A 72,089-nucleotide genomic window follows, 5' to 3' on the forward strand; every position below is an offset into this window, starting at 1 on the left:
TAACCACAGACGCCAGACAACCGTATATTATTTGTTTCGGTTACAATTACTAGTCATTGATGGTGGCCTCCTGGCATTGAGAAATATACTGGACCAGTCCCTGAAATCTCAATGCATTACTTTCAGTGCGTGCTTGAATCAAGGAAAGTCAACAATAACACATTTGAAAAGCCGCGGCGTAATAACCCAGGTCCAATATGACGTGTTGTTTCCAGCGGGTGGTAAAGTCCCAACTTCGTCAGATTTGGACATCACGCTGATCATTTGTCTTCTCAGAAACCTGAAATGTTTCGGGCTAAATAAAAAATTTGACTGGAGGGCAACACCAGCACCAACCGATGTAACAATGGAGGCAGACATATATCGGTTGAAGGATTTCCGAAATAAAGTAAGTGAATTATGAAAAAGTCAATTCGAAAGGCAATTTTAAATTCCTGCCTTGACAATATAAAAGAATAAAAGTAAATGTTTTATATATTGACATTATAAATATCAACGTATTTTAAAAGTGTTTAATTTCTTCCAAAGCATAACATAAAAATAATTTTATCAATCACCATACTTAAAACATATATAATAGTACAACTTTCAATGTTGTTTTGACTTATTCGGTGTGATCCATATCTTCACGATAGCTGTGCACTCGTTCTATAAAGGTTATAATATGAACAGGTTAAAATGTTTTTTTTAATCTATCAGACATTTTCGATTCAATTTTCGAGCTATCATTACTGTCATGAAAAACTCCAAGAAATTATGTCATGAAGTAATTCATCACGACATGATACGATGTGTTATTATTATTACCAAATATGCTGAGATATTGCTACTATCATAAAAATTATCCAAGACAAAACTGCCGTCATTAAACATTCCGAGCTTATACTGCCGTCATGAAACAATCCGAGCTTTTACTGCCGTCATTATACATTCCGAGCCTATACTGCCGTCATGAAACAATCCGAGCTAGTACTGCCGTCATGAATCAATCTGAGCTTATGCTGCCGTCATGAAAGAATCAAAGCTAATACTGCCGTCATGAAAGAATCAAAGCTAATACTGCAGTCATAAAACAATCCGAAATAATACTACTGTAACGAAACAATCCAAGATATAACTGCAGTCAAGAAACAATCTGGCATTTTACGTCCGGAGACAATACTGCGGTCATGAAACAGTTCGAGATAATACAGCCGTTATTAAACAATCTGAGATATGACTGCGTCAAAAACAATACGAGATACTACTTCCGTCCAGAAACAATCCGAGCATGAAAGAATACGAGCTTTTACTGCTGTCATGAAGCATTCGAGAGTTTATTGCCGTCATGAAACAATCCGAGCTAATACTGCCATCATAAAGAATCCGAAATAATACTGACGTTTTGAAACAATCAGAGATAGTATTGCGTCATAAAACAATCTGAGATATTATTTCGTCAAGAAACAATACGAGATAATATTGTACTCCCGTCAGGAAACAATCCGAGCTTGTACTGACGTCATGAATCATTCGAGCTTTCATTACCGTCATTAAATAATTCGAGCTTTTATTGCCGTCATTAAACATCCGATCTATTACTGCCGTCATGAAATAATCCAAGCTTTTAATACCTTCATGAAATAATCCGAGCTTTTACTGCCGTTATGAAATAATCCAATTTTTTATGCCGTCTTGAAACAATCCAAGCTTTAACTACTGTTATGAGACATCCGAGCTTTTTCCCCGATAAAATTACCCAGCTTTTTGTTTTCCTTTTAAAAAAAAAAACCCGAGCTTTTACTCCGGGCATGAAAAAAGAAAGCTTTTGGGCCCGTCATAAAATTAACCCAAGTTATTTGCTGTGTTTAAAACATTCGAGTTTTTTTTCCGAAAATAAAAACCCAAAAGCTTTAAGTGCGTTTTAAAATATCGAGTAATAGTCCCGTCAAAAAATGATGGCGATGTATCTCCCGAAAAATAATTGAGATGCACTCCCCATCTGAATAATCAGAAAAATATGGAGAATGAAAAACGAGATATTATAGCCGTCAAGAAACAATCCGAGATAATACTGCGACATGAAACATACCGAGATATGAAATAATCCGATATATAAATGCTGTTAGGAAACAATCCTAGATATTTCTTGCGTCATGAAATAACCTGAGATAATACTGCTGTCATGAAACAATCCGAGATATTACTGCCGTCATGAAATAATCCGAGATATTATTGCAGTCATTAAAGAAACCAAAGTATTAATGCCGTCTAGAAACAATCCGAGATAATTCTGCCGCTACGGCACAATTCGAGATAGTACTGTCGTCATGAAAAAATCCGAGATATAGCTGCCGTCATGAAATATTCCGAGATATTACAGCCGTCATGAAACCATCCGAGATATAACTGCTGTCATGGAATAATCTGAGGTATTTCTGCAGACATGAAATAATCAGAGATATAATTACCATTCAAGAAACAATCCGAAATAATACTACCGCTATGAAACCCATCTGAAATGATACTGCATCAATAATACGGTATCTCGGATTTTTCATGAGTTGGTTCCTTGTGTCATTGACTTTTAAGACGCAAAATTTAACCTTTTTAGTTTATTTCTAAATTGCTCGTCGTCATGCTCTAACACAGTAGCCCTTTAGTCAAATTCTTTAAGCATACTATATTTAACTTGAACTTGACTCATAAATGACCTTAATCTTCAAGAACGAACGATGGGATTTAGCTTTTTATGCCCCCACAGAGTGGAAGCATATAGCGTTGCACTTGTCCGTCCGAGTGTCCGTCCGTCCGTCCGTACGTCTGTCCGTCCGTCTGTCCGTACGTCCCGAAATCTTGTGACTGCAACTCCTCTTAAACATGATGGCAGATTTTGCTCAAACTTCCAGGGATGAACAACCTTAATGTGTAGATGGTAGTAAAGGAAGAAATTTTTGATGCGACCAAATTTAATAGAATTATGGCCCTTTGTTGATTTTTTCTCTATATACTATGTAGAAATTTTGTGAACGCAACTCCTCTTAAACCGGATGGCAGATTTTGCTTAAACTTCCAGGGATGAACAACCTTAATGTGTAGATGGTAGTAAAGGAAGGAATTTTTGCTGCGACCAAATTTAACAGAATTATGGCCCTTTGTTGATTTTTTCACTTTATACTATGTAGAAATTTTGTGAACGCAACTCCTCTTAAACCGGATGGCAGATTTTGCTTAAACTTCCAGGGATGAACAACCTTAATTAATGTGTAGATGGTAGTAAAGGAAGGAATTTTTGCTGCGACTAAATTTAACAGAATTATGGCCCTTTGTTGATTTTTAATTTTCAACTTGTGGCACAAAAAATAGTTGACCTAGAGTCATAAGAGTGACAGAACAGTGGCGTGTGGGGGTATCCATGTCCTGTGGACACATTTCTAGTTTTTTTATAATATTGTAGTGATTTTCCTTTTGTACTTTTTCCATACACTGCTTTACCTTTTTACATGAATGGGCTTTAAAAATTCGGCGCTATTCATATCTCATTCATAAGAAGTGCGTTGTATTGTTCTCTACAAATCGTATTCTTTGGATTTTATTCCATACATTTTGTCAAAAACAAAACCTGTATAACTAAATACACGTATAAACAAATTTGGCATTATTTACATTCTACCGTTCTTATTACTGCGGACGTAAAACACCGTATATATACAGTAACGCAGGAATGTGCAAATTACGCAGGAATTGTGCAAAAATAACGCAGCATTGTGCAATTTAGTGGCTTAAATGAGCACCACGATGAGTAAATAGACCAATATTTTTTATTGTACACCAAAATGGATGAAAAATGAGTAAGCGCATATGGTTGTTGAGACATAATACTTTAAACCTCATCAAAAATATTTCCAGAAAAATGATTATTTTTCAAGATTATTCGTGAAAATGACGAGCTGACTAGCGTATTGATGGCAAATTTTAGTTTCGTTGATATCGTTTAATACAATAACATACCTATTACTTTATGAGTTTTTGTAATAGGTGTACCTGAGACATTTCCCAATCTACTCGTGTCATATTACACTTAATTTTGCAAATAAAACGTACTTGTGACCATTTTTACGAGGTAACGCCGATTTCGTGAATGAAGCATTGAAGCAACGGAAGTTATCTCATTAAAAGTAGCTAATCCTATTTTACCAGCTTCCTGCTATTGTTTTGTACGACAATTGTAGTTTGATAAATGTCTTAGGTATACAGGATATGAAAAAATAGTGTTAAATGTGTTAAAAGTACATATTTATTTGACGAAACACAATATTCACTTTCAAAACGAATATCAGGTTAGTTGTCTTTCTCACGAATGATCTAAAAATCATATATCTGTTAAAAATGTAATGCTGGTTAAAGTATAATGTCGTAAGAGCCGTATTCTCTAATATATTTCTTTAAAATTGATTAAGAATAAAATATTTTGGTTCGTTTATTTACTGCGTTATTCGTTTTGGCAATAGCGTTGCTTAGATTCGGCGTTACTTTTACGTTAATTGCACATTCCTGCGTTACTGGATATGCAGGTGTTAAAGGGGTGTTAAATCTGGTGTGTACAACAAATCTGCATTACTTTCATATTAAGAAATTAGCAATGCCTCCCTTTACATTGGCGTATTGCTGTTGGTGTTGATTGTTTTGTTTTGGAAGGGGGGAGTGGGTGGTCTGCAGACGGAAAGGAGGGTGAGGATTGCTTTTGTTACTTACGATGTTGGTAATTTGAGTTCTTACTTCAGGTAAATCATATTGAGTTTTTATTTTAGATAAGTCATATATCAACAACGACTGCAATAAAACAAAATGTTTTTACAACTTGGTGGAATTATATTGAACAGGTGAGCACATTTCGCTTTCATATTATTATTATTATTATTATCATCTTTGTATTTTTTCAATCCTTTTTTAAATGAAGAAAGAGTATTATATACGGTAAGTAATATCCTCTCTGTGAACATTTAATTTGATATTTATTTCATACTTAATAATATAATCCATATATATGTATATACTTAAAAATGTTTAACGCTATATGTACGTCCTGACAAGGAAATAATTTCAAACGAGCGAATTTCCCTAGTGAGACATGTGATTATTGAAATAATTTGCAGAACTGCTCGCTGTATTTAAGGGACCCCATCGAGGGTTTTAGACATGACTGGACTGGAATATTTTTTCGGATTATTGTTCCATATGATGTAGGTCTCCATTGTGTTCAGAACAAATATAATAACTGTGAATGTAGACTAAATACTGAAGAAAAAAAAACGGTTTTCTCTAAAATCAGGCAAAGAATAGCACAAAAACAGAGCTTACCTCTGAGGTTCTTTCTTAATATTTTTTTTTCTGTTTAAGTGCCCAATTTGATCTATGTAAGAAATTCAAGTTTTATATCCCTCAGTGGAGTTTTCTTAATTGTAAAATAAATTTTGGAAATTTTGAAAATCTCAACCACTGGATTTATCTCTGCGAAAGCGTGGTGTATTTAGACTAAAAAACATTTACGCTTTTCAAGTATCAGTAATTTCATTGCATCACGATTTTCAGGTGTCAAATACTTTCAGTGTTTCACGATTTTCCGATTTCCAGTAATTCAAGTCCTGCACAATTTTAAGTACCAGTTATTTCAGTGCGTTACACTTTCAGGTGTCCAGTTATATACGTGCATCACAATTTTCAGGATTCAAGTAATTTCAAAATTTACTTTTTAAGGGGGTTTCCAGTATATCCAGTGCATCACAGTTTTCAGGTTTTACAAACTTTGAGTTCTTCAATATTTTCAGATTTAAGTAATTTCAATGATGCCAAATGTCGATGTTTCTAGTAATTACTGTGCCTCCAAATTTTCAGGGTTTCCAGTATATTCAGTGCTAAAATGACCGCCTCCGTGGTCGAGGGGTTAGAGTCGATGACTTCTAATCCAGTTACCTCTCTGGCTTGGGTTCGATCCCCGGGAGATGCGTTGGTAGCTTAGCGCGGAGGAAGGTAGTTTAGTACTGGTGTAACTCTCCAGGAACGATGGTTAGGAAACTACCCGCCTATATGACTGAAATACTGTTGGAAAAAGGCGTAAAATGAAACAAACAAACAAAAACAGTGCTTAAATATTTCAGGTTCCGGTACTTCCAGTGCTTTTCAATCATGATTTTTCATTTTCTAGAAGTAAAAGTGTTTTACAATTTACAGGTTTCCAGTACATTCTATGTTTCTCAATTTACTTTGAGTGCGATATTTAGATAGCTTAGATATTTTACAGGAAATATATTTTAGAAGACGTCTACCAAGTTTTAGCCCTGGTGTCAAACTTGCCACGCCTTTGGGTCACGATTTTCCTTACTTGGGCTTGAATTTATTAGCAACCAGTGATTAACAATCGTCATTTTAAAGTCATCAGTGGCTTTGCTAGCAAACATTGTTTTCAATAGCAACTGGTGACTTCCATAGCAAACCAGTTATTTCTGTAGCAGCAATTGGATTTTCAAATAAATTATTGACTTCCTAATACATCATTTACTTTCCATAGCAACCAGTGGCTTTCATAGAAACCGTTGTATTTCCAGAGAAACCAGTGATTTCTAAGAAAAATGATTTTTTTATCAACCAGTCACTTCAATAGACAACTAATAATTTTTCTTAGCAATAACAATATGTAAACATTTTTAAATTTGCACGATTTTAGATGCAGATATGACCTTTGTGATATCAGTATAATATTTAGACTTTGTATCGGCTTTTCATTTACAATTTTCAGTGTTAATTGTTTCTTGTCATCAAGAGCCTTTACTATAAGGAGAGTGTTGTACAAGCCATCATGACTCTCTTGTTTAGCAAATGTGTTTTTCATGTCTCATTATTTTTTATAAAAAGATAATTTGTCGGATCAACATATTCGATAAACACTTATAAAGATCATCAAACACCGAAATTTAAATGATAAAGTTACCGTATTATTAAATTTCTGTTTCAGATACTTGTTCGTCGAAGTTCTCAAGCTGTGAATATTCAGCAAACAATTGCCGAATTCAAAACTTGCCCCCTTGATCTGGAGGAAGAGAGAAGGATACAGGAAGAAATAAAGAAGTGGAAGGACTGTGAAGCCGATGTTGATCGACTGAAGCAGGAAATGACAGACGTGAAAGAAAATGTAACCGAAGTGAACAAATACCTTGAAAGCATAAAGGAAAATGTAACTGATGTGAAGAAAGACCTTAAAGACGTAAAAGAAAATGATACTGCAGTGAAGAGAGATCTTGAAGACATAAAGAAAAATGTAATTGAAGTGAAGAAAGGCCTTATAAAGATCAAAAGACGGAAAGGGACAGGTTTGTTATTTTTGAAGCTTAAATGTTTTATTGTTTAATGAATTGGAGGTCATTGGGATATCTTTTGAAAGCTGATAGAGTACAAGCAAATGCTGTGAAACGTTTATGCATTTCATGTCAATAGCTATAATGTTTTAAAGGCATTCTATTAATAAATACATTTTAAGCGTTTTAATCCTGACATTTCCAATCCGTGATAACTATTAATTCGTTTTGTGAGATCTTTTTTATAAACTTGACAAATCACCGTTTGTCTGTTTGACATGCTGGATAATTTTCCTCACACAATCGCGGGAAATATCACCAATGATACTGTGTTTAAGAAAAACAAAAATTATCTATTTGGAAGACTTGGTAAATATTTGGAATGCCATAATTTTTATAATCAATTCCTCTCATCTTGTAATATAGCAAATCTAATATCTTGCCGTTAATATATAGAGGATATTTGTTTGTTTTGAACGTAAGATTGAAATATAATTCACTGAGTTAACACCAGATGCAATATTTTCACTCGTGGCTACGCCACTCGTGATAATATAATAGCTGGTGTTCACGTATGAAATATATTTCAATCTTACACGCAAACACAAACAAAATTTCTTTTTTTTCATGCTTAATAAGTGATTTTCAGCATTTTTACTGATTTACAAGAAAAATTTATGTTCATGATTTCTTCTTGTGCATATTGTTATGAGTATGAAGTAATAATCAATAACATTGACCTAAGTTAAAGTTCTAAAATTTGTTGAAATTGGATATAATTAGCTTTAATTTGTTATTAATGTTTGTATTGTATTCTTTCTTTGGCATAACAACCCGTTAAACAATACCACCAGGTGCATATAACTTGATGTGATCTCTTACTTTGGCATAACAACCCGTTAAACAATACCACCAGGTACATATAACTTGATGTGATCTCAACCTTAAGACCTTGCCCTTAATGATAAAAGTATTGTATTGAATTTTGCTCAAATTGGTCCAAATTTTGATATTAACGGGTGGATTGACTGATACGTATCTAAAACAGTTCTGATGAGCCTTAAGCTTAAAATATCTTGACGTGTTAGGTCAAAATATTTAATTTTGCTCAAAATGGCTAAAAGTTGTTGTCAACGTCTTGGGTATATCACTTTTAAGCAAATATCTCCACGCAGGTTAAATGGCACTTTATCTTGGCGTTCACATAGCCTTGACTGGTATGATTTGTTTTACTATGTCCGAAATTGAGCATAACCTTTTTATCTATGGAGTTCTTAATACTTGGACAAACCATAAAATTGTCGTGTGAAGCAATTCAGGGCTGACAATGATCTTAAAATGACCTTGAGAGGTTAGACCAAATCATTCAATTTTGCTAAAATTTGCATACTTTGTAATTAATAGACTGATTTGATTTATATTGGAATAAATATCGTCTACGATAAAATCGTCAAGTGTTTTAATCTTAGTATGAGATTGACCTTAAAAGTCAAATTATTGAAATTTCATACATTTGGCCGAATATATATTAAGAAAAAATAATTTTGAAAATAGAGTAATGATATTGACTTATTTCAACATGTTATTGTATTTGTTTTGTATTTCATAACAGAGAAAAGTAATGAAATACAAAAAGTGGAGAGAAACTATCAAAATCTCAAGAGGGGTAAGTTTTTTATTGTTCAACCATCATATTAAGCCAAACAAGCCTCCTGGTAAACAGTCTGGTCGTCAATACAGATCACCTTCCTCAGAGTGTTGGAGATGTTTACGTCCTTCTTGCAACAATATTGTCAAGTTATAATATTGGTGTCGAATTACGTGGCAAGGGCGACTGCTGTCCAAATAATTTGCAAGATAACTATCACTAGTTTCCAATACGACTGTGACTCATTCTATTTAAATGACCTACATGGTTTTTCAACTCTAGCAACTTTGTTAATGGTGTAACCTGCACCAAATATGGTCATGGTGATTCAAAGCTTAACTACCGTATAAGTGGTTTTTTCTGTGGGCTCCAAATTCTGCGGTTTTTCCAAATTTTGGCATGTTTTTATTTCTACGGACTTTATTTCTGCGGCACATTCTTTGGACAAAACGTGATTTAAATTCTGCGGCTCATCTTATCAAAGTCTAAGTCACATTACTCTACCTAATTTATTTGCATGTACACATTTGCATTAAAATTTTGTTCATCATCGTTACCGCAAAATTATATAGCAATTGCAAACAATTATATTGTTTGCTTGCAAAAACAAATACAATGCGCAACAATAGACAGTATCTTTTGATCAGCGTGAAATGACGTGTGAAAAATATACCCCGGTAGTATCTTTAACTTAATAAAAATTGATAGAAGTTAATCGTAAATCAGACAACAATTAATGTAAACGACGATTATTTAGCAGTATAAGGGTTAAAATGGTTTTAAATATTTAGTGGTAAACAAACCTTTTAGCGTACAGGCAAACACTATGAAGTTTAAATATCTTTATTCATAATTAACGGCATAATTAACAAAATTACATCCTTACAAGCACATATAACATGCTTAGCCGAAAGCAATTTTAAATAACTCGATGACCCGCTTACCATTATAATCCGTTAGTCGTTATTACTTTAGAGGAAACAGGTCATCATGTTGGACATATATCGTTGAAAAAAACAAACAAACATGGAGAAATATTCTGCGGTTTTTATTTCTGCGGTGCTGAAATTGACCGCAGAAAACGCAGAAATAAAGTCACCGCAGAAAATACCACTTATACGGTATCTAAATTTGTTTGTACTTTTATTGGCCGATGATTCTGTTAAACTTGCTGAATCAGCACCTGATTTACAAATATCTTTGCACTTACGAGCACGTGTATGAGCAATATTTTGATATTTGGAAACTTTAACATTTCAAAAACAAATATTGTTATTTTATCTAAAGGTAGACCAAGACAATTTACATTTACTTTTAAAGGAGAAGACATTAAAGTTACAAACGATTAAAATATTTTGGTGATTTATTTAGTAGAAGTGGTTCTTTTTTAAATGCAAAGCGTGCTATAGCACAATAAGCTACATGAGCAATGTATTCCCTCATAAAGAAAGGAAACGATTAATTTTGTTAATGCCAATAGATATGCAAATAGGGCTCATAAAACTGTTAAGCCAATTTTGTTATATGTCATATTGATGCGAAATATGGGGATACGGAAATTTAGACATGATTGAAAGAGAACAATTAAATATTTTAAAACTTGTTTTAAATGTTAAAACAAGCACATCTGGTAGCATTTTATATCTAAAATTGGAGTTCAACCATTGATTATTGATATTAAAACAGGAATGATTTCTTTTTGGTCAAATTGATTAACTCAAAATCTAAACAATTGTGAACTTCATTGTATTATTATTACTAGTCAATTAATTATTGAAACACTGCACAAAAGATAAAATATTTATGGTTAACAAATATCAAAAACGTTATAATTTTATGTGGTTTAAGTGGTATTTGGATACACCATGAATTTCCAAACATCAAATGGATAACAACTACTGTACAACAGAAACTGACTGATCTTTTCTTGAATGATTGGTACTCAAAAATTGATAAGTTGTGAAGACAAAGAGCCTTACACAATAGGAAGGCTAGTTCTACAAATGTATTATGGCTGCTTATGCCGCAAAATTTGTTGAGAGTCTTTGTGGTCGGCCAAAGCCCCAATTTATTAAGAAATTGAAAAATGTGATTCAAAAATATTTTTAATGATATTGAAGGTATGTTTATTAACAATAATGTATATACCCGATTTCACTGCGATAAAAATATATAAAATATATGAAAAAGAATATCAACAAAACAGCAACAAAAAAAATCAATTGTGGTGTTCCCTCAGACGCAATAATTGCCATCAAATAACATGAACATTGTAGACTTGATTTGATTGAGTCTATTCATGAGGTAAAAATAGAAAAAAGGGCAACATCTCACGCGCCTCTTTACACTGGCTTAAACGGTATTCATTTTTCAACACTTAATGTTCTAGGATAAATGATCCCAAAGGACCGGAAATATGAATGAAAACTTCAAACATACGCTCGTACGATAAAATCTAATAATTGTAAGAGTTTGATTTTATTTAACAAGTTTGAAATAATTTGTATATAATTGCCTGAAATAAAGTTAATTGAAAGGTCCTTATAAAATAATACCGAAAATAAATAATTTGCTTTAAAAGCCGTTATTGCAGCTCGATGATGTAAATTATAAAAATTGTCAGTTCATCAAAAAAGCTAGCAAGAAAACATTAACAGTTTAGGTGAAAGGGCCATTTTCCACGTCAGATTTAAAACATTTCTATGGCAGGGTAGACCCCTAATGAACTAACCCCTGAACAGTACATTTGTATTTATATATTGTGTCATCAAGCGGGATGCTACGGTATTTATAGCTTCTGTAACCGAATGGGATATAACGGTATTTTACTGCCTATGTCAGTAATTGGGATATAAGCATACGTCTATAGTCTGTGTGCAAGCAGAGACTAGAATTCGTTAGCATGTTAATTATGCTATCGTTTTTTTCCCTACAATATATTATATGCTTTATCTTATTCTTAAAGAAATCTGTTTAACTTCCAAATGTAAAATATTTTATCTGTGTTCAACTATTGTACTGCATACTAAAGGCATGTTCTTATTACTACTAAATTGCTGCGTTTTGTTTATTTATTCAAGGGCTATAAGTACGTAGTGGGGTGATCTTATGGATTTGTAACCTGAAACTAGAATTTATGACATATACAAAGTACACCTTTTTGACTTTATACAACCTACTATCATGAAACTATATCGTGTGTTAAATAATAAGATTTTACTACGTTGTAATTCTAGATTCACTGTATATAAATTGATAACAACAACAGTAATATTTATTATGAAACATGTATAAATATGTAATAGTATGATATAACTATGATTAAGATGGGCGCGAGTGATTTCGTTGACTTCGAGTATGAGCTGTACTGCAGCCTGATGGACATGATATGTCATTGTAATTTATAATCGCTACATCGATGATGTGTCTTGCATTGCCCAAAATGCTAAATATCTATATTACATTTGCGTTTATTTCATTTGTTCTAAGTTGCACTTAAGTTTTCTTGAAATTAGGAATTAAATGTTACTCTTCTCCTTCATTTATTTGTAAGATACGATTAAAAACAAGATGGCCAATTAGGAATTTGTTGGAATATTTTGCTGTGTTGTTAGTTTGAGCTTTGATTTATATTTAATTGCATGACGATCACGTGCACATTTAAACGTCTTTTTATAACTGGAAATCATGGAATAAGTCCGTTTTCTCCCCGCAATTGGTGACAAAAAGACCTAAAAAATCTCAATTTTGGAGCTCTTAAATTGTTACTTAATTAAAATAGTGAGAAATAAGAATCCCTAAAGAAAGCCCAACACGGCAGAATTGAAAATGTTGCAGGCTCGGTTTGATTGAGCGTATTCATGGACGGTACTGTGAAGTGCAAACTACCGTACAAACTCCCCTTAGCACCGGCTTAAGCTGAATTCAACATTTAACATGAACTGGTAAAATTTAGAATTTTGGAACATCCGCTGATGTACACCTTAATGGTAACTGTTATTCTAAGACACACTAAAGTGGTAACATATATTTAACAAACTTGAATGGTTACGGTTTTCATACAACACACTTTAGTGGTTGTTTTCACATAACACTTTTTAGTGATAATTGTTTTCATACAGCACACTTAAGTGCTTACTTTTTTCATACAGCACACTTTAGAGGTTACTGTTTTCATACAGCACACTTTAGTGGTTATTGTTTTCAGACTGCACACTTTAGTGGTTACTGTTTTCATACAACATATTTTAATGGTAACTGATTTCACACAGCAAACTTCAGTGGATATTGTCTTCATACAGCACGCTTTAGTGGTTATTATTTCATACAGCTCACTTACGTGGTACTTTACTCTTTAGTGGTTAATGTTTTTATACAGCACACTTTGGTTGTTGCTTTTTCATACATTGCACTTTTGTAATAAGTGTTTTCATTCGACACACTTAAGTGGTTACTGTTTTCATACAGCACTCTCGGTGTGGTTACTGTTTTCATACTACACACTTGAGTGTGGTAACTGTTGCTATACAACACACTTCAGTGTTCTCTGTTTTCATACTGCATACTTTTGTGGTAACTGTTTTCAAACTACACAATTGAGTGGTTATTTTTTAATACAGCACTCTTGAGTTGTTATTGTTTAATACAGCACACTTGATATATTACTTTTTTTCATAAAACACACTTAAGTGGTTACTGTTTCATACTCACATTTTGATGGTTATTGTTTTTACATACAACACACTTGAGTGGTTAGTGTTTTCATACATCACATTTCAGTGGATACTGTTCTGTTTTCAAACAATACACTTAAATGGTTACTGTTTCAATACAACACACTTTAAGGGATACTGTTTTCATATTACATTCTTGAGTGTTTTCTGTTTTTACATACAACATACTTTAGTTGTAACTGTTTTCATACAGCACACTTTAGTGAATATTGTTTTCATTCAGCACAATTTAGTGGGTACTGTTTTCATACAGCATACTTTAGTATTTACTGGTTTCGTACTACATTTTACTGTTTATAAATACAACACACTGGAAGGTTACTTTTTTCATACAGCACACCTTATTGGTAATTGTTTCCATACAGCACACTTTAGCGGTTACTGTTTTCATTCAACACACTTTAATGGTTATTGGTTTCATAAGGCACACTTTAGTGGTTACTGTGTTACAGCACAATTTATAGGTTTATGTTTTTATATAGCACCCTTTTAGTGGTCACTGTTTTCATACTGCCCACATGAGTGTGGTTACTGTTTTCATACAACACTTTTTGTGGTAACTGTTTTCATGAAACATATTTTAGTATTAATTGTTTTCATACTACCCACTAAAGTGGTTAATTTTGTCATACAGCATACTTAAGTGGTCACTGTTTTCATAAAACCCCTTGAGTGGTAACTGTTTCAGACTTGAGAAAATACTGCTTTCATATAACACACTTTATTGGTTTCTGTTTTTATACAATACATTTGAGTGGTTATTATTATCATACAGCACTATTTAGTGGTATCTGTTTTCATACTGCACTCTTTAGTTAAAGATATTTTCCTACAGCATACATTAGTGGTTACTGTTTCCATACAGTATATTTTAGTGGTTACTGTTTCCATACCACACACTTGACTGGTTATTGTTTTATACTTCAAACTTGAGTGAAAACTGTTTATATATGCATGTGACACCATTTAGCGGTTACTCTTTAGCACAGCACACATGCGTTGTAACTGTTTTCCTACCGTTTTCATTTGCGTGGTTACTAACCACTGTTTTCATACAACAAACGTTAGTTTTCACTGTTTTCATACACCACATTTTAGGGGTTATTATTTTCATACAACACACTAAGCTTGCTTTTCATACAGCAGATTTTAGTGGTAATTGTTTTCAACCAACACATTGAAGAAGGTTTTCATTTATACAGCACACTTTAGTGGATATTGTTTTCATACAGTGTACTTTGGAGGTTATTGTTATCATGCAATACACTTAAGCGGTTACTCTTTTCATACAACACCCTTTAGTGGTTAATGATTTAACACTTTACATTTGACTGGTTATTTTTTTTTAAATATAACACACTTTAGTGATTACTATTTTCATACAGCACACTTGAGTGGTCGCTGTCTTCATACTTCATACATGAGTATGGCTACTGGTTTCATACAGCACACTTGAGTTTTTATTGTTATCATAAAAACACTTTAGTGCTAACTGTTTTCATTCCGCGCACTTGAATGGTTAATGATTTCACACAGCACATTTGAGTGGTTAGTGTTAACGAAACCACACACTGGAGTGGTAACGGTTTTCAGAGTAATTACTCTTTTCATTCAACATAGTTGAGTGGTTAATGTTTACATACAACACACTAAAGTGGTAACTGTTTTCATAAAGAACACTTTAGTGGTTATTGTTTCCATACAGCACACTTAAGTGGGAACGTTTTTCATACAGCACACTTTAGTGGTTATTGTTTCCATACTGTACACTTTAGTGGTTACTGTTTTCACACAGGACAGATAAGTGGTAATTGTTTCCATACAACACACTTTAGTGGTTACTATTTTCATACAGCACAGTTAAGTGGTTACTGTTTTCATACAACATAATTAAGTTGTTACTGATTACATAGAAAATATAAGTTAGTACTGTTTTCATATAAGACACTTTAGAGGTTACTGTTTTATACTACGTGTTTGAATGGTTAATGTCTTCATACAACACACTTGAGAAGTTACTGTTTTTATACATAATACTTCAGTAGTAAATGTTTTCTTACTCAACACTTTAGTTGTTAATGTTTTCATACAGCACACTTGCGTTGTTACTGTTTTCATACAATACACTTAAGTGGTTAATATTTTCATAGAGCACACTTGAGTGGTAACCATTTTTCATACAGCACACTTTAGTGGTTATTTTTTCATACAACACACTTAAGTAATTACTGTTTTTACAACACAATATAGTGGATAAACTTTTCATTCTTCACACCTTACTGGTTTCTGTTTACACACTACCTACTTGAGTGGTTACTCATTTCATACAACAAACTTTAGTGATTACTCTTTTTTGATACTTTGATATAACACACTTGTCATTCAACTTGGTCAAGATGCTTGTCCAGGTAATTGCTCAGATAACTTTGAACATGGGTCATCTCGAATGAAAAACTAGGTCACAGGAGCTAAACAAAGAAAAATCTTGTAAACACTCTAGTGTCTAATGTTTTGATCCAAATATCATTGACATTGGTCTGAACGTTTGGTTTTATGATATTTAACTCAAGTTCGAATATGGGTCACATGGGAACAAAAAAAATAGGTCACACGGCCGAAATATGGAAAAACCTTGATAACACTTTAGTAGTCACTTATTTGACTCAATTGTAATCACAATTGGTCAGGATGCTTGTCTAGGTAATTGGTCCGATAACTCTGAACATGGGTCATCTCTAATGAAAAACTAGGTCACAGGAGCTAAGAATGGAAAATCTTGTTAATACTCTAGTGGCTACTGTTTTGATCCAAATATCCTGGAAATTGGTCTGTTTGTTTGCTTTGTTATCTAGGTCAGGTTCAAATATGTGTCACCTGGGGTCAAAAACTATTTCACACTGCTCAAATATGTATAATCCATGTTAACACTCTTGTGGTTACATTTTTGACTCACCTATGAAACTTGGTCAAAATGCTTGCCTAGGTAATTGTTCGGATGAGTTCGATGGGTCAGGTGAGCGATCTAGGGCCATCTTAGCCCTCTTGTTTTTCATGACATACATAGTTGGATGGTAAGGGCTTTTTTAAGGCCATTGTCCCTTTCAAATGAATGATTACATTTGGCGAAAAAAACTTCATGTGGTGGCTATGTCTAGTTTTTATATCAGTACTAGTAATTAAATTCTGACACTTTCGTTTATCTCAGTACAAATATGAAAAAAGAACACATATGATAACCAAATTAATGGATATTTATCTATTAAGCACACACTTAATCCGGGTAACATTGTTATAAAATTATTGAAGTGCTGTAAATTGTTACTCTTTTCACATTGGTAATTATTACATAAATTATTTTGAAAATACATTAAAAGTTTATCTACGATATGTTTATTGTTATTTTATATTCCTGAGTTATTAACAGTTTACATTTTACTATTCAGAGCTCAAAGCTGGTTTGATTGAATTCTACAAAACGAGACACAGTAAAATTTTCCTGTCGCCCCTTTTCGAAGAAAATGACACGCCTTTGGTTTCTTTCTACATAAGACCTGAATTGAACTTCATAATCCCAACACACACGAGAAATGATGAAACAACACCAGTTAAATCGTTATCCGCCATGTTTAAATCCGGAAATCAATCTTACCGAGAAATACATGTTATTGCTGATGCTGGTCTCGGAAAAACTGCATTTTCAAACTATCTGGCGATCACGTGGTGTCAAGCTAATTTTCCAGATAAAGACATGACTCGAAATGAAGATATAGACTGTATGAGGGGATTTGATTTCGTATTTCTGGTCTTACTGCGAGATTCGAACGATTTATGTTCTATAGATGATCTCATATTTAAAAAGATTGTTTTAAATTTGGGTCTGCAAAAAAAACCCTCTGAGGAATTTCTTCTTACAATTTTGAAAAATGAGAAATGCCTCATTATACTTGATGGACTGGATGAATGGACCCACCCCGAAAAAGAATGTCACAGATCGCCGCGATCAATCCCCCATAGGAATGACCGAGAAAGTTGTACAATAGTGACCACTATGCGACCATGGAAATTAGGAGTTTTGAATCTCAATTCGTGCCAGATAGGAAAAAAGGTGGAACTTTCAAAACTAAGTTACAAATCAGCAGTTACACTAACAATAAGGATATTACAAAGATTGAAATCTCAGTCGAATAAGGATGCATTACGACGTGATGTAACAGCGTTCATATTAGGAATGAAAGGCAGACAAAGCGATGAACTTACTTCTGTGCCTCTACTTTTGATATATGCAATTTGTTTATGGTGTGACGGTGTTCAAATAGGAAATTCAAAATGTGAACTCTATGTAAATATAGTTGAACTGCTTTTGTCAAGAACGATTCAGAAGCATGGAGATCTTCAAGAATTGTGTGACCTTTCTGATACTGACATCCCAGAATGCTTTGCTGAATATGAAAACTGCACTAAATACTACCCGTTCCTGGTGCATATAGGAAACTTAGCTTATTATACATTATTTAATGAAACAAGAGAAAACACGCTAGTATTTGATGGATCAGTTGCTAAAAGATATCTCACACCAGAAGAGATGAAATTCGCCTTTCACTCAGGAATATTGTCAGAAAGTACATCTAAAACATTAACAAAAAAGTTTAGTAAAGTATCGTTTTCCCACAAAACAGTGCAGGAATACTTTGCCGCAATATTTATAAGTTCTGAAAATGAGGCTCAGAAAATTGTTCTAGGAAGATGTAGAACTGTTCAAGACATTCTGGACATGTCAAAAATTTGTGAATTTATAAGTAAAATGAATGCTGACCTGATGTGTGTAATATCAAATGATTTGATGTCTGTGATAAATGAAGACGAGGAAACACGCGCCTATAGAACTAGGACAGGTTCCGGGGACAGGTACATGAACAATAGTCCATTGTCTAACATACAGAACATGTTCATTTCGTGTTTACAAGAAATGCCTGATAGCAAAAATATTCAATTATTTTTACAAGATTTCTTCATTGACCCGAACACCGAGCACAGTGAGCAGTTGCAACATTTGTTAAAACAAAATAAAACCAACATAAAATCACTTTATATAAACGCCGGCGGTACTTCTAGCAGTTTACGTGGAATTCAAGATTTATTCCTTCTCACAGATCTCAGTCATGTACAGAAACTTTGCTACATTGGTGACAGGTGGAAGGAGACTGAGTTAAATCGGATATTGTTCCCCAATTTACAGGCCGTAACTTTGGTGTCTTGTCAATGGACAAATGATGAAGAAAATCTGAGTAAAAACTTGGCGCGATATCATAACTTACAACATTTTTATATTGCCAAATTCACGTTATCTCACAAAATACTGGAAACAATTTTCAATTTTATCTCCGGTCAAAAATCAATAAAAGAGGTAACCTTGCAGTACTTACACTGTAAAGATCATCATGGCGGCCATGATTGTAAGAGATTGAATTTGGACTTGTCTAAACATTCATCTCTATCAAAATTAGACTTGCGGGTGTTACCTTGGAGGCTACAATTAAATACAACAACACCGTCATTAGTTAAATTTGCGGGAATCAATCTTGATGAAAGTTCATTGTTACTGTCACGTGACATGTTGAATATTGAACTTGTGGAGTTGGTGGGGATAGAAATGGCTTCAGGAAGTTTACAGAACTTTATTACCGTACTTGAAAATCTGCCAAAGTCAGTTACAGTAAAGATGAAAGATATTAAACCCGAAACAGAATATGAATGTGTTAGAGAAAATATTCGGAGAACACAAACTTTTCATGTGATACCCCGCGACTGGTGGAAGCCATTTGAGTTCAAAACAATAAAAGCAATCAAAGAATAGACAAGAAAAAAAACATAGTTAAATAACTGAAGAAGTAACTTTTATTATAATTTTTTATTGAGAATTTTAAATTATCAAAACAGTTTAAATATAGACACTTAAAACAAACTCATCAAACTACACTATCAAATTAGTCTTCTGATATCCAGATATCAGTTCGTGCCTTAATAATAATTCAATTAAGCTTGATAATGGAAGATCGGTGGTTCTTCACGAATTTCCGTACGTACATGAACCTAAATAATTTAATTCAGTTTGCAGAATGTATGTTTATATGCTCCGGAAATTCGCTCATGCCAAAATCTTTAAATAACGCAAGATTTCCAGCTTTTTTATATCTCAATTAGGCAAAACATAACATAGAATGCTACTGTTGCTTGGAAATTATGTAAAATAGTGTTAAAATAAAATGTTTGTTGTATTTTTTGAAACAAAATGTTATCTTTTGACCCACTTATTTCTCATTTCTTCTTTTCTTTCCAGAAAATGAGCTACAGTGAAACTACAGTGACAATGATGACATTATGCAAATCTACTAGAACTCAATATAAGACGACATTACGCTTCTACGAGAATTCAAATATAAAGACGTAACACCTGGTTCCTAGCATTACAAGATCATACACGGAAGAAAAACATTCTAAAATGTTGCGTGAAATCTTCTAATTCCTGGCTTAACCAGAATCAGACTAACAAATGTTTGAATAGGTAATACCATATACATGTACCTTTTTTCTACAATAGGGATTTACGTGTAAAAAGAAATAAACACCAAGAACCAAGACAGCTGTCAAAAGTTCCTTCAAAATATTTTTTTGTGAATTACAGTCATACCGTAAAAACATAGATCAAACTTCAGTGTTAAAACAGCTATTTATTTGAAAATATGGTTTAAATATAATTTATTTTTATCACATCTAGGATATAAAGTATAGCGGGACAAGTAACTACCGACTGGATTAACAGTCTTACCAGATTTTTTTACCTGACAACCGGTCTATTGATAGAGTTTAAATTATATTTTTATACTGTAAATTTTAAAACAATACAATGAAAAAATCATAAAAAGATCATTTAGTTACTAAAGGACGACACAATTCCTTCTGGTTTAAATATTTCTCTTATGTACACTAATTACTACGGACCAAATAGAAGGTTAACCGGCTATAAAAAAGACAATACGGCGGCTTTTGGTCAAAAAGAAAACTTAGCACTATTCTACTGTTGCTTGTCCCATTATATTTTGTCCTAGATCCAATGAAAACAGACGTTACATCTGTACTGTAATATAAAAGTTATTTTCAGATATTTAATTAGATATGCATGTATAGATTTTATCTGCAGTTTAAGAGTAAAATGATAGAACAAGCATAAGAATTGTTATACAAAAACTAATTGATCATTAAGATGAATATTAATTGTAACGAAACAAATACTTATAGTCTTATACTGGTATTTTATTAAGACCATAGATGTTTACCTTTGCAGAACGCCTATAATTTTTGAATGTCTGTATAATTATAGTTTGAATTTAATTTTAGTTGCTTTTTTAATTTTAGAAGGGTTACTTCATAATCAAAACATAACAAACATTTCCATGTTGTATTTTGATATTCGCGATAACTGTACAAATTTTCATTTAATGAGGTATTACATTCAAGAAAATACAAATCATTTATTATGCTTAGATTCGTTTGTCAATAAAAAGTTGGTGTGTATACATTAAAGGCCCATTAAGCACAATATGCTACACGTTTTATTTCTAAAACATTTTTCCTGTCACTTTTGGCCATATAGATTAAGTTTATTTTTTCTCCATTTGCTACTTGTTTAATCAAATTAGATTTAGAATATGTATTGAAATAAAAAAAAATATAGTGTATGCATATTGCTACCTTTCCAACACACCATTGCACATGCAGCTATACTTTCTTCAATTACTTTAAATCTTACCTAGACGAATTAAACATTATTGGGTACAGGTTTGTCTTTTATAAAGAATAAAAACATGAGGCATTGTGCGCCTTTATAATTCAAATTTGTACAGAAATAATCTCATTGTTTTGTAAATCCATGTTCTAGTCAGTCTTTTGTTTTGTTTCAGTTGACCAATTGATGTATATAGCTTTATATATATAATACTGGTTTTATTTTTGAGTAACTGTATATATTGTCTTATTTGTCAAATTACTATGTTTATATGCATACATTCATCCAGGTATATGAACCTGCATTATTTAAAGATACAAACACACAGTTATGTAACACAATAATAATATATTTAGAATGATGAAATTTTGACACGTTAATTTGACGTCGTATGTGACGTCATTTTATCATAAATGCTGTTCAATTCATAGACATTTTTGAATGAGTGTAGTTTTAATACTTACTTCATTGGTCAAATTGAATAAAAATTGTACTATGCAGCCTCTTGCGAGCATCATATTGTTTAATCCAACGAGTAACATAGATTTAGTACTGAATCCAAACAAAGTGATATTCTATTTCTCACATTATAACGGTTTACATATAGCATTTTATTCATTAGTTACGCGCGTATAGTAAAATGCTTACATTAGTGTGCTTTAAATTTGCTTTTTTTTGTATATAACGCAAATGACTACACATAAAAGTATTGTTACCACTATGGTACTATAGCGCTACATCGGCTTATTACATTGCTTTTTTGTACACATTTGTACCTTTGTTTATGTGATTAATCTTTTTATTATCCATGTACATGTTTGAGTTAATGCTCAATCTTGTATGATGTTGTTTTGAATGGTATTGAGTTGCAAATTGACTATTTTCTTAGCACAAATGGGCGAAATTTGTTGATTTTTTTTGCAACGGACGCGCCCTCAGGCGCAATTTCGACGTCTACTTACGTGGCCTTGTGTACTGTCAAGAAAGGTTCTGATGTCAAGTCACAAATCTAAAAGTTTTTGTGATGATAGCCTTTGTTATTTGTTATGCATCAGCCATTGGTGAAAGTAGCAGTGTTATTGCTAATATTTTTTTTCTTTCACATTTTACTTTTTTTGCCGGGACACATCTGATATTTAATTGAAGGTTTTTACATGAAACTTTTGTAGATTTATCTTATGCCATTTTCAAACAGGCATTTTATCATTGCCATTTGTTAATAGTTTATTTATTTTTTGTCTAAAAATAAGTATATGTCTATTTGATGTAAATGAAACTTCATAATATCCTGTTGAAATAACGATATAAAAACAACACTATAGCTAGACAAGAGGTGTCTTGTTTGTAAGGGTAAACTAATTGAAAACTTAATATGTTCATTATATAATGGTTTTGTTATACATTTGTTTGATGGGTAAATTTAAGTTTTTTTTGTTTGCAACAGTTACCAATGATAGTAAATGACAATTCTTATATTTATACCTTACTTACAAAATCAAAAAAAAATGTTAGAATTCAGATGTAACTGTAGTATTTAGGTATTATTTAAAGAAGGGAGTAAACTATCCAAATTTTGGTATTGTTGTTATAATGTATATAATGTCAGTACGGAGTTTATCAATTTATAAAATGTTAACAACATATTATATTCATGAATTAATGTAAATATTTATATCATTGTCCAAATTTATGAAAATAAAATTGTAAAATATCATCGAATTCTAGTTATCATTTGTATCTGTGTTAATATAAGGTAACCTTGATGAAGTCTACAGCTGTACACAGCCATTCCGTCCAGGAAGTAGATAAGCCATAAAATATAACTCTTATTTGAGCTATCAAGATGTAAGGGTGATCGCAATGAGCAGACGCCAAATGTCGAACCAATATTGTTAAGGTGGATTTATTATGAAGGTACAATATATGAACCAGAATTACAAAGACAAACCTCGTGATTAATGTTGTTTAGGAAATAGAAACAACCGTAATATAACAGTACCTTAAAATAAATCCCATAGCAAAACAGGCAATTTGATAAAGTACCTAGATATATGAACCAAACAATCAGCTGACAGCACAATAAATTACTTTGATGAAACATCAATTCAAACTTGCTGAATTACAAAAGTACTGGGTTTCGTAACGAAAACTGGCCGCATATTAATAGTCCTTAGTTAAATTTTCGGCTTAATGTAGGAAAAATACCACTATTCCCGACGGACACACCTAAACCAGCGAACACACGTCAGCCACTTAACATCCCACCATATTTGGTTCTACGGAATTGAGCCTTGCAACCCCCACCCCTTCCACAGAGACAGCAAAAAATGGCATGATATTATTAAAAATGGCAATCTATAGTTCGATTTACAGCTTAATGTCAGCGACACCAGATAATTTCCGGCAGACTCAAACAAACTCTTATCACCTAGCCATTTTTCCTTCGGAATTAAGCTTTGCCTCCCCATCGTGACCTTCCGGTAATGGCGTTATTTTATTTAATACCAGAGAGTATCGCAGTATAATTGGTTCTGCGGAAGGGAGTCTGGGTTTCATAGGAGCCTGTCGGAAATGGCGAGATATCAGCTGAAATGGTAATGTAACGATTCGTCACATTAACGATAACGATTCGCCACACCACTTAAATAACGATTCGCCACATGTTGAAAGTACAAACTTGTTCACACCTATATTAAACTGTCTATGAAACCTTCTTTCCATTTTATATTTCATTCGTAAATTACACAAATTAATGCTGAAAATTATTCTGAAAACGGCTGTTTATAAATAAAAAACATTAAAACAAACATATTTTATTACCAAAATTATATAACACATACTTAATTTCTAAAATTACAAAAACACATCGTAAATTAGTTAACATTTGTTTATAATATATAACTTGGAAAATAATACTAAATACAGCTTCAATAAATAAAAACACATGACAATGAGCATATTTTATTACCAAAATTACAAAACACATTGCAAATTAGTTAACATTTGTTTATAATTATATATAACCTGGAAAATTATACAAAACACAGCTTTTATTGAACAAAATAAACACATGAAAACGAACATATTTTACTACCAAAATTACAAAACTCATTGTTAACAAAAACTAAGTGACAAAGAACTAGTAGACTCGTCTTGTTTAAGCTCTGTATGCTGATGTATTTAAATCTTCTAAACTGAAATGACCATTCATAGTAGATTTTCGGCTTAACGTTGGCAAAATATCAATGTATGCCCGGCGGGTACCAACGGATACACGGTAGGATCTTCTAGCCATCCACCATGAAGGGTTTTATAAAATAACAGCTTTGTCTCAAAGAAGGCAAGCGGAAATTGTGAAATATGAGCTGAAACGACTATTTACATTTCGGTTTGGGCTTATAGTCTCGGAATTACAGGAGAATTGCTGACAAATACACCTATACCAGCGAGGACACCGTCAGATCTCCTAAATATCCAACAGTTGCAGTGTTGAAAAGGGTAATTAATACGGTTTATAGAACAAATTAATGCGCGTATACAATAAAACTTATGTTGATGCTGGGTGCAGGCCACTTGTTTCGTATAAGAAGGTTTAGGTAATTGGCCAATGACTTACTGTTTGGATACTAAGAAAGAACGCCGAAATTTAAAAGTTTTAGAGAGATAGAATGAAAAGCATTAGGTTAGCAGCAGCATTTAATGTCAAACATTAATTTTTGTTGAATAACAATATTTTCATGTTCTGTATATACTGCTCAAACATACACAAATATAGAAGGTTTTCCTTCAAAAAGCATTTTTAAATATAAGGGAAGTAACTGAAATATTACACGTTAACAAATTTTTACACAGTTGTACTCCTTTGCTTTGTTGCGTAACATAGCAATTTAAACATATTTATTCTTCGTTAACGGATGCTTTGAGCAAATTGTTGATTGAACAGTTTCGCAAATTTAGAGTGACACAAATGTATATAAATGTTTAATTATTTACAGAATATAACTTTATTTTTTGAAAGCATGGTTTTTATCATTAACACGCGCAGATGTGTATTAGGCGATTTTTATAATGTCGTGGTCAATGTCATTGATCTGAAATCGCAAATCTTCCCCACTCTGTCGTGTGTTCAAATTCTGCTTAGTGTCCAGCTTTATTTTCATTCCCTGCAAAACGCTGTATTTCCTATAAATAGGAAATAAAATAGTAAGGAATCTATTTATTTAACGTCAACATATACATGTATATCTATGTAACTGTATGTATCATATGGAATCGCATAAAAATAAACAAAATGAAAAACTGAAACTAAAAAAATGATTTCATTTCTGTTCAAGATCTAATTCTATATTGCGAAATGTAAATCTATATATATACAAAGGGGTGTCCGTGGCGAGTGTCTGACCCCTTGCTCTCACTTTCGTGGGCTTGAGCCGCGTCAGCGTCTTTGAATTATTTAATGTGAGCAAACTATCCAGCTAGCTAACGGGACATTAGTAGTTCTTTCTACAAAGGTGCCGCCCGTTTGTGTCTCAAAAAATGTACGGGGGTTGAGGGTGGACGCTGAGGTCTTCTTTTCACCAGTAAAGCTGGAATGACGTTACAAGACCTTTACTGTGTTGGTGCGACGTAAAACCTTTCCAAAAATATATGTGTACAATAATGTTGGGTAATTTTTTTAGATGTGTGAAGTTGGCGGTCTGGCGACCAAGTGGTGGCGTGAAGTAAGCGGTCTAAATTTTTAATTTGTAGTAATGTTATAAAAAGAATAAAAACGGCAATTAATGGTGTTCTAAAGACAATCCTTGTCCTTTTAAGTTATTTAAAGAATATATAAAAAGTAAAAATCACTTTGAGAAAACTGTTTTAATTAATCTTTTTTTGTGAAGTTGGCGGTCTGGCGACACGGCGGCCTAGCAGCCTAAAAGTTTTAATATCAAAGAAATTAAAACGACTCTTAATTAAGTTTTAAAGACATATGTTATCAAAAGTTACATAAGAGAAGAAAATCACATTAATAAATCTTTATTTATTCCAGGGGACTGGGAGTCGGAAATTTTACTGTCGTAGAAATTTATAAAGACAATACAAAGGCACTTATTTTAACTTTTAAGACTATTCTTGATGTTTAAAAGGTAAATAAAAAGAAAAAAATCAGTTTGAGAGATTTTTATTCTATCATTTTTGTTAAGTTGGCGGCCTGGCGGCGAAGCGGCCTAAAATTTTAATGTTGTAGTAATGTTATATAAACAATAAAACGGGATTAAAAGTTCTAAAGACAATTCTTGCTTTTTAAAGGATATATAAAATTAAAAAATCACTTTGAAATAATAATTTTTGTGAAGTTGGCGACTTTACCGGAAAAGTTGTCCGATCAGATTTACATTTAATGAATGTTATATTTCATTAACACACTGCTACTTGAGAACATGAAGTTTTACACTGATTTGTATTCAGCATAATTCAAATCAGCTTAAGGTGATAAATGACTGATCCTTAGCGATGAAAGTAATACATTACGTGTAGATGCAAACCTTCTACAAATGTGCAAATATAGTTGCAAGTTAAGAAAGCAAAGAATAAACATTTAACCAACTCTTAATACATTAACCAATATTGTTATAAAAGAGGAAATTAATACACAATCTTTACAATGATTTGGAAATAATCTCATATAAACAATGCACTCAAAATCTGGTTCTGTTCTTATATAAGTTGAATGCTATAACCACTGCGCTTATTTAGGTTTACATTTATTCTATTTTATTTCAATAAAATACAGCTCAAATGACGATGTTATTCACCGCATTTTGTTGGAACAGATCACGGGTATTTCTAACTAACTTTTTTTTAATTTTACAAATTAACTGCTTAAGTCATGAGTAGTTTTCAATCGGCAAAGTCATCTATGGTACTACTCTAAACTAAGAAGAATCGCAGACTTTAAAATCCAATTTACGTCCTCCATAATGACATTTCCGCCTTAAAAGATAGTCATGTTACTTTCAATTCTATGCTAAGGGCCCTTAAATGTTGCTTTTTCAATTAATGCTCTAAACAAATAAGCGTTGCAAAATGCAATTTACTGTAAATTATTTCATTTTCTGAATTGTAAAAGGCGATTGAAGCATGAAAAATGGCTATGTTTAATGTCAGCTATGGAAGTGATGTCAAAAATCCTTAATATTTTATGACCATGATACTTATGTATATACGCCAAAAATTAGGCGAAGGGATGAGATGAACAGCCTGATAGTTTTATTACCTTTAAGTATTTAATCGTGAGTCAAAATTAAGAACAAACAGTCGAATGTCATACACCTAGCCGTGGTCATTTGTAGGCAATGTTATTATACTTAATGTATAGATTATATTCATTTATATTCTCCTTCAGACCCAGGTTAGTGTTCGGTTATAGTAGTTATCCCGAGAGTTTGAAAAAATAGTAGGGAACAGATTTTGTCAAATTGTTGCACGGACGCACGGCCACATGCACGGACAAGTGAAACTACAATATTTCTAATCTGAGGATACTTTTTTTGACAGTGTATCTTTGAAAGAGTCCAGTAAGGGCCTTTATAGTTTAGGTGGGGGTCTTGATTCTACAGGGGGTCACTAATCTATGTAAGGGTAATCTTTCTTTGTCTAGGGGAGTCATACTATTATGACCTGGGCATCATTATTTCATATAAAATATTGACCGGGTGACATTATTTATGGGGGTCAGTTTAAAACGTTAAATTATTATACGATTTATTGTTTGCGACCATTTTCAATAAATTATAAAACGATTTAACCTAAGACATTCACACGGAACCAAATGAAATATACTGTTTGATGGTAAAATAGTTTAAAGAAAATGTAAACTAGTCATACATTCATTCACAGCGAGTAAAGTTTTGACGATGAAAAAAAAAGCAAACAAAAAACAAACTCTTCACTGTTTTGTTGAATTCATACTCACATTGATAAATTAAAATGGAAAAAGGAGAAAGTCATTTAAACGTTCGTTGTGATCATGATAATGCTTACAGGCACATCATGCCTCAGAAACAAATAATTTTATATTAATTGAGAACAGACAAACATGATTTTAGGAGCTTGTTTAATTTAGATTTTTTTACTTAAAAAAAGTAGCGCTCGTTGTGAAATTATTTGTCGTAAAATGTATAAATTTTATCAAAGTAGTATTTTGACTTCAAAAATAATATTTTATCATTATAACTGTAATAAACGTCTGTATTGTATATAGTACTGTATTTAAACCTTATACAATTCAACTTGAAATATTAGACAATACATAACATTGTATTATTGAAATCCTTTGGCTAAAAAGACCATGTGGACAAGCATAGCATAATATCACGACAGACAGTGATATGTGAAAGAATATATTGTAAGGATCTGACATTCTAGCATTATTCTGAAATGTACTTACAACAGAACTTTTAATGAAATCCATGTGACATTGTGAAATCCTTTAGCTTCATCTATTGTTGACTTCTACAAGATAAAGATTCACTTACCTGATTGATCTGAAGGAACACTGTATTAACACTTATTGACTTTGCAATTTAAGCTGATAGAAATGTTAAACTTACCTTTTATGTATAGCAGAAAACTGATTTTCTCTTTACATTTTAGTGTAGCAGACGTCGAATGACAGATATGTTTGAAATCCGTCACTTCATATTTTGTATTTAAGATTTCTTATTATTAATGTAAATTTCAGTCGAATTCAATTCAAGAACGTAATTTATGTAAAGTTTATGATTGATTAAGGTCAGAAATCCTTAAATATTCACTACATGTTTCTGTATATTAATGATTTTCGTATGTAGATTTTATATGAGATTTCAATATGGCCGCCATTGAAATCCAAGATTTCAGATTCAGAAATCCGGCCGTCTGTCCATTGGAGGATTTTCGGATTTCTGTTGTTTCATTGGTGGATTTTCAAACATCGAACCTTATAAAAGTCGGAATCCAACCAATGTTGTCACTTCGGTCTTGACCTCCAAGTAATGTAAATAAGTTGTAAAACCGCCAAAGTTCAAATTCAGTAAACATCTTACAAACGACATTGTTATCCAAACTTGTAAGTTTGTATGTATTTAAATCAATATTAGTAACTCACTAGACACTGTTGTTGCCGAAATACTTGTTATAAACTTAGAAAACTGTATAAGAATTGTATTTATTTTCCCCATCCTGACATACGTTTACAATGGTGTCAGAAGTAATGGGATGGTCTAAATTATTTACCATCCTATAAAACGGACCAGACAAGTACATCTCATCCATCCATCCATCCATCCATAAAAAAAAATAACATTTCAACTTGTGAAGAAAATTTTATTACTGAGAAGCATACAAATGATCTGACAGCAACATTATTATATTCCTTGAATAAACTGTACTCTTATATCTATGACTAACAGCAAATAGAGATTTAAACAGTATTTACATTGGATTAACACACATTATGGCAGACTCTTCAGATTCTGAAATAGAATTTTGTCAGAATAATAACAACAGAGCTTTGAATGATGAAAGGCAGGGCTATGAAGAGCCACATCCTCATATTGAAACTGAAAGAGCTGATTCTCCATTGGATTAGTATGACACAAATGATGAAGAACCGCACGCAGGTCAAGACCGAAGTCCCCCTCCAAGGGGTAGACCATCAAGGTGGACGAAACACCATGACAGACGTAATGGACTTTCCAGGAAGATGTTGCCAAGAGGGCCAAACATTAAACTTAAATCATTTAGTGGAGATGAAAATTTTGAAGAATTCATAGATCATTTTGAAATATATGCTGAATTAGGATGCTGGGACTTACATAGCATGAATTTAGCCTTAAAGCCCTGTCTGACGGGAAGAGCACAAGTTTTTATTTCAAGACTTCCTACTGACATTAAATCAAGCTATCGCAGCCTGGTTGAAGCCTTGCGAAATAGATTTACTAACAAGTATGACCAACAAGTGTGGGTATCTTCTCTGAAAGCAAGAAAACGAGGTCCAACAGAATCTATTGCGTCTTTTGCAGATGCTCTCTCCGAACATGCACGCAAAGCATATTCTGATCTGAGTTACAATGCACAGGAGCGAATGGCTTTAGATAAATTGTACAATAACCTGTGTCCTGAGCTTCAGTATAAGTGCATCGAAAACAAACTGTAGTACTATAGATCATGCTGTCAGCATTATACAAACATATGAAAGTGTTTTGGGTTACAAGTAGCAAAACTCACATTCCCAAGGCATCATTGACCAACACTTTTAATGAAAAAATGTGAAAACAACTGATATAGAAAATCAGAGACTTAATATTTTAGATGGTAAAATCCAACAATGGACAGGTACACATTCAGATAATTGTTCTGCTTTTTAAGTTATTGTATCTGAAAAAGTACAAACATCAATTCGGGTTATTTTAGAGGTACCAAACAAAGACTTTATGTTGCCAGTTTTATTATTTTTAATCTAATTACAAAGACAATTCTCTTCAAATAGTAATTGGTGTTGCTTTAAATGACTCGTCATGCACTCAAGTGAATGGAACAAACTATAGTAATCAAACAAAATAGTGATGTTGGAACTTGCACTTCAATAGGTGACCTATATATATTTTTAGAATTGGAAAAGTAAGCATGGTAGCCTGTGAACCTAATACATGCATATCTCAGATGGGCAGAACAAAAGAAAGAATACCTACTGTGCTAAAAGTGTATTAAGAATGACCATAGATAACAACACCTTTCACGGATGATAAAATTAATTTTGGAGGAATGGAAAGCGGGACACGGTAATGCTGGCCTGATCACCCAGGGATTACGTTGAGATGACAATTGTGACTTCATTAGGATGATGTCACGTGAGTTAATGGCCATGAGAGTCTGGTCTTAACGTGTGTGATTCTATAATGTGAAGCTGCTGTGTTCTATGGGAAACTTAATGACTGGTAGACATTGGGTTAGAAAAACAGTACCCAGAATAAGGAGACTATCAGAAAATTGTTCAATGCTTTAAAAAGGACTAGGAGATATGTAGTATTCAATCTAAAGTAATTGTGTATGAATGTATGCTGTATGTTATAAATATACATATTAATTGCTTCCAAACAAACCGCTACCACGCAAGTATCATCCATCTAGGTTACTATTTGAAACATCTTTGAAGCTTAAAGAAAAAGTCAAAACATGGTAAGACACATACATGTATCAGCTTGAAGCAGCATCGCACTCTAAAGAATTGAAAGATATATTGAAACAAATTGCTGGTGTTAAAATTCGCATCTGAATAAAATCTTGACATTTCCTCATTTGAAGAATCAACACATAGGAATTGAATAAAATAATTAAGCATGACATAAAAACTACAATAAGACGGAGGACATTTACATTATCTGATTAAATAAACTTTTCATATAATATATATACATAAAGTAATAATAATTACAGAACAGCAGAAGTTTTAACTAACTGTGAAATAAATCATAAATATTTTGTGGTTTAGTACCTATTTCGGACAGTATAAAAAGTTCAGGGAATATCAGTCTTAAAGACTTAGGGAGGGGGTGTGTAAGGATCTGACATTCTAGCATTATTCTGAAATGTACTTACAACAGAACTTTTAATGAAATCCATGTGACATTGTGAAATCCTTTAGCTTCATCTATTGTTGACTTCTACAAGATAAAGATTCACTTACCTGATTGATCTGAAGGAACACTGTATTAACACTTATTGACTTTGCAATTTAAGCTGATAGAAATGTTAAACTTACCTTTTATGTATAGCAGAAAACTGATTTTCTCTTTACATTTTAGTGTAGCAGACGTCGAATGACAGATATGTTTGAAATCCGTCACTTCATATTTTGTATTTAAGATTTCTTATTATTAATGTAAATTTCAGTCGAATTCAATTCAAGAACGTAATTTATGTAAAGTTTATGATTGATTAAGGTCAGAAATCCTTAAATATTCACTACATGTTTCTGTATATTAATGATTTTCGTATGTAGATTTTATATGAGATTTCAATATGGCCGCCATTGAAATCCAAGATTTCAGATTCAGAAATCCGGCCGTCTGTCCATTGGAGGATTTTCGGATTTCTGTTGTTTCATTGGTGGATTTCAAACATCGAACCTTATAAAAGTCGGAATCCAACCAATGTTGTCACTTCGGTCTTGACCTCCAAGTAATGTAAATAAGTTGTAAAACCGCCAAAGTTCAAATTCAGTAAACATCTTACAAACGACATTGTTATCCAAACTTGTAAGTTTGTATGTATTTAAATCCAATATTAGTAACTCACTAGACACTGTTGTTGCCGAAATACTTGTTATAAACTTAGAAAACTGTATAAGAATTGTATTTATTTTCCCCATCCTGACATACGTTTACAATATTTAACAAGGCATTTATTCATATTATAATGAGTGGAGAAGGTTGCATGAAATAATTATTTAATACGTATCCATAGACATATTCATAGTATTCTTTTACATTAAATAGCATTATCTATTTCATCAGTAGAAATTTACCAAGGCATCTTAACTCATTTTACATAAAACACTCTACAACAAAATTATATTCGTCCTTTAAGACGTTACAAAAATAACACAGTGTTTCGCTTATTGGTGTAGCAAAAGGTATAGGTCAACGACAAGTTTCTACACGTAACGGGATGATCCTAAATTTATCAAATGCGTGACAAAAATTTCCATTTGTAAAATAATCTAAATAAGGTTAAAATATTAAAGTTGAAATATTTATATATATATATATATATATATATATATATATATATATATATATATATATATATATATATATATATATATATATATATATATATATATATATATATTTATCATACCATACATGGCATGTTAAACTGTATGATAAAATCATGATAATTAGGATGATATGTTTTTTTATCACCCTTTTAATAATGTGTCAGCAATATAACATACTTTTAAACGACCCGCTTTCACCTAAACATATTACCTATTATAGTATCATATAAAACTATGATGAAACAAGGAGAAAGCAATAGAAAAAAGATTTTGACACTTTCACATAAGAAAAAGTTCTATTTTAAGATAAAGAGAACAAATGATGTAGAAATTGTCACATTTCTCTTCAATATTCATCGGAAATGAATTGGTAGCACTTACTTGGACCATTCCATGTCTTATTTAAATATCATGATCATTTTTATCTTTTTCTTAGATATTTAACTTTTTGTTTTCATTCTGACGCTTAGAAATTTGTGTAGTTAGCAGCCCAGCAACCAATAGAAAACTAAGGATATTACAAACATGAAAACCGTCGGAACTGAATCGGTAGCACTTACTTAGACCATTTCCCCTCTTTTTTTAATTTCATGTTCTTATTTTTTAAAGATATTAAAATTTTGTCTTTCAATCTGACACTTCGAATTTATTAAGTTGGCAGCCTAGCAGCCCTCAAAAAACTAAGGATAGAGCAAATAAACACGAAACGGTTGTCATGTCTGTACTATCCTAAGTTTTGTTTCTGCTGCAAGGCTGCTTACTTCACGAACGTCATTATTATTATCTGAATCATTTAAATTGCTTGTTTTCTTCATTTGTGTTTTGTTTATTTAGAATAAGGTTGTTATTACAAAAACAGCATCACCTGATAATTGTAGGATAAGTCCAATCGTACAATTATGCCTTGACAACAAGTTACTTTAATAAAGGAGTAAAAATATAAAAAACTTGCCCGATAGAAAATGATAAACAACCTTTTTAAGCAGTTTAGAACGAAAACCATATACATGAGTAACATTTTTAATAATATCTATTTTAGTTGAATTTATTTTAAACAACGATTTTATAGACGAGTAATTTATAGCATTTAATCATATTCCTGTTAATCTATCAAATCATCTATTTAAGCAAATATTTTGTACTCTTATATGAGATTAAGATCAAATTTAAAAATGACAAGACCCAACTGAGGTGATTTGACATGTAACGACTGGATTTTTTTTATCGAGATTAAAGTTTAATTTTTATGTAGTTCTAGACTAAATAACTTGTGTGCAAACATTTCACACCAATCGCTCACGCCGTTTTATCAGAATATTTATTTTATTTAGAAAATATCCAAAACTTTTAAAGCATTGTATAACATTGATTTAGAATAGCACTATATACGATTTTCATTTTATTTCTTAGCATATTTCTTTATTATTTCTTGCATATCTTTTTGTTTTAAGTAGCCTACGTATTTTACTTCAGAAATTGAAATTTCATCGACCTCAGAAGAGTTCTCTTTAATTTGTTAGTAACCTACGACAATATACGTATAGGTAAAGTAATGAGCTTGATAACCTCACTGTAGATAACTCTTGATTATTATATCATTGGATTTAAAAAAAAACAACAGAAACTTAATACAAATCATAATAAAATAAAAAATAATAAAATTAAATGTAATGCATGTGTGTCAACAGGTACATGAACATCTTATAATTTCAATGTCACAAGTATGTGATATTCATTTTGTTATTGTTTATTTTGATATTTATGATGTATTGTATTACTTTTAGCTGACAATGAGATGCTCCATATAACAAATTATTATGTGATGAATCACTTGATTATGTATTAACAAGCGTTCATTATAATTATCTTTTATATAATTCAGAAATTTACATGAATATCGATTATATTGATATTATATTCCCAGAATAAAGTCATTGTGTTAGGTTTAAATATACGCTACCATATATGAACGATATGAGATTTAAAACATTCAAATGTGGTACAGGACGATATACCTTTTAAAAGAAACCGATGAAATCTTAAAAAAAACATAAAGAAAAAATACAAAACGAACCATAATCATAATCTAGAAAGAGTTTGATAAAATTGGCCACTTTACATGAAAATATTTCGTAATTTAAATGCTTTTGGTTAAGTATGGAATTATTTTTTATCGCTCAATATTTAAACCTTGAACAATGTTAGAATATAGGACTACATTATGTCGGCACACGTCAGATGCAAGGTATAAGTGTTCAAATGTATGATAACAGACAACGTATCAATATCAGCCGGGTTGTTTAGATAAAGCAGTGGATAAAGCTTTTGACGTGATGACAAGGTGAACAAATATGTTGCTGATATAAAAGATTAAGCCATAGTGAGTGTTGATTTCTAACACTAACACTGATAAACATGATTGTATACATTTTAAAACAAATAAACAGGTAAACATGTTCGATTAAATAGTATTGTATAACAGTATTTCTGCCCTCAAAAATGGGACAAATGCATCGCTTGTTTATACCATTATAGGGAAAAATGTACAATACTCTCCTATTTTATATTATGGTAATAACTCTGGCGAACAAAACTTGAGTTCTACAGACATATGCACATGAAAATTCTCTCCATCGTTACAAGAATGTCCTATTCTTTGAATATTACTTACTCCTGCCGCTTTTGCGACCCTATAAAAATGGTATTGCAAGGCCACGTATTTTGTGTTATGCAAACATAGTGTATAGACGCGATAAATGTTAACGTTACACTATAGGCACGTCAATAAAAGTGATTCTTTCACACATTATATAGTCTTGAATTATAGTATATGATAAATAAAATATTATATTTGTGTAGGTTCTTCATTGAATTATTTAACTTTTTTTGAATAAAAATATCTTTCCAGATATACTGGTGAAGGAAAACACCCGGTTGCCCTCAGTATATCATTTCAGGTACGAGCTGGCATCTGAGAAGAACCAACGACGACCCCGGTAATTGCTTATAAAAAGCGACCCGATTTTTTCCCTTTTAAATTAACATAGAAGGACCAAAAGTATGTGCAATATGACGATCTATATTTACACAAAAGACGTAACCATTTAAGAATGCGATGCGCTGAAACAAACCAGGGTAAGTTTAGCTTGATATCAAGTACGGCAGCATTTATTTAAGGCTGACAAGTTTGAATCAAAAAATTATATCCCAAGCAATTTAATACAATCACTGTTCGTGATTATAAAGTGTACATGATAAAATATTGAAAACGGTTTAGGTAACAAAGAGTATATATGACGAACGTTAATTTGGTAGGTAGTTGGTACATGTAGTCGGTAATTCGTAATTCCCAACTATTTAACAGCTGATAGTCTGTTATTCGCTCGAATACCCAACTACCTACAAAAAAGGTAATTTAAACTAAGGATGTTTTACCCTAAAACCAGAAAGTAATTATAACAGATATCTAGCAAGATGGATGTGTTCTTCAACATCACAACACCTGGCATCCCTTGTCAATTTTTTATAAATTACTTCAGTGGAATATAAGCAATATTATTACCCCTCACTTTTTTCGTAATGTTAATTTCCTATAGGCCTATGGGAGTTATTCTTACTGTTAATGTAAGTGTAACACGTGACTTAGAATTTTGTACTGATACTTTTTAACACTATAAAATCTGGTCACGTGGTCTATTTTCTAAATAAATTGAAATAAAATGGCTGCCATTTTTCTCTCGATTCATTCTTGTTTTCGACGATAGGGCATCACCAAAGTAACTATGACTCTCATAAAATTTAATTCTTTGCACCCTGGAGTTTTTTTCGCATATATAATATCTTTTTGTTGAATAGTCAAAAAGTAAACATCCGTTTTCAACGGAAGTAATTGTAATGTGAATAATTTTGTGTCAAACTGGAACATGCAGACGATAAAAGCAGGCAACAAAGGATTATTTAACAATTTTAACCAGTGAAACGTTACAGATAGAGTTACAGACATATGCAGGATATCATCGATACCTTATAAATGGGTTAGTGTTTTGTTTTGAAATAAAACACAGCTGGTTGTATGTTTATGACTGGTAGATATCATCACTTGCTTAAAGAATTAAAGAAAAACAGCTTATCAAGTAGGCCTACAGTACACTTAAAACTTGCAAAGTAAGGACAGATTAGTTATTGATATTCTTGGTTTATTTTTGTAACAGTTAGATTTAGTTGACAAATTCAAATCATCACAGTATTTGTTCGGGGTAATAAAATAAATAACACATGGGTTTGTTGGTAATAGTAAAAATATCATCCCTCGTAAAAATACTGTTACCCGAGGCGTAGTTCCGAGAACTATTTACATGCATAATGCGTCAAGGACGTTCGTTTCTAAAGCTTCACCCGCTATACTGATTAAGAAAGCGGACCTGTATCATATGAACAATTTATCAAAAATAACATATTTGACCTTAAAAAACTGATAGCCGCTGTAAAGCTATATGATGTCTCTGTTCAAGTAATTTAAATGTGTATCAATTAGTTTATTTATTTATTAGTTACGATCATAGCTACAATATGTTTAATATTTCTGAATGGTCATTAGCTTGATTGTATAATAAGTTTATGAATGTAATAATTTTTCACATTACAACCGCATATTGATTTACTTAATGTTTGTATTTAGTCACATTTACAAGGAACAAGCAAAGTTCTTAGATCCCCTCCTTGCGTACCTCTCATGTTTTCATTTCAAGTTTCCCTGAAGAAATATTTTATCTGAAATGGTCTCACATTTTATGTAATGATAATTACATACTTTGTGTGTGTGTGTATGTGTGTAAATAAATCGCTTCGACGTATATTTTCATTTTGAACTGAAATTATAGATAACATGCTTATCCAGCTTATAACCTTTTTTGGTTAGGGGCTTTTTTAAAAAATGATTTTAGAGTTTTAACTAGAACACGTGTTTTGTTTATTGATTTGTTTGTTTTGGGACGCACCAACATTATAGGTCATATGGCACCGGAACTGGAAAGACTATTTTAGCTAACCTCTAGTTAGCTTCAGACTTCAGAGGTCAAAACCACTTCTCCTGCTTGAGCTAAGAGATGCATACAGGGTGTTAAATTTTAACTTAGTTAATAATAATTTTTCTAATGAATCTAAGTATAAACGTTGGTTTAAACCTGTTCGTACAGAAATGAATAAAGTATGTTTTAAGCGGCAATGTCATGATATTTGCGGAGAACGTCGGCGCGTAATTTCAGCCTGTTGTCCTTGGACTCATATCATTGCACATCCTGGGTTATGACAAAATTGACATAGGGTCTTTGTCAAAATGAACTTGAACTGTTTATGTTATAAAAACTGTTAAGTAAAACAATGATTCTGCAAGGCTTTTCTCCTATTCGTAAGTTTTTGTATCAAAAAGGTTGTTTCTTTACAACATTTAGGTTAGTCCATTACTGCAACTCATTTGTCACTGACCTTTCTACTTTATCTTAGATTAGACATTAGATTATCAACAATGTCATTCACATACATTAGAGATAATATGTGCCAAGGACAGGGCCTTGGGGGACCCCAGCAGCGATATACATGTATTAACATTTAAAATAGGAGGAACCAACAAAGATATTTTGGTTTCGATTACTATGACAATTTTTAATCAATTTCAGAATCTGACCATTAGTTCTGTATTTTGATTTATATAGAACAACCATGCACATAGGAATTGATCAACAGAATAAAAAAAATTGAGGTAGATGTCCAGTAATTTGTACACAGTCGAATGCCCTTGCAAAAATCCAGACTGTTTTTCGTAATTTTTTTTTTGGTTTGCGTGTAAATAGTTATAAATGTGTTTAAACATATTTCTTTCCATAACTTTTCCAGTTCAACAAATTAATTAAATCGGTCTATAGTTCGAAGGGATATTTTTATTACCCATTTTAAACAGCGGCATGACAACAGCTGATTTCCAAGAGGCTGGATATATACCTTCGGATAGTGAACGGTTAAAAAGAATACAAAGAGGCTTAAAAATAAAGGTTTTACATTCTTTTATCATATGATGACTTTCTGGGCCTGCTGACTTATTGATTACAAGGGATGATAATATATCAACAATTTCTATTTCATGGATTTGAAATGATTGTAAAATTTCATTCGTTTTAGTTACAAAATTTGGAAGACATGCATTAGCAGCGTCAATTGTTGATATAGAAACAAAATAAGCATTCAAACAATAAGCTTTTTCAGCGTCATTTCAATTTATTTCAACATTTAAGAAAGCTGTTTAAATACCACCAGCTAACATGAATGAGATGTTTGCGACATTTAACGGCAAGGTGAAACCGTCCGACACTTTATATTAACACTGTGACATTTAGTAGCAAGTGCGGCAATGCTGCAATGATGCGACATTCAGTGGCAATGAAGCGACATTTAGCGGCAATGGTGCGACATTTAGCGGCGTTGTGACATAGAACTGCGCCACACTGTAACTGTTACGTTTACAGATGACTGAGAAACACTATATTTGTAAGAGGATGCGTTGTCGGATATTTGATAAAGCAAAACTTATCGATCAAATGCTAAGATAGTTCAAATGAAAAACTATTTGACTTTGAATATACTGCTGTAATATTGTTTTTATATTTTCTTTCGGTGTCTGAACAACCTGCGCGACCAATAAACTAGTAGAACTGATTTTTTGTTTGTTTTTGTTTCGTAGAGAACGGGAGTATCAGTATATACATATTTATTCAAAGTACAAATATTTAAACTAGGTGTATGATGTTTACAGATAAACTTGGTTTTTCTCAAATTCGAATTTGTTGCATATATATAGGTAGAGTTTAACCTATACAATACGAATCACAATCATCAAACAATCGTATCTACTGATTTCTTTATCAAATCGGTTAAATATTATGTTCCTTGTATCAAATAGTCCTATTATAATGATTAAGCTATTTAAAGTTTTAATAAATTAAACTAAAACACTGTAATTGAACATCGTAGTGTATACTATCTCAGCTCTATTTTCTATCTAAACAAGGGCAACTATTTTAAGATTTAGAAATGAATTGGTTTGATGTCCGTAGACATATATTGGTAACTTTTTATGACTTTAATTATTGACCATTGATTGGCGTTGTTTGGCATTTCCTTGACATATGTTCTGTAAAGAACATAAGTAAAAGGTTATGATTGAAATAAGGGAGTAACCGAAGTTACTCCTATCAAAGAAATACAGACAAAGCAAGGGTCACACGCCTAAGACGGTCCTTATATTTTTTTCTTACCCACTTAAGGTTTTTTATGCCATACACTACAATAGACTAAGATTATCCGTAATGTGTTAATATGGTCAATTAACATAGCATGACATCTTTTGTCGGATGGGTATATGTTTGCGAGTAGTCTTGCGGCAAAAATTTGGTAAATTGAACGTTTAATAATTTGCCATTGTATATGACTTGATTTTTTGAGTAGTTATTCATCATTATGTTTTCTATTTATCTGAGCGAAATTATTACAATGTGTGTTTTATTTACAAATGCTTATTGTGAGTGATGGTGTTTTTGTTCAATATCTGAATTGATCTTTTAATAGAGCCATCCCTCTTTTGCAATCTTCTTTCATAATAAAAAAACAAATAGTACAACAGTCTGTATCTCTGTGGTGTTTGACATGAGCACTATATCATATAACTGTAAATTATAATATTGTAACGGTAAATGCCAATTATATCGGTGACGGGTTTTTGTACCAAGGAACATAGCAAAAGACTAATGTGCCAGGTTTTCAAGTAATGCTCAAAACAATAACAACAAAAATAACAGCATTATAATGTGCGTTAAAGACATGGTTCGTTGAAATCATAATAATACTAGTTACGAAAAAATAGCATTAGTACATGTTTTCACTTTGATCAATATCAAAAGTATTTCCATACAGGTTTTCTAAAAACCTAAGTATAATAAAAGCTTTATCTATTATTAGGTGAACATATAAATGTTTGTTTTCATATACACTGTCAATTGCATTCACCATCTTTATCGTTTGTTTCATCATGAAATACAATTGGTCCGTGCAATTTCATGAATTTTTCACTACTTCTCCAAATTATGTGTTTTTATAGTAAATGAAGATAGTGGTAAATATAAATGAAACCCTACGTTATTTGTATTCTGTGTTTCAACAAATCATGTGTATAGTACCATGTTCATTTGAAAAATATCAAAACAGATAATTGGAATATTGTATGTTTACAAAGAAAGTTTTCATTCTTAATATGATACCATAAGTATTATGTTACAAGGGTCATTATTGAACAAATTACAAGCTATATTCCAACACTTCTCGTAATTCTGTCCCTTTACACAAAAGAGAAAATAAAACGGTGTTATACAGCAAATAAACACCAGTTTGCTAGGACTACATGTACGTGATATGGGTGGGTTTAAAAATGATTAATCGGGTGCTGATCTTTACAAAAGACAATCCAATCTGACACGCAAGTTAAAAGTGTTGAAAACTTGATAAAATAACTTTTGAATAAATAAGATGAAAACATCTTTTATAATTATTTCTATTCGTGCACGATTCCCATGCATCCATACTCAAAACCGTTAAATAGACGATAAACACGGCTGAAACAGATATTACTTCTTAAATGAACCATATTTAATAATTGTACGATTGGTGAGAGTAAAAGCCATCATTGGTAGAAGAATTGTTGTTTACTAATAAAAATCAATTCTCTTATTTAGTTAATGTCAAGCGGAACAAGAACATTAATGTCATTAGATTTATTAGATATTATGTATCAAATAATGTCAGGTTTTGGTGTCCACAATGAAGAACAGGCAAAGTCCTGTGACGTGTCTTGTATGTATAGTGCATCCAATTGATAACAAATAGTTTGTCACATGATAGAAACCATAGATAACAATAAGTTATATATAAACGCCCCTTCAAATTAAAATCAATCATTTTGGTTTTGTTTGTGGATAGAACGAGCAACTTGCAATGGAGTAATATTAAAAAGCGATAAGTGTAAGTTTTTATATTTTAATATAAGACGTATCGAAACAGGAACTTTCGATTTCGAGATATAATGTGATTAACTATGTGCTGCCGCATCGCAGATGCAGTTGCACAGAAATGGTCAACAGGACAAAGAATAGAAATCAGCTTAAGATAACATCTCTTTCTGAGTTGGTGGCTTTTAAAGACGACTAAAAAAGGGCAACATATCATTACGTTGATCAGACAGTATTTACGAGGTATGATCAAAAAGTTCTCGGTCCGATATACTTCTAGTCACTACACTGACATTTACACACGATACGTCGATACCGATATGTTATTGAACATTACTGATCGAGTTTTACCGGATTGTAACTCAGGAAGCAATGAAGGTGTCATGGAGGCGGTCAATGAGTTCTTTGAGGACCAAAAAGAGAGTTTTTCTTAAAGGGTTAAATAAGTTGGAGCACAGGTGGGCAAAGTGCATTAATGTAGAGGGAGATTATATTGAAAAGTAAGACCATTTGTTGGGTTCTCTGACTACCGAAAGTACATCGGGCCATGAACTTTTTCATCAATCCTCGTAAGTAGAAAAACTAAAATCATCTATATTTAAAAGATCGAGTAGTAATCACTTTCAGGATCGGAAATACGAGGGCCATTCAATATAAATTGCAACTCATCTTATAACTTCCGAAGTAAACAAGCGACCACTTTAAACTGTCATGTAGATATTAAAATTTAACTGCCACTTGCACGTAACGTCATGTTACCCAATGTCGAATGATGTTATTATAACAACATGTAACATGACACCACAATTAGCCGTTATGGCCGCGGACCAGTGGAGCTACGACAAAATTGAATGCCAACGTAATAATAAATAATGCCTTACGTGAAGCTTACAACCTGTTATAAAATATTCTCAAGATAACAGATGGGTGAATGAGTTATAGAATGGCAGTGAATGCGTTAAAGATGTCCACCGAGCAGTTAGAAGTGTAGCAGCTTTCGACTTCGTTTGATACATCGTTTGTCGCCGAATCAAGCGGAACGTCGTTAAGATGTGGTTCCAAATCTAATTTTTAACGGTTTGATTCTGAAAGGCAAGACATATATTATCAAAAAATCGTTGAAACATGGGCAAGGTCGTATGGACCGGAGCTCAAAAGATATTTAGCGGACTGAATCAAACTGAAGGAGAATATATTAAGAGGTATGCACTACTATTTAGAGGAACTTGAATTTGCCGTGACAAATTGCATAATATAATGAATGACCCTCGTATAACAACTTAATTTGAAAAAAGCAACCAATTGAAAATTGAATTGTCACTCGGTTTGATTGAACCTGTTCACAGACGGATAATAAGTGTAAACAAACGCCTATTCAGGGTATAATGATCACAGGGGGTGGAGGGGCAGAATGCAGTCATCGAAAGCACTAACCCTTGCAAGACCGCTATTCACGCATCAAGCAAAGCACCGAAAAACATAAGAAACGTATATTTTGTATATTCTCATAATTCTCAGTAATAACAAAGTTTGATAACATATAACTGGTCATGAGTTGAGGTAGCGGAACAAAATATATTGTTAGAATGACTGTTGATACAACTGCATGATTTCAAAGCAAGTAGGGAGTTACATTATTTATAGGTATAGATGTACGTCAAATAATTCCAAATTTTAGAATTATCATGTTGATGAATACATTAATTGACCCTATTGAACATGAAATGTGATCATTTCCGCATTGTGATAACAGTTTTATTTGATGATGATATCAAAATGTTTAGAAATTATTTAAGTCCTTAAATTATTTAGTATGAAGTGTTTTAATTTATTTTACAAACACAGAGTTGTAAATGTCACATTGACTTACTGATATGTATGAGATGTACATGGATCTTATGGATAACGGATTTTGCAAGCCAGTCAGTCGGTCAGAAAATGGACAACAGAAACCAGTATTATCATTTTAACTTAAGGTGTCAAAGTTGCTATGATACTGAAATTAACTGTTTCATATTAAAATGTAGAATATACTGAAATATCATAACCACATAGTAATATTTCACATGCGTTTTCGACAAGTTAGCAGTGTGCAGTGGACTTATTAAAAAGCATTGAAACTTTGTAAGGATATCAATAATCTGCTATAATGCTCATCTGGCTAAGCAATCTTGCTATAGAAAACTATAGAAAACAAATGTTCTGCTTAAATGCATAGCAAGCAGTGCAATCTAGCGGAACATTCCTATATATTGTGTAAAGCAATGCTCTGCTAAAATACTCAATTGTCTTGGCAATCTAGCATGGCATTCCTGAAAATAGCGTTAGAATGCTCTGCTGGAATACTCAGTTGGCTAAGCAATCAAGTGGCGAATTCTTAAATACATTTGTATGGTGATGATGTTCATTCCTTAATATAGATTACAAAATGCTCTGTTTGAGTGCTTATCTAGAAAAGCAATCCAGCTGGGCATTCCACAATTGTTGTACAAAATGCTCTGCTAGAATGCCAAGCTTGCTTCGTACACTAGCAGTGTATTCCTAAATATTGTGTAAAATGCTCTGCTGAAATGCCTAGCTGGCAGAGCTTTTTAGTGGGGCAGTTCTTAAAAAAAAAGAGGAGGAAAATTCTCAGCTGGAATGCCCAGCCGCCAAAATAGAGAAAAAAAAGAATCCCTAAAGAAAGCCCAACACGGCATATTTTACTTATAAACTGCTAAATCTAACCCACGAGTGTTCAGATTAATCATTTTTTACGGTTAACCAACCTCTCATTTTGAATTTAGAATGTGTATTGGTTGTCAGTGCTCATCGTTTGATTTAATGATTTCCCGATTTGTGTTTTGTCACAACAATCATGTCGGTATGTTATTACTGTTAACACTTTAAAGCACACAATCACTTCTATTGGCATACATATTGAATTCAGATTGATTCTTACAGATATCATTAATGTCAGAGAAACGTTGTGTATTATATGTTACTTTGGTTCTCTAATGAGGTAAGAATGTACAAGAAAAAACATCTTCTTTTATATAATAATGAGATTTTTTTTAAATTTCAATAGCGTCTTTAAGAGCAGTTTGTTAAAATTCAATACTCCTGTGACGAACGAAGCATTTGCAGAACAAACTGTAGTCGCAGAAGATAATGAATTTTAAATTGTATCAGCTTCAATAAATGATACAGTGATATGCCAGCAATCATATTTACTCATACATATTAAATTAAATAAACTTGCAACAAATGGTTGAATTTATAGTACAACGACTGCTAGGACATTGAAAGCCATATTTATAACCAAACAGAAAAATAGAAGAAGCAAATGGGTTACGCAATATGTACTTAAAATGCGTGTATCCGTGTTAATTACTTACCTAGTACCCACTCTATACCAAAGACCTCAGTTACAACCGGAATAGAAAATCATAAAAGTCCACATTTAAATTAAAGATAAATGCATGTATTTGTTAAAGTTATACATTATATCATATGCATATTGTATGCTAGTAGTACTTTAGCAAACCATTGAAAACCGTTCGCGATACGTCGTTCCTGTATCTATACACGCCGTACAATTATATCCGAGTAACTTTCTTTCTGCCCATCATGTTACATGATATTTAATATCGCTTTTTAGCAATTTGAATACAAGCAATTAATTGAAAATAAGCACAATTTCGTTCTGTAATAAAAATGATAAAATATGTTACAAAAGTTGATTGACAATAAAAAAGACAGGTATAAAAAAAAATCAGCACTATTATCAGTGGCCACGAGATACTATGTCGTGGCCACGAGTTACTAAGTCGTGGGAACGAGATAGCTAAGACGTGGCCACGATATAATTAACCAAACAGAATACACTATATATTTTATGAATTTTTTAAACTTGACAACTTACTTTTACATGCAACATTTATTTTTGAAAATATTGAAGTATCTCGTGGCCACGACTTAGTAACTCGTGGCCACGACATAGTATCTCGTGGCCACGCCTTAGCTTTCTCGTGGCCACGACTTAGTATCTCGTGGCCACGAGATAAATAAAACCACACACACGTCTCATTTGTGCCACCGTAGTTATCATATACATTTTTCTCTTCATTTTTGTTTTAAATTCCAATTTGATAGACTTACCTTTGAATTTTGTGAAATGACTGAATTGAGAAGAAAGTCTTTTGAAAAGACATCATCATTAAAAATGTGGAAAATACATTCCACTTCAGTGAAAAAAAGTGAAAATACGGAAAATAAAAACACGCATTTTTTTCATCAATGTTTCTCAATATTTCATTATTTCATCGATGACTATATGGTAAGCAATATATTAAATAGCGTAAAACTAATCATCTTGAAGGCGATATATCTGCAGTTCATTTATCATGTAGTATTATATATATGTAGATCATTTAATAAATGCTGAATTATTTATCTATATTTTAGAAGGATAGGAGATGGCAGAGTCTTCTGATATTGAGATGATGGAGATTGGGCGTAAAGTCATAGTTAAAAATTACGTTGCACTCAAGAAGTATCTGCATCCTGATCCTATAATTGATTGTGAAACAGGCTTTGAATTACTTACCGGTACAGATAGAAGGAATATAAAGGTACGATAAAAATAACTTTTAAGGACAGTAACATATGTAGTTTAAGATATTCATTTGCCAGTATTTTATTACATGTGTGTTAATGGTGATTTTTTTATTGCTGATTGAAGTATAATTACCTAGACATTTGTGGAGTAATCTTATATCATGCTTTCAACTTACATTTATTATATTCTTAAAAAAGATCTTATCATTTCTGCATTTGCTATTCGAAACACCCTCTACAATTATTCATAATAACTTCGGAAACAATACGGAGTGAAAGTATTTCTACCACGTGGTTTCAGATAAAAACAGAAACAGGGAATATTATCGTTGATAATGTAAAACAAATGTACATATTTGAGATCAAAAGAAAAATAACGTCTGTTTCGGTACAAATGTGATTAAAATATGTTTGGCAACCGTTGTTTATTTAAATATACCCACTGATGTACAATTGTAAACAAATCCGACAAAATGTTAGCAGGTTGGCTTTTTGTACTTTCGGTTTCCACAAGTATAATAGTAAGTGTATAAAAGATGTACTGTTTACTTAAATATCTATGAATTAACTTATTTTAGGCGGACTTTTATTAAGTCTTGATATATAAGAAAAAGGAGCTTGTCAATAACTCCACGCATTTATTTATTACTTTTTTGTTTACATGTTTAATCTCTTAGCGTAGGTTACACCGAAATACCGCATCTGTTCTGTACATTCCTTCTATTATATTCGAGGTTCTTATCCAAAGACTGACGAAAATGGCCGAAAAAAAGCGATTGAGCTTATTTAATTCAAACTAACGAAACAAAAAAGGAACTAATTAGCATCAATTTGACATAAAAATGAATCAGCATTGTGACTCTTATTGTAAAATACTATGTTTCAGGGTAGGAACCTGACTGATAAGAATGAAACGATATTGAGAAAAGTAATTTCCAAAGGTACTAACGGTTATACCGATTTAAAAGAGCGTCTAAGAACGACTTGGCAGACTGAACTATTAGAGCTAATCAATTGTGCAGAGAATGGACGAGAAACAAAAGAGATAGAGGGTCGGCTTGAGAACATTGCAGATCTAAGTCCACAGTATATCAAACGCAGAGGTGGTAAGTCAATAATGTTAAATTCATTTGAGCACAGTGTGTTCTGAGTTGAGTTTTGTCGGTATTTAGTTGTTCATCGTTCGTCGTTAATTTATGTCTTTAAACAACATTTCCACCTGACCAAAATGATCGATTTATTACAACTATTACAACCCTTCTATATAGAAAGTATTTTGATCCTTGTTTTTTTTTCTCTCTACAAATGTTATGTTGATCATAACTAAGGTCAACGTTTGTCTCATTCTTAGATCATTTACTTTATTTATGGACTTAAATATAGATCTAGACAGTCATGTGAAATTTTTGTCCGTAGCAATGCATGGTGAACTTCAACAAATCATTTACCATGTATCATTGGTAAAAAGGTGAGCCCTTTCATAGTCTAATATAACAAAACATATCTTAACGATTTTCCCCCGAAAATACAATAAGAAGAACAGTAATGTCTGAATTTATCCTCATCAAGGTTATATTAACTAAAATAAATGTTTGACATGTATCATTGCCTATTGGCCCTTATAGAAGTCGTTGAGTATTATGTTTTATGCTGTATCAAGGTGAGCGTTTACCTAGTGGTTCAGGTGTCTAATTCTTATCCTGCTTTGAGTCCTTCTCGGAAAATTTCTCATCTTGAGAAAAGTGCTAGTTGATTGAAGGAAACGGACTCGGAAGTGTTTAATTTGCTAAAAATCAATTAAAAAAAATTTCAAACTGCATCAACTTTTCTTACAAATGTTATTTCAATTTTATCCTAATGCTCTATATCAGTTTATCAGTTTATTTTTTAATTTTAAGTCGACCACTAAATATGCAAAGTACCTGTCAATCGCGCATCCTCGCTACTTCGGCGTAAAATATAAAGCATGTAAGAATCACAATTCAAAAAAAAAATTTAATATATATGCCATTTATGTCCATATTTTGCACCATTTTTCTACTGCATTACTAACACGCAGTGAGGGCTATTTTGGCATATTTTGACCTATTTTTAGTTTTTTTGTTGATTTCAAGAGCCGATGGCAAAATGTTATTCCTTTTCTTTGTTAATTTGACAATATTTTACTTAAAAAAATCTTTATTCATGATAATATTCATACATCTGGAAGCATGCTTCTTTAAAAAGATACCAAGATTGTTCGTTAAGCCTTAAGGGACATGTTTTTGTTACGTATTATCTCTTATTTCTATCTAAAAACTAATTACATCTCGGGTACTACCTACTTGTTTTATACTTAGAAAGACTGTTTTTTGTCTGCCGTCTGCTCGTTTATTTTATAATTTATCGATTATTCTTTTTATCGCTGTGTTGATTTTGCCTCCATATGCTGAAAACAGTGCTCCCAATTGTAATTGATTAAATAGTGTTAGTGTTTTTTGTTGTCGCCCCATCATGGAATTTGTATTTGTATTTTAAAGTGATTCCTGCGTAGGTTACCTTTTCATACAAAAATGGTTAATTCTTGCTGAATGTCAATAGACATAATTATGACGTGGTCTGTTGCTACGATAAATTTACCGGGTGTAGTATTTTTGGTACATGTGCAATCTGCTTAGGACAAAGGATAATTGCCTTATTACATGCAGAGAAAGTTCACAGATTATTTAATAACTTGACGACAGGCAAAAAGATAAGTAAACAACTAAAAAGCTTTTAACAATAACGCAAGATCATTGTCCAAATCCATGAATTATGTGTCGGGCTACGCACAATAACAACGGGACACAAAAGCAAATTATACTTAAAACATATAACGCTATTCTTTGATATAATAAAACATATAATTGAATTAAACTGTTTGAATCTGAGTGAGAGAAATATAGAAATGTGGTCATGATGTAGAGAAGGACAAACTTTTCACACGGCAGGCTATAATGATGAAGAATTGTATAGATTATAAATGAATGTATGTGGTAATTGGAGCGTGTGCGTGTTGATGACAAGTGGTTTGTTGAAATAATCAGTACGTTTTTGAAGTATGTCAATCTAAATGAAAGTTCTAAGTTCACTTTAGATATATTTAAGACGCAATTTTGATATGAGTGAGTGCCCGATATGGTTATAACAGAGATATTTATAAGTGTCTGTTTTGAGCTATGTTATAATCAGGAAGATTTCACAAAAATAGTGATATAACGCAAATACCTTTATACTCTAATAGATGCAAATTTATCTCCAAGAAATAATACAGTTAAGTATATGATACCTTATGTACTACAATTCTCTAATATTGCTGGAAACGTTTCGAATTTGTATGTAGATTTTGAGTGATCTGTGTTACAGTATAGCACAGTAATGAGTTCAGAGTCGCTGTTATATAACCATGGGGACCGTAGGCCTGAGTGATTAATTACAAACATCTGGACGACATAACATTTTACTCACCCTTAATTATATTTTTAAATAAGTATAGTAAAACATCTCACGCATTGACCTTATATTGATTTTGCATTTATATATGATCTCACCTTAATACGTTTTATTGCGATATCGCGCGATAGCGTCATCAGACATGGACGTAACAATGAAGGGAAATAAAGTATTTAGAAAACATATAAGAAAGACATACTTTTACTGAGCATTGTAAAAAAATAAACGAAGGGATCGAACGAAAATGGATAAAAACAGATCGTGTTACTTACAAAAAGACTAAATTCCGGATGCTCTTTTGCGTCATAGCAACGTTGTGTGTTTATTTATAAAAATAATGCTTTTGAAATAAAGCTGATATATCAACATACCACGATTCATCAAGATCTAAGAGGTTTTCAAAATTTTTTTTTTTTTATTTCTCTTTATTGTACAATGCAAACAATAGAGGTCATGAAATAATACAATAATACAATATATACCATGAAATTTGATGTAATAACAATGTTCTGAAAAGATACACATAAATTCATACATTTGCAAAGTACTATATGTATTTTCTTATTATATTTTGTTTTTTTAAAAAGGCAAAGTTTACTCTGCACAAACGTTCAATTATTAAAGAGTTAAGTTACAACAACAATAAGTGTCACAATTTTTTTTTTTTACAACTAATAATGTTAGGTACTTTCATTTTCATTAATTAAGTTTATGTATTCTTTCCATACATCCTGCATTGTTTCAAACCTAAGCATTTTTTTGGCATTAATTATTTCTGTTTTAACCAAAAATAGTAATTGATTTTTAAAAGCCTCTAAGCATGGCAATACGGACTTCATTTTACATTTGTAAATATAATGTTTTAATAATAATAATATATTATTCTCTGGAACTGTGAATCGGGAACAGCCGAAAATGACAGATTGTTCTGAAAAATGAAAAGAAGAATTTGGAATTTTGTTTGTTAACCAACCCTGCACGTCCCTTATAAACCTGTTGACTATATCACATTCCCAAAATAAATGTTTTATGGTTTCTGGATAGACATTACAAAATGTACAGTTGTCGTTGTCCCTAACATTAATCTTTTTCAGTAATACATTAGTACCTAAAATACGATGCGTTATTCTATATTGAAGCCATAAAAGTTTTGGATCCTTAGTCACTTTAAAGGGTAGAGAGTAGATACTTTTCCAGTTAAGATAAATATTAGAAAAATCATTTTGCCATTTTATTTCTGATTTTGTCTGACGATTATTATTGACCAGCACGTCGTATATTGCGCGACATCCTTTGCGACTTTTGTTAAGTATTTGGATGGCAATTGGCAATATCGGGTTTTTTACTTTGATATCATTTTGATTTACATGAAAATCCGTCAAAGTTTTTCTGAAGGAACGTATTATACCTTCATATTCAAGAAAGTTTGATCTAACATCAAATAATCTTTGAAATTCTTGAAAACTATAAAACAACCCATTTTCATTAACAAAATCATTGACAAACAAAACACCTTTTCTTAAGTAGTGTTTAAATTCAAACGATTTTCCTGCAATTTTGAAATTAGGATTTAACCATACCGGATTGGACAAGAAATCTGCCCAATTACCTGAACGAATCTTACATTGAAATAGATAAAATGAATTCAAAACATCCTTCCAAAACAAATTGTTTACTCTACTTTTATGTTGTAACAAATAGTCACTACCATATTTGGTCGACTGGTAAAGAGCTGGACACAATTCTTGTACAAGAAAAGCATATTTAGTGTTTGAAGATATAAGTCTTCTTATCCAAGTGATTTTCAAAGCACTGATGAAATGTATTAAGTCAACCGCTCTAAGCCCACCATTACATGTATCTTGAGCGAGTTTTATTCTACTTATCTTATCCGGTCCATCATTCCAAATAAATTTGAAAAATACATTTTGTAGGTCTTTAATTACATCAGATTTAGGGTTTGGTAAAGTTAAAAACAGGTTAGTTAATTTAGACAAAGCAAGCGTCTTAATCACTGTGATCTTTCCAATAGGAGAAAGTAATCTTCTGGACCATACTTTTAAAAGAGTCTTAACTTCATTTATCTTGGAAGGATAGTTAAGATCACTTATAGATGTAATATTTGTTGATAAAGTTACTCCCAATAATTTAAATGGACCTTTGTCCCATTTAACACCGCTTTCCGGACATAACTCTAAATCGCTATTTCTCATTGCACCTATCCATAACGCCCTAGTTTTGTCAACATTTATTTTTAAACCAGAGATATCTGCATAAAATTTTAAAACTTTCATAGTATGAACGAGGGATTTTTCAGAACCGTCTAATATCAAAGAGGTGAGGTTTTCAAAATTTGGTCGATAAGTAGCGTGCTATCTAAAAAAGAGGATCTTGACTGAGTGTAGGTACAAAATACTGAATATATTGAAAGATTTGAATAAAAATACAATTAATTTGATAAAACAGAAAGAATAGCATCTCTCTGCAAAATTGATATCACGTTATGTATAGTTTTGTGTCGGCAAGTTGGATATAACGTTAATGTGTATATTAAACTATACGGTAAATGGGATAAAAATGTTGTATATCTTCTGTCTGCAAGTTTGATGTAACGGTATATATAGCCTCTGTCGGAAATTTGAATATACTAGTATATAACTATATTTAGCTTCTTTATGCAAGTGGGGAATAACATTATATATAGCTTCTGTCGGCAAGTTTAATATAACAGTATATATAACTTTTGTCGGCAAGTGGGATGTTACGGTATATATAGCTTTTGAAATATGAATATATAAGTATGTATAGATTCTGTCTGCAAGTTGGAAATTATATAATATAAAACATCTGTCGGGAAGTTTGACACAACGGTATAAATAACTTCTATCGGCTGTTTGAATATATAGGTATGTAAAGATTATGTCTGCAAGTTGGAAATAACATCATATATAGCTTCTGTCGGCAAGTTTAATATAACAGTATATATAACTTCTGTCGTCAAATGGGATAATAGGTATATATATTGCTTTTGTCGGCAAGTTGAATATATAAATATGTAAAGATTCTGTCTGCATGTTGGCAATTACATAGCTTCTGTCGGGAAGTTTGATATAACGGTATAAATAACTTCTATCGGCTGTTTGAATATATAAGTATGTATTGATCATGTCTGCAGGCGGATACTAACATCATATATGTAACTTTTGTCGGCATGTTGCATATAATGGTATGTATAACTTCTGTCGGCTGGTTGAATATGTAAGTATGTATAGCTTTTGTCTGCAAATAGGAAATGACATTATATATATATCTTTTTTCGACAAGTTGGATATAACGGTATATATAACTTATGTCAGCAAGTTAGGGTGTAACAGAATATATAGCTTTTGTCGGCAAATTGAATATAACTGTATAAATAACTTCTGTCGGCAAGCTGGATGTTACGGTATATATAACGTTTGCCTGTAACTTCAATATAGTGATATGTATAACTTCGGTCGGCAAGTTAAATATAAAGGTATATTTAGCTTATATTGGCTAAATTGAATATAACGATATGTATAGATTATGTCGGCAAGTTGAATATATAAGTATGTATAGCTTCTGTCAGCAAGTGGGAAATAACATTAAATATAGCTTCTGTCTGCAAGTGGGAAATAACATTATATATACCTTCTGTCGGCAAGTGGGAAATAACATTATATACAGCTTCTGTCTGCAAGTGGGAAATATTATTAAATATAGCTTCTGTCTGCAAGTGGAATATAACATTATATATAATAGCTTCTGTCGGCAAGTGGGAAATAACATTTTATATAGGTTCTGTCTGCAAGTAGGATAAACGACATGCATAGCTTCTGTCACTGGGATAATAATAGTATGCAAAGATTATGTCGGTAAGTTGGATATAACAAATGGTACGTTGGGTTGGCATGTTAGATATAACTGAATGTATAGTTTCTGTCTGCAAGTTGGATATTATAGTAGTTTTTATTAAGTTTGTTTAATATATCAGTACAGTAAAAATTTCTGTCAGCAATTTGGATGTAACGGTATGTTAAGCTTCTGTCGAAAATGGAATATATTGGCAAATATGGCATTTTCCAGCGAGAATTATATAACATTACGCATAACCTCTGTCGGCAAGTGGGATAAATCGTTGTTCATAGACTCTGTCGGAAAGAAGGGTATTATAACAGTATCAATAAACTATATGCAATCAAAGTGAGATATAACGGTATTAATAGCGTGTGTGTTCATATTATATATAAGACTATTAAAAGGCTCTGCCGGCAATTTTGATATAACAATTGGTATAGTCTCTGTCTGCAAGTTGCATATTACAACACGTACAGCCTCTGTCGGAAAGTTAGATATAACGATATCTTTTGACTCTGTCGGAAAGTTGTTTACGATAAGTTTGGTCTCACTGTATTTATAGCCTGTGGTGGCAGATTTGATTTAACGGTAGTACATGCCACTGTCTGCAAATAAGATCTTAAAGTATATATAGCTTGTGGTGGCAGGTTTGATATTACGGTGGTTATAGCCTTTGCCTGCAATAGTTTGTGGTAGCAGGTTTGATATCAGGTTAGTTATAGCCTCTGTCTGTAAGTTGTATCTAACGGTATCTATCGCTTGTGGTGAAAGTTTGATACAACAATTGTTATAGCCTCTGTCTGTAAGTTGTATCTAACGGTATCTATATCATGTGGTGGCAAGTTTGATACAACAGTGGTTTAAGCCTCTGTTTGCAATTTGGGTTTAACAGTATCTATTGCTTGTGGTGGCAGGTTTGATATAACGGTGGTTTTAGCCTCTGTCTGCAATTTAGATCTAACGGTTTCTATAGCGTGTGGTGGCAGGTGGGATATAACGTGGTTTTAGCCTCTGTCTGCAATTTGGATCTAAAGGTATCTATAGCTTGTAGTGGCAGGTTTGTTACAAGGTTAGAAAAGCCTCTGTCTGTAATGTGGACCTAACGGTATCTAAAGCTTGCGGTGGCATGTTTGATATAACGGTGGTTATAACCTCTGTCTGTAATAGTTTGCGGTGGCAGGTTTGATATCAGATAAGTTATAACCTCTGTCTGTAAGTTGTATCTATCTATATCTTGTGGTGGCAAGTTTGATACAACGGTGGTTTTAACCTCTGTCTGCAATTTGGATCTTACAGTATCTATAGTTTGTTGTGGCAGGTTTGATATAACTGTTGTTATAGCCTCTGTGTACACTTTGGATCTAAAGGTTTTTAAAGCTTGCGTTGGCAGGTTTGATATAACGGTGGTTTTATCCCCTGTCTGCAATTGGGATCTAACGGTATCTATAGCTTCTGATGGCAGTTTTTATTTGTTTGGGTCGTCAGACCAAAGAAATAATGGTAGCGAAATTTCAGACTCTAATGCTGTTAATTGCAAGTGCCGAAAGTAGTCCGCTTTTTTGAAGCGGTTACTTCGCTTTATATGTAACACTTAGGCTGAAAAATTTAGGGGAGATCACTGCGTAAATATGGTCACATGACAGGCGAATTAATTTTCAAGCAAAATAATTCCCGAATGGTCGAATATTTCTAATATTGTTTTATTCTTTATAAATATGCATGCTTATTGTAAGCGCCATGATTATTTACACAAGTGTTAAACAACAGTTAGCGTCGTTACAAACCCTAAATAGAATAATATGGTTTTCTTCAGGCCGTTAACATATAAATTCACCGTGGCCGAGGGGTTTGCGCACTCGCTTAGGAAGCGAGAGGTCTGGAGTTCAAATCCCAATTACAGCAAGTCATTTTTTTTCAAATTGTTTAAGTCAAATAAACATTGGATCGAATATCAGTGTTGCAATTAGTCTTATAGCCAATCTACTACAATTAAAACGCTGGAAAGCATTGGTTGCACTATACAAAAACAAATTGTTTTATAATGTCACAACCTTCACCTTTCTGACATTCGGAGACCCAAACAAATTCAGCGCCTTCTGTGCTTTGATTTTTATAACGGTAGCTTCTGTCTACAAATCGAATCTAACGATATGTCTAGATTGTGGCAGGTTTGATTAAACGGTGGTTAGAGTCTATGTCTGCAATTTCAATCTAACGGTAGCTAGAGTTTGTAGTGGTAGGTTTGATCTAACAGAAGTTATAGCCCCTGTTTGCAAGTTGGATCTAACGATATTTATAGCTTGTGGTGGCAGCTTTAATATAACGGTGGTTATAGCCTCTGTCTGCAATTTGAACCTAACGGTATCTGTAGCTTATGGCGGCACGTTTAATTTAACAGTTGTTATAGGCCCCGTCTGCAAGTTGGATCTAAAGGTATCTATAGCTTGTGGTGGCAGGTTTGTAATAACGGCAGTTATAGTGTCTGTTTGCATGTTGGATCTAACGGTATTTATAGCTTGTGGTGGCAGGTTAAATATAACGAAAGTTTTAGGATCTGTCTGCAAGCTGGTTCTAACGGTATCTATAGCTTGTGGTGACAGGATTGATATTACGGTAAATATAGCCACTATCTGCAATTTGTGATGGGAGCTAGTTTGATATAACGGTATGTATGTTATATGTTGGTTGTGGTGGCAGGTTTGATATAACGGCAGATATTTTTTGCATAATGTAAAGAGGATATTTGTTTGTTTGTGTGTAAGATGAAATTGTATTTCATCGAGAGAGCTTTAAATTAAAGTTCACGAGATGAAATAAAATTACATCTTAAAAGACACACAAACGCATTTCCTTTTTTATGCTTAAAAACAAGTCAAAAACGAAATTTAACGTATATTAAATTCTGTTTTCCCCACTGGTAGCCTCTATTATGTACATGTATTAGTCGAATTTTTCATAAAATACAAGGAGTGTTGGACTGAAAAATAAGTTCGACAATCAACGTAAAATGGCGGTGATATTATTCATTTTATTAAAAATATGAATTTTCGCTTGTTTTAATAATACAAACAAACAATTCTAGGTGGAGAAAAAGTCAAACCATCCATCAATGTTTCTGTTACTTACTGCGAATTTATATTAGACCTGGCTCTGTGAATTGTAAGCGGCCGCCAATTTTAAAAGTTGTGTATTTCAAGGGAGGAAAATAATTGTGTTTGATTCAGAGGAAATATAATTTGGATTTGTTAGTCATACACCTTTTTAAAAGACAGAACTTATTTGAGGATTGAAACAGACAATAAATAAGTGTTTACAGAGGTGTAAACATTCAAAAAGCGGCTAGGAGATTGGAAAACTTGGAAAGTTGAAAAGCTGCCTAACGAACGCTGGGTTGTCCACTAATTCTTCGGACTGATGGCTGTCATTGCTTTTCAGGTTTTCATAAAGCATACGGCAATTATTGCTAGCACGACAGTCTTGTTGTGCTTGTGGTAATTTAGTTCATTCTTATCGCCTATTTTCTTGATGGGTGGCTCCAGTATTCCTCACTTGAATACTTTTGAATCACCCCTAGGATATGTGGCCTGCATTTTAAAAGTGTCTTTTGACGTCTTATCTGTGATATGCAGGCTTCATAACCTCTGATCCCTTTCAAATTCCGTTTTATATAGTTCCGCTCATTGTTTTCTTGTTTAGGGCACACGCATTTTTTTTTACTTGGGGACCATATGCCGCTTTTCATGGAATGACACTTACGTGTCACATGGAAGGTTCCATGATGACCGTCATATTAACACATCTGCGGATGTTTCAAATTTCCAAATTGTACCAGCTCATGTTTAAAAGTTGAATTCTGCTGGTGCTAGGGGGCGTGGACGGTAGATTGCACTTGACAGTACCGTCCATGAACAGGCTTAATCAAACCGAGCCTGCAACATTTTCAATTTTGCCGTGTTTGGCGCGCAGGGATTCTTATTTTCTCTATTTTAAAATATGCCCAGATGTCATCAGGAGCAGTTTTACATGTGGAAAGAATGTATTATTTAGACTGTAAAAAGGAAAAAAAGAATGAATTGAAGTAAGTTTTCTTCTTTTTATTCCTTTTGACATTTAAGTTATTTATCAATTTCAGCCTTGCTTTTCTCTGAACAGCCTGTCAGAATTGTCAGCAAAAATAAAATTGAGGTACCACATGGGGGAAATCTTAAGAAAGTAGTTTCGCCATTGAAAAGTGTGAAATTATATTTTGATAATTTTCACTGTGAAATAATCAAATATAATTTTCAATTTCTTAACATCTAGAGTTTATCTTAGCTTATGTAGCGTGCAGCGAGCTTATACCTATATGACAATAAATTTTACTCTGGCTTCTTTGCCTTATGATTACTCGATTAAAGACCAATGATTTATATGAACCATGAACAGGCTCAATCAAACCCAGCCTGCAACATTTTCAATTTTGCCGTGTTGGGCTTTCTTTAGGGATTCTGTATTTATCTATTTTATATTACTTAATAAATGTGTATGAATCACCAAATTATATTAAATATATAAATATAATTTTCCTTGAGAATTCTTTGTCTTTTTTATTTGAAAAACAAATAAAGATTTCAATACTTATACAATTTATGAAATTAATATCCTATGAAATCCTATTTATATATCCTATTTATATATACGTTCCATCTATCTCGTTTTCAATTTCTCACCTAATAAAACTATTCTTCCTTTATTCATCTTTAATCCTTGCTTTCTTTCTTCTTGTTATTTTCAGCCTTATCACAGCGCTATGTATAGCATTTAGGATTGTCGACTGTTCATCACGCTGACTGTTTGCACCCTCTATCGTCTTCTATATCTTGCAAACGCTTGAATATATTACTATCATTTACTATCATTTAATCAACCATTTCTTACCTTTTAAATATGCTCTACATGTAAACGTATTTACATGACTCGGGATCTAGAACCATCGCCAAAATGAAGTTTATCATAACTTTTCTTCATTAAATAATACAACTGCCAATTTCTACTTATTCTAAATTAAAAAGTGAAAGGTAATCAAATCATAAAACATGTTAAATACCACTTTACAAATCAAATTTATAAGAATTCTCGTCTGGAAATAATTCTTTATTGAATACAAATGGCGCGTACTTAATAAGGGGTAGTAACTTTTACATTTTCGCTACATTACCCACGCCTCCGAAAGGCATGCGACCCGCATGATAAACTCAATTTCTCAGATCAAATAAACTTTTATTATGCATCAAGCCTCTCGCTTACACAACAAAATGACTGAAAAAAATTAAACTTTAAAATAACACTCCTATCTACAAGTCTGACACAATGTCAATAAAAAATTCTGGAAACAAAGTGATCCCTCGGAAGCATTAATCACAACAAAATAACATAAGAATTGCAGACTCGGTTTGATTGAGTCTGTACATGAGGGATAATGAATAAGTGCAACATCCCTCACGCCCCCTAGCACCGGCTTGAGCGGTACTCAACTCTCAACACCTTATAGTGTTGGCATCAATGATCCCGAAGCACCAGAAAATATAACAACACTGAAGTGAAGTACGGGGCAACTTTTTACGGCTGCCACACGGCACTTTGACACCTGCTGTTGTGAAGTACAAAATTCTGGAAACAAAGTGATCCCTCGGAAGCATAATCACAACAAAATAACATAAGAATTGCAGACTCGGTTTGATTGAGTCTGTACATGAGGGATAATGAATAAGTGCAACATCCCTCACGCCCCCTAGCACCGGCTTGAGCGGTACTCAACTCTCAACACTTTATAGTGTTGGCATCAATGATCCCGAAGGACCAGAAAATATAACAACACTGAAGTGAAGTACGGGGCAACTTTTTACGGCTGCCACACGGCACTTGACACCTGCTGTTGTGAAGTACAAAATTCTGGAAACAAAGTGATCTCTCGGAAGCATTAATCACAACAAAATAACATAAGAATTGCAGACTCGGTTTGATTGAGTCTTTACATGAGGGATAATGAATAAGTGCAACATCCCTCACGCCCCCTAGCACCGGCTTGAGCGGTACTCAATAAGCTTTGCCAACATATATTTCTTAGATTCAAATTTAGCTGTCACAAAGTCTATCTCAAAGGATATTTCCCCCGGGATGGATGGAGCGACACTATTGTTAACCAATGGTGATGCAGATTCATCAGTTTCCTTACTTTCATTTTCCTTGATTTTTGTCATAACTTTGCTCCTCATCCTCTTCTGAATCATCATAATGTAACTCAAAATCACTTTTGTTCATATTAATATTTTTCTCATTATTGATATTATTGTCATCAGTACTTCCTGTACTTCCTGAATTATCTATTTCTATTCCCTGAGGATGTTCAACTGGACTACAAGGTTTCACTGTCAAGTCCAATTTATTTTCTTGTCCAATATCATTATAAATTTTACCACACTTTTTAGAGACTGGTGCTATCACCGGATAAGCTAGTATTCTTTTCCTATATAACCTTCCAATTTTTATTGATTCTGAATCTCCTTTCTCTTTCTTTTGATCTGTGACATTATCTGTCATGTCTTAACCTATTTCCCGATCCCAAGCAGAATCTTCATCTCCAATTTTGAAACTCTCTTGACTTTTTGTAATTTCTGTTTCCTTATCTGAAGGCTCAGTGCTATGATCTCTCTTCATATGTTTGCTTCTGTAAATCTCTTTTGATTAAAGTACATCTTACAAGTCACACAGCACAACCTATCGATGTTCTTTTTGCACAACATTATGTGCTGTAATAAATAATCTTCAACCACAAAGTCCTTGCATATTAGACATAAAGCCTTTAGCGAAGATATTCTCGTTGTCTGTTTTGTCTTAGCCATTCTGGAAATAGAAAATACATAGTCATTTAAGTATGATGGTTTTGTTTTTATGGCGATGTGATTTACAAACTTCGTAAGATTTTGGGTCATGGTAATTTTTCTGCTGTGTTTACTAAAATCATTAAACGTTTTATTAAAAGAGGTTATGACCCTACTATTTTAAGACATACTGCATGTTTAGTGTTCAACCCTTTTACAGTTGGACACTACGCTTTCCTCTTTTGATTGCATCTGACGGAACCAAGTGGAGACTCTATGATGGATAGTTCGTAAAGCCCTTTGGGACTGAATTGTCTTAATGTTCGTCTTCTGCCTTGCTTCGTCGGGCCCTTGTAGGTGATTTTCTTGTTGCTCTGTCTTCCTTTAGGACATTGAGTACTTTTGTTATGGTCATTGGGTTTACTTTTATATGTTTCTACATGATCATTTTAGTGTTTTACTTATTTAACCTTTTTTAACCATGACAACTGTTAGAAGTTCACTTGGCGGGGATTCATTTTATTTACACTGTCTCGTTTTTAGGAACATGGTGGGGCTAAGAGCGAGGTTTGGTGCACCATTAACCGGTTTAAACTCCCCAGCAGTCATTATTATGCTGCTGACCGTTCCAAGGCGGCGCCCCACTGTGTTCCTCAGATGTATGTCTTATGATTTATTACCTTGTTCTGTTTGTGGTTACTCACCTAGTGCACCTTCCGCAATTCGTTCCATTGGAAAACCTGACCTGACAACATTCATCGGTGCTTTATTATTCGGTAAAGGGCTTTTGCGTTCAAAGGATTTTTCACAGGTACTATTATAATTCCGTACATCATTTTGAAAACCATGCCAGTAATATCGTTGTCTTCAGTGTTGTTATAATTTCTGGTCCTTCGGGATCATTGATGCCAACACTATAAAGTGTTGAGAATTGAGTACCGCTCAAGCCGGTGCTAGGGGGCGTGAGGGATGTTGCACTTATTCATTATCCCTCATGTACAGACTCAATCAAACCGAGTCTGCAATTCTTATGTTATTTTGTTGTGATTAATGCTTCCGAGGGATCACTTTGTTTCCAGAATTTTATCTTACTTAGTGTTTTACTGATACCTAAATGACCTGCTGCCTTTACATCATGAGACAATTTTAAGACTTTAATCCGAAAGCTAATTGGAATTATAGCCTGCCAATTAATATTGTTTGTCCCTATCACTTTCCATTTTCTTACTAATAGCCCTTCATGTATACTTAGTCTTCGCCTTTGTGCCCATAAAATATGATAAACAAGATCAACAAGGAAAGGCGGCGTTCAATGAACGCAACCCCCATATGACCCAGCAACAAGAACCAATGGCAAGGAGCCCAGGCGGACCCCAAACAAAAACAGGACAGGGCATAAAGATTACAAATTGTAACTTTCACAACCAGTATCTATACTCTCTGATTTCCCATCTTTCAATCATTTTATTATTGTTTGAATATATTTGTCATTATTCTGTGCAACTTCTGGTGAAATGTCTTAATCCCGATCATCTGTATCCTGTGTCAAAAGAGCTGCTGACACAGCAGGTGTCAAGTGCCGTGTGGCAGCCGTAAAAAGTTGCTCCGTACTTCACTTCAGTGTTGTTATATTTTCTGGTCCTTCGGGATCATTGATGCCGACACTATAAAGTGTTGAGAATTGAGTACCGCTCAAGCCGGTGCTAGGGGGCGTGAGGGATGTTGCATTTATTCATTATCCCTCATGTACAGACTCAATCAAACCGAGTCTGCAATTCTCATGTTATTTTGTTGTGATTAATGCTTCCGAGGGATCACTTTGTTTCCAGAATTTTGTACTTTGTCTTAGTGACCCATAATCTGTTCTTAATGTAAACTGTTTACCATAAAAATAATGTTTAAAGTATTTGACGAAATATACAAGTGCTAAAAGCTCTTTGCGTGTGACACAGTATTTACGTTCAGTCTTTGTAAACGATCGGCTTGCATAGGCGTTAACCCGTTCCTGTAAAAAAATTCACCAATATCAACATTACTACCATCAGTATCCAATAAATTTCTTGTGGGTGTGCTAGCACAGGTGCCTCTTTTAATTTCTGTTTGTGACATTTAAATGCTTCAGAACATTCCGTATTCCAATCAATTTTTTGAGACTTCTCTGTTAATTGATGTAAAGGTTAAGAAATATCTGACTAACATGTAATTAATTTCTGTAATAACTGCAAAGTCCTAAAAATGAACAGAGTTCATGAACATTTCTAGTCGTTGGCCATAACTTTTATACAGTTTACTTTTTGCGGATCGGTTTTAATACCATCAGACGAAACAATGTGCCAAAGAAACTCTACTTCTTTTGCAACAATATTACATTTCCTAGGTTTTAATTTTAAGATCTGATTCTTCTAATCTTTTAAAACAATGTATCTAAGTTTTCAAGCATATTTTGAAAGGTTTTTCCAATGACAATTATATTGGTAAGGTAAATCAAACAAACACTTTAATGTAAACCGGCTAGTACTATCTCCATGAGCCTTTGAAAAAGTCGCCGGCGCAGTGCACAAACCAAAAGCCATGACCTTGAAATGATACAACCCTTGCCTGGTGTCATAAAAGCTGTTTTGCTTTCATATTCGGGTTCAACTTCAACCTGCCAGTAACCGGAGCTTAAATCTAAGCATGAAAATCATTTTGCGCCAGATAATTGGTTTAATGATTCATCTATTCGGGGGATTGGATACGCATCTTTTTATTAAATTGAATGTTTTATTTCCTATAATCGATACAAAGCCTATGCGTTCCATCTTTCTTTTGAACTAATACAACACCACTAGCCCAAAAACTTGAGGATGATTCTATAATTCCCTTATCCAACATTTCATTAACATGTTTATTTACTTCTTAATTCAATTGATGAGGAAGCCTTCGAAAAGGCTGTTTAATTGGATATGCATCTCCTGTTGATATTTTGTGTCTAATTATTCCAGTACGTCCTAGATCTGAATCTGTCTTAGAGAATATATGAGAACACTTACACAGTAACTTGTGAACATCTTTACACTGATTTTTATCGAGATCTTTATTAGCTCGTTCTTAAAGATCTTGTAAATTGACGGGATATTAAAATAATTCTTTTCATTTGATACCTTTACTTCGTTTACACTTTTAACATGACTCATAACCGCAACTTGAATTCCTGGATGCTTCTGACAAGTTTATGACTCTTTTTATATGCCCGAAAGGGCATATTATGTTATACCCCCTGGCGTCCGTCTGTCTGTCTGTCTGTCCGTCCGTCCGTACGTCCGTCCGTCCGTTAGCAATTTGGTTTCCGGAGCATAACTTAAGTTCCATTTGGCCCACAATGTTCAAACTTCATAGGATGATTGTCCATATTAGGTAGAAGACCCCTATTGATTTTGGGGTCAAAAGGTCAAAGGTCAAGGTCACTATGACCTTAAAACTGAAAACAGCTTCCGGAGCATAACTTAAGTTCCAATTGATCCACAATGTTCAAACTTCATAGGATGATTGTCCATATTAGGTAGAAGACCCCTATTGATTTTGGGGTCACTAGGTCAAAGGTCAAGGTCGCTATGACCTTAAAAGTGAAAACAGTTTCGGGAACATAACTTAAGTTTCATTCGACCCACAATGTTCAAACTTCATAGGATGATTGTCCATATTGGGTAGAAGACCCCTATTGATTTTGGGGTCACAAGGTCAAAGGTCAAGGTCACTATTACCTTGATACTGAAAACAGTTTCTAGAGCATAACTTAAGTTCCAATTGACCCACAATGTTCAAACTTCATAGGATGATTGTCCATATTTGGTAGAAGACCCCTATTGATTTTGAGGTCACAAGGTCAAAGGTCAAGGTCACTATTACCTTGATACTGGAAACAGTTTCCCGGAGCATAACTTAAGTTCCATTTGACCCACAGTGTTCAAACTTCATAGGATGATTGTCCATATTGGGTAGAAGACCCCTATTGATTTTTTTTGGTCGAAAGGTCAAGGGTCAAGGTCACTATATCCTTAAAACTGAAAACAGTTTCTGGAGCATAACTTAAGTTCCATTTGGCCCACAATATTCAAACTTCATAGGATGATTGTCCATATTAGGCAAAAGACCCCTATTTATTTTGGGGTCACTAGGTCAAAGGTCAAGGTCACATTTACCTTAAAACCAAAAACAATTTCCGGAGCATAATGTAAGTTCCATTTGGCCCACAATATTCAAACTTCATAGGATGATTGTCCATATGGGTAGAAGACCCCTATTGATTTTGGGGTCACAAGGTCAAGGGTCAAAGTCACTTTTACCTGAATACTGAAAACAGTTTCTAGAGCATAATTAAAGTTCCAATTGGCCCACAATATTCAAACTTCTTAGGATGATTGTCCATATAAGGTAGAAGACCCCTTTTGATTTTGGGGTCACAAGGTCAAAGGTTAAGGTCATTATTAATAACTTAAGTATTAATCAACCTACAGCTGTAAAATTTTATAGGATGAACAGCGAATTCCCATGTCTTACAAATGATTCAGCCTTACTAAAAAAAAACACTTTCGGGCATATAATGCTCCGCCTAGCGGTGCTCTTGTTTGTATACCGTTACTTGCATGGACAAGTGTTCAAGCAACTACACCATCGTTATCAAAACAGGACTATTCAATTGTTCAACTAAATACAATAGATAAATACAGAATCCCTAAAGAAAGCCCAACACGGCAAAATTGAAAATGTTGCAGGCTCGGTTTGATTGAGCCTGTTCATGGACGGTACTGGAAAGTGCAAGTTACCGTCCACGCCCCCTAGCACCGGCTTAAGCAGAATTCAACATTTAAACATGAAATAGTAAAATTTTGAATTTAGAAACATCCGCAGATGTGTTCATACGGCGGTTATCATGGAACCTTCAATGTGACACTTCCGTGCCATTCCATGAAAAGCGGCGTATGGTCCCCAAGTAATAAAAAGCGTGTGCCCTAAACGAGAAAACAATGGGCTGAACTAAATAAAATGGAATTTTGAAAGGGGATCAGAGGTTATGAAGCCTGCGTATCACAGATAAGACGTCAAAAGACAAATTTAAAAAGCAGGCAACATATCCTAAGGGTGATTCAACATTATTCAAGTAGGAATATTGGAACCACCCAACTAGAAAATGCCGAAAAGTTGAAACTAAAAATACCACAAGCACAACAATAATGTCGTGCTGAACGATCTTCAAGGATCTAATAGGCTTAGATGCAACATTGATATTATCCTGTATCACTTTTTCAGAATTTCCAGGAATTTCAGTTTTTATGCCCCCACAAAGTGGGAGCATATAGCGTTGCACTTGTCCGTCCGTCTGTCCGTCCGTCTTTCCGTCCGTCCGTCCAAACGTATGTCTGTCCGTACGTCCCGAAATCTTGTGAACGCAACTCCTCTTAAACCGGATGGCAGATTTTGCTTAAACTTACAGGGATGAACAACCTTAATGTGTAGATGGTAGTAAAGGAAGGAATTTTTCACTGCGACTAAATTTAACAGAATTATGGCCCTTTGTTGATTTTTACACTATAAACTATGTAGAAATTTTGTGAACGCAACTCCTCTTAAACCGGATGGCAGATTTTGCTTAAACTTACAGGGATGAACAACCTTAATGTGTAGATGGTAGTAAAGGAAGGAATTTTTGCTGCAATCAAATTTAACAGAATTATGGCCCTTTGTTGATTTTTTCACTATATACTATGTAGAAATTTTGTGAACGCAACTCCTCTTTAACCGGATGGCAGATTTTGCTTAAACTTATAGAGATGAACAACCTTAATGTGTAGATGGTAGTAAAGGAAGGAATTTTCGCTGCGACCAAATTTAACAGAATTATGGCCCTTTGTTAATTTTTTCACTATATACTATGTAGAAATTTTGTGAATGCAACTCCTTTTAAACCGGATGGCAGATTTTGCTTAAACTTACAGGGAAGAACAACCTAAATGTGTAGATGGTAGTAAAGGAAGGAATTTTTGCTGCGACCAAATTTAACAGAATTATGGCCCTTTGTTGATTTTTTCACTATATCCCATAAAGAAATTTTGTGAAAGCAACTCCTCTTAAACCGGATGGCAGATTTTGCTTTAACTTCCAGGGATGAACAACCTTAATGTGTAGATGGTAGTAAAGGAAGGAATTTTTGCTGCGACCAAATTTAACAGAATTATGGCCCTTTGTTGATTTTTTTCACTATATACTATGTAGAAATTTTGTGAACGCAACTCCTCTTTAACCGGATGGCAGATTTTGCTTTAACTTCCAGGGATGAACAACCTAAATATGTAGATGGTAGTAAAGGAAGGAATTTTTGCCGCGACCAAATTTTACAGAATTATGGCCCTTTGTTGATTTTTAGTTTTCAACTTGTGGCACATGTAGTCTAAAAAATATTTGACCTAGAGTAATAAGATTGACAGAACAGTGGCGTGTGGGGGCATCCGTGTCCTATGGACACATTTCTAGTCTCTTTCACAACCCCCCTGTAACACCCTATCTATCCCGAACAGTTAAATTCATGAAACTGTCCATTTAATCGTAAAACACATTCTGTAAGATCGATATTTGCATTTTGCAATTTTAAATAATCAAGACCCAAGATTGCATCCCCATCTATTTCTGATACAATTACATGAAGCAATAATGCATTATCCCCGATCTCAATTTTAAGTTTCGTGCTTCCTTGTATATCTAATAATTGTCCTGATGTTGCTACGATATCAGCTGTAAACGAATTTAATTTCATAGGGAAATTAATGTTACCCGACCTGGGGATGATTACATGGATCAATAATTGATTAAATTACAATTACTTTGAGATTTTATTGTAATTGATTAAGTTTGATTACTCAGACTTGCCTCTGTAATCAATTAAATTACAATTACTTTAGGAGAGTAATTGATTGATAATTGATTACATTCAATGTACTATTCGTTATAATGGTCTTTATGTTTTAGTTACAAGATCCAGAATGAAGACCACCTGCTTATCCACTTTTAAGACAACCAAATTTCTGTTTTTATTCTTAATTTGATACAGTTATTGAGACCATTTATATTAAAGCCAACGCTTATCTGGATCCGAAAGATGTTGTTATGATCTGCCTGATTGCTCTTTAGTATGACACTTTGATTTGTGTGAAAAACAGTTATTATTGGGCTATTGTATAAAATAAGGTAAGAAGGTAAATTTTAGAGTGGTTTAATATTGCTTTCAGTACATTTATTTTGTGGAAAAAAAATGAATTTTTATTTGATTGATGTAATAATTGATATTGAAATCAGACTAAAGAGAAAATAACGTTCAATCTCTTTTGAAATATGTCTTCCTATCATCAGATTAAATATCATAGCATACTTTTAGTGTTTTTCATGTTGTATTTGTAGATTTGTTCATACAAAATAACATAAGTAGTCATAAAGTATGTTAGCAATGATAAAACAAAAGTTAAACTGTATCATGTAAAATAAAGGCATCATTTGAATTAAAATAGTTTCCTGTTAAATCTGAAAGTAATCAATGTCAATCAAATTTAAATCATAACTAGAACTGCCACTGTCATGGCGTGAATACCCTCGCATACCACTTTGTCAGAAGCTTTTTTTTAAGTCAAGGCCCCTGTGACCTTGAACTTTTACCCAGTGACCTCAAAATCAATAGGGATCATCTACTAATCACTACTAACCTCCATGCCAAATATGAAGACTGTGGGTCAAAGGAATCTTAAGTTATTGGGCTAACAAGCTTTTTAAAGTCAAGGCCCCTGTGACCTTGACCTTTGACCACAAAATCAATAGGGGTCATCTACCAATCATGACTAACCTTCATGCCAAATATGAAGACTGTGGGCCAAAGAAATTACAAGTTATTGGGCGAACAAGGAAAAACCGACGGACGGACGGGGAGACGTCCGGACGTCTGGACAAGCTGATTCCAGTATACCCCCCTTACAACTTCGTTGTGCGGGGGTATAATTACTGACTGATTAATTACAATTAATATAATCGATTTTGAGCAAGGTAATTAATTACATGATGATTACAGTGTAGTCATGCAATCGCGTGGACGGTAGTATGCACTTAACAGTACCGTCCATGAACAGGCTTAATCAAACCGAGCCTGCAACATTTTACAATTTTGCCGTGTTGGGCTTTCTTTATGGATTATGTTTTTCTCTATTTAACCAGAATTCAACAATTACTATGAAATGGTACAATTTTGAATTTTGAAACATCCGCAGATGTATTCATATGGCGGTTATCATGGAACCTTCAATGTGACACGTAAGTGCCATTCAATGAAAAGCGGCATATTGTCCCCAAGTAAAAAATGCGTGTGCCCTAAACGAGAAAACAATGGGCGGAACAAAATAAAATGGAATTTTGAAAGGGATCAGAGGTAATGAAGCCTGCATATCTCAGATAAGACGTCAAAAGACAAAATTTAAAGAGCAGGCCACATATCCTATTTATATATACGTTCCCCTATCTCGTTTTTCTATTTCTTTACAAATAAAAATTCTTCCGTTATCAATCATTAATCCTTGCATTCTTTCTACTTTACATTTCTCAGCCTTATCACAGCGCTATGCACTGTGCAACTAAGAAACTAAGTAATAAAAACATCTACATGTGATGAAAATCCTGCAGCATGTGGAAGCTTCACCCCTACCCCGGGCCCTACGAGGGCTCTAGTTTTTGGATCTGTTTGGAATGGTTCCAAACAATCTGATCAAACCCCAAAATTGGAGTGTGTTGTGTGTGTGTGTGTATGGGGGGGTCGTGTGTGTGTTCGTGCGTGTGCGAGATATATTTTCTGTCTCAACTAAAACCGATTATATGTGGTAAAAAACGGCCCTTACCCGCGAGAATACAAGACTCATCTGACTACTGTGTGCCTCAGCACCCTCTTAACAAAAATATGGATTCATCTTTATTTGCACTGTCAAGAAATAATCAATTTTTATTGATAGATATGTTATATTTGTTTAAATTCACGAGTGACGGTATAAAAATAATTTTGAATTGTTTTTCGTTCTTCTTTTTCTGCTTTACATTAGAATTATTTAATACTAGTGGTAACAATGGTAAGATTTTTCTTTATTAAAATTTAATTTATTCCAATTTAAATCCTTTTAAAAATGTCTTGAAAGTATTTTCTTTTTTCTGCCCGAAGTGATAGCAGACAACAATTCATTTTTTTTCCGTTTTAGTAAACTATTTAATATATACTTTATTCTTAATTTTCATTATAAAAAATGTTAAGATCTTAGATGGCTATATCTTATTTGAAAAGAAAGTTAAAGTCCAATTCGTGGTGTGTGTGTGGGGGGGGGGCAACTTTGTAAGAACTAGAATTTCCTTCAGCTATAACTTATGGATAAAGGATGAAACATATGTCAACCTGGGACGTTCAGTATCGTTCAGATCTTACTTGATACGGTAATGGATATTTCTTGTCAATACTAATATACTTATTTAACACATATAATAATAAACAAGAACGATTGATGATGTGACATGTTATAGAGTATATCAAACGAGCTTTGCCGAAAATCTATCGAAGATCTATATATTATGCGCTTTGACTGTAAAATCAGTATGCTATTGACAGGTAAATAAAATCAAACAATTATCTGTATTAAGTAGAGAGAATAAAAATCCTTAAAGATAGTCCAAAACTACATAATTGAAAATGTTGCAGGCTCGGTTTGACTGAGCCTGTTCATGGAGGGTACTGTCAAGTGCAAACTACCGTCCACGCCCCCTATCACCGGCTTAAGCAGAATTCAACATTTAAATAATTATGAAATGGTAAAACTTTGAATTTAGAAACATTCGCAGATGCGTTCATACGGCGGTAATCATGGAACCTTCAACATGACACTTCCGTGCCATTCCATGAAAAGTGGCGTATGGTCGCCAAATAATAGAAAACGTGTGTCCTAAACGAGAAAACAATGACCGGAACTAAATAAAATGGAATTTTGAAAGGGGATCAGAGGTTAAAGCCTGCATATCACAGATAAGACGTCAAAAGACAAAGTTAAAAAGCAGGCAACATATCCTAAGGTTGATTCACCATTATGCAAATAGGAATAATGGAACCACCGAACTAGAAAATGCTGACACGTTTAAACTAAAAATACTACAAGCACAACAATAATGACGTCCTGAACGATCTTTAAGGATCGGAAATATAACATGTCTTGATTGAATGTATGGGTCGACTTTTCACAGCTTCAACACGGCACAAACAGCGCTGATGTGGCGATGAAATATAGATAATAAGAATCCCTAAAGAACGTCAAACACATAATTGAAGTTTTAAGTCTGAGGTTATAATGAATAAAAGCCGAGGAATTTCGATTAGGGCCAAACTATAAGGAGTTTGTCCATGCAATAAACTATAGAAGAGATATTTTTTCTTTATCTGGTCCACAAACGGTCACACCTCCAATAGTTTGGGTTCAGAATGCAGAAGGAAAAATGTTTATTTACAAGAATACAACGTATTAAATATTACGATGGATATACTTCGTTTTGTATAATTATGAATTTGTGCAATTATTAAAACAGGGTTTAGCTATAATTATTCATTGTTAAAGTTACACATAACATCTACATATAGCATTAAATATCTACTTCTTATTTGCCGTATGCATTATCTGATCCTAACCATGCAAAACTGAAGTTTATAAACACCGCAATATTTTATAGTATGATATTATATAGAAAAAATACACTAAATAACTCTTTTCTACTCTCTTTACAGAACTTCAATGCGACTTGATTAAATTCTACAGAAAAAGATGTAGTTCAATACCTCTCTCACCGCTTCTTGAAGAAATAGAGACACCCCTTGCTGGGTTCTACGTGATG

The 72,089-nt window shown here is 33.1% G+C and overlaps 1 protein-coding gene across 1 annotated transcript; it reads left to right on the top strand.

Annotated features, from left to right (window-relative positions):
* Nucleotides 1-7: 7 nt before the first annotated feature.
* LOC132742326 (uncharacterized) lies at nt 8-22,377 on the top strand. The gene is made up of 6 exons (XM_060730694.1): nt 8-388; nt 4,791-4,862; nt 6,992-7,346; nt 8,944-8,997; nt 17,156-19,600; nt 20,050-22,377. Exons 1-5 carry the CDS (start codon nt 347-349, stop codon nt 19,564-19,566), a joined length of 2,934 nt encoding a protein of 977 aa, XP_060586677.1. The 5' UTR covers nt 8-346; the 3' UTR covers nt 19,567-19,600; nt 20,050-22,377.
* The last annotated feature ends 49,712 nt before the right edge of the window (nt 22,378-72,089 follow it).

The sequence above is a fragment of the Ruditapes philippinarum genome, unplaced genomic scaffold, assembly GCF_026571515.1.
Source record: "Ruditapes philippinarum isolate M1 unplaced genomic scaffold, ASM2657151v2 ctg2536_1_1_1_1, whole genome shotgun sequence".
In the NCBI taxonomy this organism is placed as follows: domain Eukaryota; kingdom Metazoa; phylum Mollusca; class Bivalvia; order Venerida; family Veneridae; genus Ruditapes; species Ruditapes philippinarum.

What these genes read in the sequence shown, in the direction of transcription:
- LOC132742326 (XM_060730694.1), top strand. Translation starts at nt 347, where the DNA reads ATGGAGGCAGACATATATCGGTTGAAGGATTTCCGAAATAAA. An exon ending in TGAAGGATTTCCGAAATAAA is followed by an intron (nt 389 to 4,790) that starts GTAAGTGAATTA and finishes TTTTTATTTTAG; the next exon opens with ATAAGTCATATATCAACAAC. An exon ending in CTATCAAAATCTCAAGAGGG is followed by an intron (nt 8,998 to 17,155) that starts GTAAGTTTTTTA and finishes TTTACTATTCAG; the next exon opens with AGCTCAAAGCTGGTTTGATT.